Raw genomic sequence first — 71,843 nt, 5'->3', positions numbered from 1 at the left:
AAGCTCTGCTACCCCACTCTAACGCCCAGGCATTGAAGTCACCCGCTATTACGACAGGGCCACGGCCTCTTGCGGGTTCCATCAGCGCCTCTAACATCCCTTCAAATTGTTGCAGGCTGTCACTAGGAGGGGCATAGCAGCTGTAGAAGTGTACTCCTTTAACTTTGCCATAGGCAAAACCGCTTAGGGGGGGATTTTGTCTTTCTTGCACTTGGAATCCCGCGCAGCACTTTATTGCCGACTTGCCTGTCTCGTCGAATATTGTATCTACGTCAGCGTTCCCTCCACTTGGGATGTAGGAACAAGTCAATTTTCCGTTCCACTGCCGTCTGTTGTAAGAGGCTCTGGGCAGCCCCACAGTGGTTAACATTAAGCTGGGCAACATTAATGTATTCCTGCATGGTGCTGTTTGCTAGCTCCTGCTTGTTGTTTGGCCTTCCTATAAGTTGGACATCCAGAACTGCCCGTAGCGTGGTTTCTGTCCATATCCTCCTTACATATTAAGCAGGAAGGCTTCTCTACGCATCCTTTCGCTTTGTGTCCTCTGCCTCCACATCGTAGACAGCAGTCTGATCGGTCAGCATTCTGACAGTTGCTGGCTTGGTGCCCGTACCCTAGGCATCTGTAACATCTCTTCGGTTGTACATCCTGAGTAATACGGCACCGTGACCATCCCACCGTTAGTGTCCCTTTTTTGAGCACCATGATAGCATCATTGACATCTAGCATAACGATTGCTATTTGTGTTCCATCTCTCATCATTCGAAGGCTTTGCACATCCGGTCTCCCGATTCCCCTAAATTGGGTCATCATGCTTTGAGCAAGATCTTCAGCATTCGTTGCCTCGTCCATTCCAGTGCACTTCAGGGCCGTTCTTTGTGATCCTGAGCGCACGGTGGCAATATTGCTGAGGGAGTTCTCGATCGCTTCTTTGATGTTCCGGTCTCCAGTGTTTTTTCCCTCCATTTCTAATATTAATTCTCCTTTTTGAGTCCTCCTGATTTTGCGGACGAGCTTACCCACCTCTTTCAGGTTCGGATCCTCCTTCATTTTTCGAAGGATGTCCACGTACGTCATCTCTCCTGTCTTTTTTAGTATAAGTGCCTCCGGTTTCTTACGCAATCGTTTAGGCCTTACTTTTACCCACTCCTTGACGCTATGGGTTGAGTTATCCGGGGCTTCTTGGCTTCTTGGCTTCTTCAGCACCTCTGCATATTTTGCTGCCCTAGGAGTCTTTTCCCCCATCTTCCCAACGGCCTCCTGCCCACTGCTTTCGATAAGGATTCCCTTGGTCCTTGGAATTACCTTGGTCCTTGGGGCTTCCTTGATATTGGCAGTTGGTTTTCGCTTCTGGTGCCCCTCCGTTTGGGTACCAGTACTCTTGGGAGCGGCGTCTTTCGCCTTGCACTCCTGCAGCGCTAGTGCTCTTTTATTAAGTGCGACGAGCTCTGCTATTGCGTCCTTCGATCCTTTCGTGACGTGTCTTTGTGTCTCGAAAGCCGTCATCAGTAGGATGATCCTACTCTGCATTTTGGCTAGTACACTGCCAAGGTCCTCATCTTAGCATGCCGTAGAAAGATCCAGGGGGCGCAAAGGCGAACCGGGGGGCGACTTCGCTCCTATCTTTAGAGACGGCACGCTGATACGATCGATGGCCACGTTGCTTGTATCTTTAGATGCTGGGGAGGCCAAGTTTGCCACCTCTTCAGCACTGCGGTCGCTGGATATCGACGGCGGGGGGCCCGCTTGCTCACCCCTCACAACCGCCGGCACTGGGTTTCCTACTCCCTGCACCGTAATTTCAACACTTTTAACGACTTCCATGTAGTTAAGTTTCTCCCATCCTTGCATTTTAGCCCTTCTGCCAGGGGCACACCCACATTAGTGAGATGCTGTTGCTACGCTAGTATAGCCGCCCAATATGGGACAGACGCTAACCAGTATGCCGCCCAACTCTGGGTAGCAGACGCTTACTGGATTTTTAAAAACCAGTCGGTGAGTTTTAACCCCGCTGGTTGTGTGTGTGCGTGCGTGTGTGTGTGTGTGTGTGTGCGTGTGTGTGTGTGTGTGTGTGTGTGTGTGTGTGTGTGTGTGTGTGTGTTTTAACATGGACGTTGACGCACCGCAGTACGTTCAAGTGGTCCTGCAACGTCTGTTTCTCCCGCATTCAACGCACTCCCCCCGGAACTGCCGTGAGGTACTACTTCAGGGGGAGGGTTCGGCCTTTATCGGCCCTCTTCTGAGTTGGCTGGGATTCGTGCTCTCTCTTCTCTTCTTAGCTGCTTCATTACTGCCACTGCCATCGTGTTCACCGCCACCCATTTCTCCCTCGAGCTTATCATATGCTCGACTACGGACTCCGTCTCGACACGCCCCTCAAGGCGGGCTTCTAGTTCTTCTCTAGCACCTGCGAAGCGTCCGCAGTGCAGAAAGACGTGCTCTGCATCCTCCACAACCTGCGGCTCGCAGTGGGCGCAGTAAGGGTCTGATGCATGGCCGAAACGGTGCAGGTATCCTCTGAAACACCCGTGACCACTTAGTAATTGTGTTAGGTAAAGTTCATCTCTCCGTGACCTCTGTCTAACCACCTTGAAACGTCCGGTATCAGGCGATGTGTCCACCGACCTTTCGTGCCGCTGTTCCACCTTGCCTGCCACTCCTGGATGATGCTGGCTCTATCCCTGGCCTTCGCGCGCTCTGCTGCCTGTAGACCGAATGGCGCTGTTCCCGCAAGGACCATTGCAGCTTCTCCCGATACCGTCCGGAATGCGCAGCACATTCTGAGCGCGCAGATCCGGTGCACCGAGTTCATTTGCCTCAGGAAGGTGCCGCTCTCCGTTCCCTTTAGCCAGATCGGGGCTGCGTAAAGGCTGATGGACCTGACCACGTTCGTGAGCAGTAACCTTCTTTTCTGCCTAGGGCCACCTGTGTTCGGCATTATTCGGGCTAAGGCCGTGGATGCGGTTGCTGCCTTACTCGCCGCGTACATGAGGTGTGCTCGAAAGTTGAGTCTGTTGTCCACCTTGACTCCGAGATAGGTCATAGTGGCCTGCGAGCGTATCGTTGTATCCCCAACTACGATGTTAACAAACTCCACCTTTTTCCTTGAAGTAACTAACACGGCCTCGGTTTTATGCTCCGCCAGTCGGAGCCCTACTTCTTCCAGCCAATCCCGTACTGCTTTGACTGCAGTATTCGTTTTTGCCTCTATGTCCGTCAGGTGCTTCGCGACCGTCACGATCGCTATGTCGTCCGCAAATCCGACAATATTCACACCATCCGGCATCCTTAGGCGGAGGACTCCGTCGTACATAGCATTCCACAAGGTGGGGCCGAGCACTGATCCCTGAGGAACGCCTCCAGTGACCTCGTAGTTTTCAGTGCCTGTACTGGTCGTGTACCAGAGCTTCCTGTCGCTAAGGTAACTTGCAATTATCCGGGTGAGATAGTTCGGGATATTGAAGTGCTGCAACGCGTGCAGGATCCTATGCCAGCTGGCAGAATTAAAGGCATTTCTTATATCCAGTGCGGTGATGAGGCAGTACTCCTTACTGCCCCAGAGCCAACGCTCCCCTGCGATTGCCTTCTCCGCCTTGTCCTTAATTTGGCTGATAGCCTGAATCGTAGAGCGACCCTTCCGGAACCCAAACTGCCATGGTGATAAGCCCCCTGCACGGTTTATAGCGACCTCCAGGCGCTCCCGTACTATCGTTTCTAGCGCTTTGCCCGCCGTGTCTAGTAAGCAGATCGGTCGGTACGAAGAAGGCTCCTCCGGAGGTTTCCCCTTTCGGGATTAGCACGAGCGACTGCTTTTTCCATCGGGCAGGGAACACTCCTTCCTCTAGGCACCTATTGTACAGCCTCATCAGGTCCTCCGGGTAATTCTCCAGGGCGGCTTTGATGGCCAGACCAGGGATACCATCGGGGCCGGGCGACTTGTTCACCTTGATGCCTCTGGCGACATCCCGGAGCTCTTCCCGAGTAACTGCGGGGAAGCTGATACGGTGTCCTTGCAGTAGCGTATTTGGCCTTCCTACTCTACTCTGCAGTGGGAATAGTTCGCGCACAATCCTGCCAAGGAGGGTTGGGCAGGATGGACTGGGAGTCCTAAACGCTTTCAGCCTCTTCATCGTCAGCTTGTAGGCCATACCCCACGGGTCATTGTCCGCCTCGTTCACCAGATGCTGGAAGGACGCCCTCTTGCTTTCCTTGATAAGGTTCGCCAGAATCCGTCTCTTTGTGTTGTGTACTTCTCTCAGGTACTCGTATGCGGAGCCAGGTGCAGCACGCTGATAGTTCCGCCTGGCTCGGAGGCACTCTCTCCTTGCGCCCGCTATCTCGTCGTTCCACCAGTGGACTTGCGGAAGACGACTTCCTCCCTGCACTCTCCTGGACATTGAGGCATCGCAAGCACTCGCTATCCTTGCCATTACCTTGCTGGCCATAACCTCCGCCGTGCCATCGAGCTCTGCTCCTCTGATCATATAATTGAAGACCTCACTATCGAAGGACCTCGTATTATATGAGAGTCTCCTGGGGGTGTTTCTCCGTAGCAGGTTTCCACCAATCTCCGTAATAATCGCAGAGTGGTCGCTATGCGTGTAATCCCCGCATACCTTCCAGGATGCTCTGCGTGAAAGGCTACCACTTACGAAAGTAACATCGATGGTGGATCCCATACTACCCCTACTGAACGTGTACTGGTTGCCAGAGTTTAGCAGCACTACATCCAGGGTTGCCAGCGCCTCCAGCAGAGCTTGACCTTTGTCGTTGGTCCTCGCGCTCCCCCACTCCGTGGCCCAAGCGTTAAAGTCCCCTGCAATAAGGCATGGCGTCTTTGACCTCGCGTCATCCGCAAGTTCATCCGTAGCCGCCCTAAAGCTTTGTAGATCCATGGATGGAGGCAGATAGCAACTATAGAAGTAAATCGGGCCTATCCTGGCTCGAACAAAAAAGCTACCGCTTTTCACTTCTGACATCATCGCCGGGTTTCCCCCGCAACTTCACACCGCTGCCTTACCACATCTGTCCCCGACCCACGTATTGGGGGATTTCTGTCTGTAGGGTTCGCATAGAATGGCAACATCGATTTTCCTTTCCCTAAGAGTCTGTTCTAGCAGGTCCTGTGCCGCTGCGCAGTGATTCAAATTTAATTGATATATGCGCATCATTTATGTGACCGGGCGACAGCCTTCTTAAAAAACGGACAAAGCGGGCTATTTGTTGCGTGCTTGCAGTCCTTTTCTCCTTTTCTTGTGCACAGCATGCAGGCTTTATCCTCCTTGCAGTTCCTAGCCTGGTGCCCTCTTCCTCCACAGTTAAAGCAGTGGTCCTTGCAATCCGGATGTGCATCTACCTGCTACATGGCCGAACTCCATGCATCTGAAGCATCGAATAGGCTGTACCTTCTGTCTAATGCGACAGATGACCCAGCCTATACGGATTTTGCCTGCAGATAGTAACTTCCCCGCCAAGCCGCCAGATACCCTCAGTGTGGCTGTTTGGGTGCCTCCGTACGCCGGCCGAAGCGATTGTAATGAGGATCGGCTGATGTCCGTACCTCCAAACTGGGTGACCAGAGCCTTCAGGATTTCTGCTTCTGTCGTCAGCTCGTCGATGTCTTTGACCTCTAACGACACGGTTTCCGACAGCATCCGGACTTCCGCCTTGTCACCTAAGAGTGTGCTCACAGCCTCTTGCAAGACCTTCGTGTTAGGATCGGAAGCGCGCACCAGTTCGAAGAGTAGTTCGCCTTTCGCGGTCTTCCTAATTCCCTTCACAAGTTGAGCTAGATCCTTGAGTCGAGGTTCTGTCTTCACCGATCGCAAGATATCCGCGTAGCTCACTCCCGACGCTCCTTGGATGACAATCGCGTCCGGCTTTGACTGCCTAACTCGCTTCTTCTTCGGCTCCACCTTCGTCCAACTCTCGCGCTGCTGCTTATCGCCGCCTGTGCTTCTACCTTCCCTTGCCTTGTTTTCCTTCCTAGGTTTACCAGTCCGGATCATTGGTTCCCTTGCGTGGGACTCCATTGTTGCCGCTGTGTCAGCGGGGGCTGTTACCTTTCCGCCTCCGGGGCTCTTAGTCGACTCCTTTCCAACGTTGCTCTTCCGGGATGGTTTGTCACTAGGTGACTCGCCTTTCTGCATAGGTGAGGGGGTGCCGAGGCTATTCTCCTTAATCTCCTTATACAGGTTTGTAATCTCCTCGATCAGATTCCTCATCGGTTGATGAATAGATCTCCGACCTTCGAGCATCTCGTTAACGAGTCCAATTTTATCCCCGAGTAGCGTAAATTTCGCCGGGTCCGGTCGTAGCGTCGACGAGCCCTCCTTCGTAGCGTTGTCCGATGGTGGGACTGATTTTGACCTCTGCGTTTGCGCAACTTTAAGATTAAGTTGCATTGGCGGGGGTCGTTGTTCGCCCTGCTGTGTTTCCATAACTGTAGCCGATTCGGACGCTCGTTCAGATGGCCCAGATACCGCAGCAATTACTGGCACTCTTATCGGCGAGTGGGAAACCCTTGACTTCCTTGCGAACGGGTCAACCTTCGCCGCTCCTTCCGATCGCTGTCGATCCGCAGACTCATGCAAGTCTCTCCTCTCCTCCCTTCCTTCCTTCTCTTGTTGTAAACATCGTTGTGATTGGGTCCCAACTCTAGGTCGTTATCAATGTTCGTAGTGCAGTCGTGTCTAATGATCTCATGGTTGACTATGTATCAGGGAGGCCATGCGAGGGTTGACATACGCCTTCATGGGGTCGTATGTTCAGAGCCAGATCCACGTAGGTCAGGAGTAGTCTCAACTGAGCCTGTACGCCCAACTGAATGGGGACGAACCATTGAGCGTGCTTAGAGGTCAGCCACGATTTTAACGGGACGGGGGCAGTCAGAGCATTAGCCTAGTAGTCGTTTCGACAAGATATCACTCTGTCTACTCAGATACTAGAATACTGTGACTGTCAGCTCAACTCATCATGTCAGAGGTGGTGTTTCCAGTATCCTAATCAAGGCTGTACTGGGCTCGGCCTTGATACCACTTTAGTCGCCTTTTACGACAAGCAGTGGTTGACTGAGGTGGTATTCTCGTAACCGCCACAACACGGTGATGTGTGTGTGTGTGTGTTTTTTTTTTATTTCGACTTTGCTCTACTATTACTAGTGTTAATATGCTAACGAGATATACTATATAAATAAATTATGATGGGTATAGGGCAGTGCGATCTCCTGTGGTACGGCCGTGAAGCAATGCGTCACAAGAGACACAGCGCCACCTATTCCATCGACTCTCTCCTGGCTCTCTCCATGCTTCGTTGGGTCTGCATCACAGTTGACACAAACTCGCATATCACAACCCAGTTGTCCACTGATTGCAGCATAAGCGGGACCAAGTTTCCCACCGCAATCGAAACGCCAAGTGCCCTTTCCAAGTCGTTGCGGAGTGCTCCATATAGCTTGCAGGCGAAGATAGTATGCTCAGCATCCTCCAGTGTTCCACACTCATAGCAGTTGCCAGAAGCTTCATGACCAAAGCGGTGCAGATAGCTTCTGAAGCATCCATGGCCGCTTAGCACCTGAGTCAAGTGGAAGTTGACTTGGCCGTGCTTCCTGCCGGTCCATTCCCCGATGTTCGGGATAAGCCGATGCGTCCAGCGGCCTTTTGGAGACCTATCCCAACGTCGCTGCCACCTCTCTAGGCATTCTTGCCGTCCTGCCGTCCGAACGGTTCGTGTTTCGGCGTTGCTGTGGTACCGGGATCGCAGCTGCCGATAGGTAGCAGCTCGCTCTCTGGCCATTTCCACAAACGGAGGTACACCAGCGATGACGAACGCAGCGTCCTCAGAGATTGTGCGGAATCCGCTAATGATGCGGATGGCACTCTTCCTGAACGCTGCCTCCAGCCCTTGGCAGTAACTCCTGGTGTCCAGTGCTCGAACCCATACTGGTGCCGCGAACAGTGCGATGGATCGCATGGCACCCGCGATCAGCGATCGTCGCAATTGTTTTGGGCCTCCAATATTCGCCATGAGCCTCGAAAGTAGCCGGTTCATGCCTGCAGCTTTATTGCTCGTCGCTTCCAGGTGCTCTCGAAAGCTGAGCCTTGTATCGATCCATACTCCCAGATACTTAATCGCTCTTTTGGACGAAATAGTTGTGCAACCAACCGAAATTTTCGCTACTTCCACACGTTTTCTGCTGCTTATCAGCACGGCTTCCGTTTTATGCGGCGCAAGTGCCAGCCCAACTGAGACAAGCCACTGCTGGATGGTCGCAATTGCTTGGTTGCACACACTCTCGGCCTGCATCAGCTCCTTCCTCACGACAAGGACAGCGATGTCGTCTGCGAAGCCAACCATGTGCGTGCCCGGTGGGAGGGTTAGTCTCAGGATGCCATCATACATGGCATTCCACAGAAGAGGGCCCAAGACCGACCCTTGTGGAACACCTGCCGTCACGACGTACTCCTCTGTACCAGCGCTTGTCTCGTACAATAGCCGCCTGCCGGATAGGTAGCTACGCACGATTTCCAGAAGATAACTCGGCACTTGGAACACTGCCAGAGCCTTGAGAATGCAGTCCCAACGAGCCGAGTTAAAGGCATTCTTGATGTCCAGCGTGACCATCAAGCAGTACTCCTTGGCTCCTCCTTTCCATCTGCTGCCCGCTATGGCGTGTGAGGCGATCTCCACAACTCTAGTCGCTGCGTCGACTGTCGATCTGGCCTTGCGAAAGCCAAATTGATTTGGCGATAGGTCGCCTCCTGCGGCAATAGCGCGCTCCAGCCGGGTGCATATTATTTTCTCCAACATTTTTCCCGCATTGTCGATGAGGCAGATTGGCCGATGTGCAGCAGGTTCGCCCGGATTCTTGCCTGGTTTAGGGAGCAGAACCAGTCTCTGCGATTTCCAGATATTTGGAAAGACAGCCTCATGTAGACACCTGTTGAACATATCAACGAAGATTTCCGGCCTCAGAGCACAGGCGAGCCGAAGAGCTCTCAGTGGAATGCCATCCGGCCCAGGCGCCTTTCCCAGCTTCATGCTTCCAGCGATAGTATTTATCTCGGCACTGGTAACCAACTCAATTGCCGCACTGTTGTTGGATGTGGCGACATCAAGATTTCGCACCGTCTCACCAGCTGTAGTCGGAAACAGCTCACGAACAATGCAGTGCATCACATCATCCGGTGGCATAGACGCTTTGTGTGCCGAGATCTTTTTAGTGACCAGTTGATACGCCTTCCCCCATGGGTCGCTCTCCAAAGTCTCTCAAAGCTCGATGAAGCATTTGCGTTTGCTCGCCTTGATGGCATGTTTCAGAGCTTTCCGCCTCTCTTTGTACTCGCGCTGCCACGATGTGTAGGACGGTCTGCCTCGCGATCGCTGGTAGCATCTTCTCACGCGGTTGCATTCCCGCCTGGCGGTGGCGATATCCTCATTCCACCAGTACACTGGCAGATGGTGGTGGGTGGAAGATCTTCTGGGGGGCATCGTGTCTTTGCATGCTTGCGCTAGCGCATGCAATGCTATCGTAGCCATCTGCTCGGCGCTTCCTGCCGCTTCCATACACTGGATGCGAGCGCTGAAGCGCAGCACATCCATCTTATCCGCGTTGAAGTTAACCCATCTTGATGGGTCACCTGTATTGCTGGGGCGCCGCCCGCCAACTTCGCACAGAATGGCACGGTGGTCGCTAGCTGTGTAGGCGTTGCTCAAGCGCCAACGTGCCGAAGGCGACAACGCGCTGCACACATAAGTCAGGTCGACTATGGACCCCACGCCAGCTCTACAAAAAGTGTGCTGCGTACCCTCGTTCAAAAGGATTAGATTCAGCATTTGGAACGTTTCCGTCACAATCGAGCCTCTCCTCCGTACTCCTCCAGAGACAGACTGGGGGCCAGATACACGCTGTAGACCCATGTACCGCCAATTTTTGCTCGCACAAATCCACGTGCAGCATGCTCGTGTCCGAACTGCAACGGTGATTTGCCGCACACCCAGATTGCTGCCTTGCCCGTAGTATCCGCTGCCCAGACTGAGCCTGTTACCGCTCTGTACGGTTCACTAAGGATAGCTACGTCAGCGCTATCATCTCGCACTGCTTGCTGAAGAAGGTCATGCGCAGCTGCACAGTGATTTAGGTTGAGCTGGACTACTTGCATGAGTGTGCTTTCGTTGCGCTCTTTGCTGCCAATGGGCAATTGCGACTACCAGCCTGGTGGTTTAGCTGTTTGCTTCCATTTGTGCTGCAAATGTAGCAATTCGCTGCGTTGGTGCACGATGCCACTTTGTGACCAGGTACTCCACATCTTAGACTCCTGTCAATGAGATTTTTGCATCTGCTGGCTATGTGCCCGATCTCAAGGCATTTGAAGCACCTCGTCCTCTGCTCTTGCTCCACAATTCTGCAGCGAGACCACCCAACCTTGAGTTTGCCCAACTCAAGGATTTTGGAGCCCATAGTGGTGGCACCTGAAGAATTGCTACCTGCGTGCCTGCGTATGCCGCTCTCAGGCTCTTCAGCTGGCACACGTCGATAGGGACGCCCGCTTGCGCATGCACTGCTGCCAACACTTCCTCCTGTCGCGTGAGTTCGTCCAAGTCACGAATAGCAATTGTGGTTCGCTGGGTAATGCTGCGCACCTCTGCGCAATCCCCTAGCACGTTCTCGATTGCGTCCTTCAGTTTGGAAGTACTGTCCAGCCCAGAGCCGCCGAGCTCCAACAGAAGATCTCCCTTGGCAGTTCTTCACGCTGTGATCACGCTATCAGCGACATTTTGCAGCTTCCCATCCTGCCGTCTGGTAACCATAGAGAGCACGGCACTATAGCTCATCTCTCCTTTTGCACTGACCACCAGTGCGTCAGGGCGTGGCTTGGTAGTGGTCCTCTTCCTCCCCGTGCTTTTCGACTCCACAGTAGTCCACTCGGCGTGAGTTACTGTTTTATTTCGCTTGGGTGGAGTCTTCCTCGGCTCCGCCTCGGTATCCCTCTGCCTCTTGGGCGTTGCCGACGGCTTGATGCCGATTGCCGCTGACACGACTGCTCTTGGGGCCGCTTTATCCAATGCTCCTTCAGTGGCTGTGTCTGTGGTGACTGTGACGCTTGCCTCTTTACACAGCTCTGTTGCGGCTCGATGCAATTTCTGCATTCTTGCCAACTTGCTCCTCATCTTTTCGTTGATGTGCCTCTGCGAGGCAAACTGCTCGGAAAGGCCGTCCAGCTCCGTACCCAAGCGCTCCAACAAGTCTTTAAGCGACCTCTTCTCACTGGATGGGACAGCATCAGGCACAGTACGTGTGGCCGCCATATCGGGATCCGGCAACACAGCGACCGCCGACGAGCTTGCTGGTTCCTCGCTCCTGCTCCTGTTGTCACCCGTTTGGTTATGGCATGCAGGTTCTGCTATGCTGCTGCCACACGGGAACTTAGGCCTGTTAGCTGCTGCTGGTGGTGGTGGTGGTGTGCGCTGCATCGCCGACCCACTCTTTTTCGGCCAGACCACTTAATAAATTAAGTGTTGGACTGACTTTTTCCGATCTTGGTGGATTCGAACCGTGGATCGCTGAATAGTCCGCGCCTCTATGCACTGCGCCACTGCAGCTGCACTCTTTCAGCGGAGCTTATTGCGTATAATAATTAGCAGCTCCTGAAAGTATGCAGATATTTTTGCGCTTTTTGAGCTTTGCGCTGTGCTTTTTAAGCTTTGCGCTGTGCTTCTGTTTGGCCGACTGGCAACGCCAGAGCGCCCAGTCTGGCTGACCAGCTGATGGTAGTGCAGCCCTCGTCGTCAGCTGATCGTGGGAGTGCAATTGCTATTGTTTACCAGTAGTTGTGATCAATTGTACTGGAACCAACAACAATTTCCCTCGCAGCCGTCAACTCTGCCAATGCGTCTCCTGGTAACGCGGCTGCCCACGACGTCCAGCAGCAGGTGCCCCGACCGACCGTGAGTACACAAGGGTTTAACACTGCTCGAGCTAACTCGCAGTCACTTTTTTTAGGTTTTCCGACTTATTTTGGCGATTTCCCGAGCGATCGAATGGAGCGTCTTCAGAAACGCGACCGGCTTGTGGAAAATTCAACACTCTCCCTGTGTGTGTGTGTGTGTGTGCGTGTGTGCGTGCGTGTGTGTGTGTGTTTTTTTTTTTATTTCGACTTTGCTCTACTATTAGTAGTGTTAATATGCTAACGAGATATACTATATAAATAAATTATGATGGGTATAGGGCAGTGCGATCTCCTGTGGTACGGCCGTGAAGCAATGCGTCACAAGAGACACAGCGCCACCTATTCCATCGACTCTCTCCTGGCTCTCTCCATGCTTCGTTGGGTCTGCATCACAGTTGACACAAACTCGCATATCACAACCCAGTTGTCCACTGATTGCAGCATAAGCGGGACCAAGTTTCCCACCGCAATCGAAACGCCAAGTGCCCTTTCCAAGTCGTTGCGGAGTGCTCCATATAGCTTGCAGGCGAAGATAGTATGCTCAGCATCCTCCAGTGTTCCATACTCATAGCAGTTGCCAGAAGCTTCATGACCAAAGCGGTGCAGATAGCTTCTGAAGCATCCATGGCCGCTTAGCACCTGAGTCAAGTGGAAGTTGACTTGGCCGTGCTTCCTGCCGGTCCATTCCCCGATGTTCGGGATAAGCCGATGCGTCCAGCGGCCTTTTGGAGACCTATCCCAACGTCGCTGCCACCTCTCTAGGCATTCTTGCCGTCCTGCCGTCCGAACGGTTCGTGTTTCGGCGTTGCTGTGGTACCGGGATCGCAGCTGCCGATAGGTAGCAGCTCGCTCTCTGGCCATTTCCACAAAGGGAGGTACACCAGCGATGACGAACGCAGCGTCCTCAGAGATTGTGCGGAATCCGCTAATGATGCGGATGGCACTCTTCCTGAACGCTGCCTCCAGCCCTTGGCAGTAACTCCTGGTGTCCAGTGCTCGAACCCATACTGGTGCCGCGAACAGTGCGATGGATCGCATGGCACCCGCGATCAGCGATCGTCGCAATTGTTTTGGGCCTCAATATTCGCCATGAGCCTCGAAAGTAGCCGGTTCATGCCTGCAGCTTTATTGCTCGTCGCTTCCAGGTGCTCTCGAAAGCTGAGCCTTGTATCGATCCATACTCCCAGATACTTAATCGCTCTTTTGGACGAAATAGTTGTGCAACCAACCGAAATTTTCGCTACTTCCACACGTTTTCTGCTGCTTATCAGCACGGCTTCCGTTTTATGCGGCGCAAGTGCCAGCCACTGCTGGATGGTCGCAATTGCATGGTTGCACGCACTCTCGGCCTGCATCAGCTCCTTCCTCACGACAAGGACAGCGATGTCGTCTGCGAAGCCAACCATGTGCGTGCCCGGTGGGAGGGTTAGTCTCAGGATGCCATCATACATGGCATTCCACAGAAGAGGGCCCATGACCGACCCTTGTGGAACACCTGCCGTCACGACGTACTCCTCAGTACCAGCGCTTGTCTCTCTTACAATAGCCGCCTGCCGGATAGGTAGCTACGCACGATTTCCAGAAGATAACTCGGCACTTGGAACACTGCCAGAGCCTTGAGAATGCAGTCCCAACGAGCCGAGTTAAAGGCATTCTTGATGTCCAGCGTGACCATCAAGCAGTACTCCTTGGCTCCTCCTTTCCATCTGCTGCCCGCTATGGCGTGTGAGGCGATCTCCACAACTCTAGTCGCTGCGTCGACTGTCGATCTGGCCTTGCGAAAGCCAAATTGATTTGGCGATAGGTCGCCTCCTGCGGCAATAGCGCGCTCCAGCCGGGTGCATATTATTTTCTCCAACATTTTTCCCGCATTGTCGATGAGGCAGATTGGCCGATATGCAGCAGGTTCGCCCGGATTCTTGCCTGGTTTAGGGAGCAGAACCAGTCTCTGCGATTTCAGATATTTGGAAAGACAGCCTCATGTAGACACCTGTTGAACATATCAACGAAGATTTCCGGCCTCAGAGCACAGGCGAGCCGAAGAGCTCTCAGTGGAATGCCATCCGGCCCAGGCGCCTTTCCCAGCTTCATGCTTCCAGCGATAGTATTTATCTCGGCACTGGTAACCAACTCAATTGCCGCACTGTTGTTGGATGTGGCGACATCAAGATTTCGCACCGTCTCACCGGCTGTAGTCGGAAACAGCTCACGAACAATGCAGGGCATCACATCATCCGGTGGCATAGACGCTTTGTGTGCCGAGATCTTTTTAGTGACCAGTTGATACGCCTTCCCCATGGGTCGCTCTCCAAAGTCTCACAAAGCTCGATGAAGCATTTGCGTTTGCTCGCCTTGATGGCATGTTTCAGAGCTTTCCGCCTCTCTTTGTAATCGCGCTGCCACGATGTGTAGGACGGTCTGCCTCGCGATCGCTGGTAGCATCTTCTCACGCGGTTGCATTCCCGCCTGGCGGTGGCGATATCCTCATTCCACCAGTACACTGGCAGATGGTGGTGGGTGGAAGATCTTCTGGGGGCATCGTGTCTTTGCATGCTTGCGCTGGCGCATGCAATGCTATCGTAGCCATCTGCTCGGCGCTTCCTGCCGCTTCCATACACTGGATGCGAGCGCTGAAGCGCAGCACATCCATCTTATCCGCGTTGAAGTTAACCCATCTTGATGGGTCACCTGTATTGCTGGGGCGCCGCCCGCCAACTTCGCACAGAATGGCACGGTGGTCGCTAGCTGTGTAGGCGTCGCTCAAGCGCCAACGTGCCGAAGGCGACAACGCGCTGCACACATAAGTCAGGTCGACTATGGACCCCACGCCAGCTCTACAAAAGTGTGCTGCGTACCCTCGTTCAAAAGGATTAGATTCAGCATTTGGAACGTTTCCGTCACAATCGAGCCTCTCGCATTTGTGCAGGGACTGCCCATTCCATTGCCCATGCATTGAAGTCGCCGCCGACAATTAATGGGGAGCGGCCTATAGCATCTGCTGCGAGTTCATCCAGAATGCGCCCGTACTCCTCCAGAGACAGACTGGGGCCAGATACACGCTGTAGACCCATGTACCGCCAATTTTTGCTCGCACAAATCCACGTGCAGCATGCTCGTGTCCGAACTGCAACGGTGATTTGCCGCACACCCAGATTGCTGCCTTGCCCGTAGTATCCGCTGCCCAGACTGAGCCTGTTACCGCTCTGTACGGTTCACTAAGGATAGCTACGTCAGCGCTATCATCTCGCACTGCTTGCTGAAGAAGGTCATGCGCAGCTGCACGGTGATTTAGGTTGAGCTGGACTACTTGCATGAGTGTGCTTTCGTTGCGCTCTTTGCTGCCAATGGGCAATTGCGACTACCAGCCTGGTGGTTTAGCTGTTTGCTTCCATTTGTGCTGCAAATGTAGCAATTCGCTGCGTTGGTGCACGAACGCAGCGTCCTCAGAGATTGTGCGGAATCCGCTAATGATGCGGATGGCACTCTTCCTGAACGCTGCCTCCAGCCCTTGGCAGTAACTCCTGGTGTCCAGTGCTCGAACCCATACTGGTGCCGCGAACAGTGCGATGGATCGCATGGCACCCGCGATCAGCGATCGTCGCAATTGTTTTGGGCCTCAATATTCGCCATGAGCCTCGAAAGTAGCCGGATCATGCCTGCAGCTTTATTGCTCGTCGCTTCCAGGTGCTCTCGAAAGCTGAGCCTTGTATCGATCCATACTCCCAGATACTTAATCGCTCTTTTGGACGAAATAGTTGTGCAACCAACCGAAATTTTCGCTACTTCCACACGTTTTCTGCTGCTTATCAGCACGGCTTCCGTTTTATGCGGCGCAAGTGCCAGCCACTGCTGGATGGTCGCAATTGCATGGTTGCACGCACTCTCGGCCTGCATCAGCTCCTTCCTCACGACAAGGACAGCGATGTCGTCTGCGAAGCCAACCATGTGCGTGCCCGGTGGGAGGGTTAGTCTCAGGATGCCATCATACATGGCATTCCACAGAAGAGGGCCCATGACCGACCCTTGTGGAACACCTGCCGTCACGACGTACTCCTCAGTACCAGCGCTTGTCTCGTACAATAGCCGCCTGCCGGATAGGTAGCTACGCACGATGGATTCGAACCGTGGATCGCTGAATAGTCCGCGCCTCTATGCACTGCGCCACTGCAGCTGCATTCTTTCAGCGGAGCTTATTGCGTATAATAATTAGCGCTGTGCTTTTTAAGCTTTGCGCTGTTTTTCTGTTAGGCCGACTGGCAACGCCAGAGCGCCCAGTCTGGCTGACCAGCTGATGGTAGTGCAGCCCTCGTCGTCAGCTGATCATGGGAGTGCAATTGCTATTGTTTACCAGTAGTTGTGATCAATTGTACTGGAACCAACAACAATTTCCCTCGCAGCCGTCAACTCTGCCAATGCGTCTCCTGGTAACGCGGCTGCCCACGACGTCCAGCAGCAGGTGCCCCGACCGACCGTGAGTACACAAGGGTTTAACACTGCTCGAGCTAACTCGCAGTCACTTTTTTTAGGTTTTCCGACTTATTTTGGCGATTTCCCGAGCGATCGAGCGTCTTCAGAAACGCGACCGGCTTGTGGAAAATTCAACACTCTCCCTGTGTGTGTGTGTGTGTGTGCGTGTTTTTTATTTTTTATTTCGACTTTGCTCTACTATTACTAGTTTTAATATGCTAACGAGATATACTATATAAATAAATTATGATGGGTATAGGGCAGAGCGATCTCCTGTGGTACGGCCGTGAAGCAATGCGTCACAAAAGACATAGCGCCACCTATTCCATCGACTCTCTCCTGGCTCTCTCCATGCTTCGTTGGGTCTGCATCACAGTTGACACATGCCTGCAGCTTTATTGCTCGTCGCTTCCAGGTGCTCTCGAAAGCTGAGCCTTGTATCGATCCATACTCCCAGATACTTAATCGCTCTTTTGGACGAAATAGTTGTGCAACCAACCGAAATTTTCGCTACTTCTACACGTTTCCTGCTGCTTATCAGCACGGCTTCCGTTTTATGCGGCGCAAGTGCCAGCCCAACTGAGACAAGCCACTGCTGGATGGTCGCAATTGCTTGGTTGCACACACTCTCGGCCTGCAACAGCTCCTTCCTCACGACAAGGACAGCGATGTCGTCTGCGAAGCCAACCATGTGCGTGCCCGGTGGGAGGGTTAGTCTCAGGATGCCATCATACATGGCATTCCACAGAAGAGGGCCCAAGACCGACCCTTGTGGAACACCTGCCGTCACGACGTACTCCTCTGTACCAGCGCTTGTCTCGTACAATAGCCGCCTGCCGGATAGGTAGCTACGCACGATTTCCAGAAGATAACTCGGCACTTGGAACACTGCCAGAGCCTTGAGAATGCAGTCCCAACGAGCCGAGTTAAAGGCATTCTTGATGTCCAGCGTGACCATCAAGCAGTACTCCTTGGCTCCTCCTTTCCATCTGCTGCCCGCTATGGCGTGTGAGGCGATCTCCACAACTCTAGTCGCTGCGTCGACTGTCGATCTGGCCTTGCGAAAGCCAAATGGATTTGGCGATAGGTCACCTCCTGCGGCAATAGCGCGCTCCAGCCGGGTGCATATAATTTTCTCCAACATTTTTCCCGCATTGTCAATGAGGCAGATTGGCCGATATGCAGCAGGTTCGCCCGGATTCTTGCCTGGTTTAGGGAGCAGAACCAGTCTCTGCGATTTCCAGATATTTGGAAAGACAGCCTCCTGTAGACACCTGTTGAACATGTCAACGAAGATTTCCGGCCTCAGAGCGCAGGCGAGCCGAAGAGCTCTCAGTGGAATGAGAGCCAGACGCCTTTCCCAGCTTCATGCTTCCAGCGATAGTACTTATCTCTGCACTGGTAACTAACTCAATTGCCGCACTATTATTGGATGTGGCGACATCAAGATTTCGCACCGTCTCACCAGCTGTAGTCGGAAACAGCTCACGAACAATGCAGTGCATCACATCATCCGGTGGCATAGACGCTTTGTGTGCCGAGATCTTTTTAGTGACCAGTTGATACGCCTTCCCCCATGGGTCGCTCTCCAAAGTCTCACAAAGCTCGATGAAGCATTTGCGTTTGCTCGCCTTGATGGCATGTTTCAGAGCTTTCCGCCTCTCTTTGTACTCGCGCTGCCACGATGTGTAGGACGGTCTGCCTCGCGATCGCTGGTAGCATCTTCTCACGCGGTTGCATTCCCGCCTGGCGGTGGCGATATCCTCATTCCACCAGTACACTGGCAGATGGTGGTGGGTGGAAGATCTTCTGGGGGGCATCGTGTCTTTGCATGCTTGCGCTAGCGCATGCAATGCTATCGTAGCCATCTGCTCGGCGCTTCCTGCCGCTTCCATACACTGGATGCGAGCGCTGAAGCGCAGCACATCCATCTTATCCGCGTTGAAGTTAACCCATCTTGATGGGTCACCTGTATTGCTGGGGCGCCGCCCGCCAACTTCGCACAGAATGGCACGGTGGTCGCTAGCTGTGTAGGCGTCGCTCAAGCGCCAACGTGCCGAAGGCGACAACGCGCTGCACACATAAGTCAGGTCGACTATGGACCCCACGCCAGCTCTACAAAAAGTGTGCTGCGTACCCTCGTTCAAAAGGATTAGATTCAGCATTTGGAACGTTTCCGTCACAATCGAGCCTCTCGCATTTGTGCAGGGACTGCCCCATTCCATTGCCCATGCATTGAAGTCGCCGCCGACAATTAATGGGGAGCGGCCTATAGCATCTGCTGCGAGTTCATCCAGAATGCGCCCGTACTCCTCCAGAGACAGACTGGGGGCCAGATACACGCTGTAGACCCATGTACCGCCAATTTTTGCTCGCACAAATCCACGTGCAGCATGCTCGTGTCCGAACTGCAACGGTGATTTGCCGCACACCCAGATTGCTGCCTTGCCCGTAGTATCCGCTGCCCAGACTGAGCCTGTTACCGCTCTGTACGGTTCACTTATGATAGCTACATCAGCGCTATCGTCTCGCACTGCTTGCTGAAGAAGATCATGCGCAGCTGCACAGTGATTTAGGTTGAGCTGGACTACTTGCATGAGTGTGCTTTCGTTGCGCTCTTTGCTGCCAATGGGCAATTGCGACTACCAGCCTGGTGGTTTAGCTGTTTGCTTCCGTTTGCGCTGCAAATGTAGCAATTCGCTGCGTTGGTGCACGATGCCACTTTGTGACCAGGTACTCCACATCTTAGACAGCAGTTACTCCTATCTATGAGTTTTTGCATCTGCTGGCTATGTGCCCGATCTCAAGGCATTTGAAGCACCTCGTCCTCTGCTCTTGCTCCACAATTCTGCAGCGAGACCACCCTACCTTGAGTTTGCCCAACTCAAGGATTTTTGGAAGCCCATAGTGGTGGCACCTGAAGAATAGCTACCTGCGTGCCTGCGTATGCCGCTCTCAGGCTCTTCAGCTGGCACACGTCGATAGGAACGCCCGCTTGCGCATGCACTGCTGCCAACACTTCCTCCTGTCGCGTGAGTTCGTCCAAGTCACGAATAGCAATTGTGGTCCGCTGGGTTATGCTGCGCACCTCTGCGCAATCCCTAGCACGTTCTCGATTGCGTCCTTCAGTTTGGAAGTACTGTCCAGCCCAGAGCCGCCGAGCTCCAACAGAAGATCTCCCTTGGCAGTTCTTCGCGCTGTGATCACGCTATCAGCGACATTTTGCAGCTTCCCATCCTGCCGTCTGGTAACCATTGAGAGCACGTCACTATAGCTCATCTCTCGTTTTGCACTGACCACCAGTGCGTCAGGGCGTGGCTTGGTAGTGGTCCTCTTCCTCCCCGTGCTTTTCGACTCCACAGTAGTCCACTCGGCGTGAGTTACTGCAGTTTTATTTCGCTTAGGTGGAGTTTTCCTCGGCTCCGCCTCGGTATCCCTCTGTCTCTTGGGCGTTGCCGACGGCTTGATGCCGATTGCCGCTGACACTACTGCTCTTGGGGCCGCTTTATCCAATGCTCCTTCAGTGGCTGTGTCTGTGGTGACTGTGACGCTTGCCTCTTTACACAGCTCTGTTGCGGCTCGATGCAATTTCTGCATTCTTGCCAACTTGCTCCTCATCTTTTCATTGATGTGCCTCTGTGAGGCAAACTGCTCGGAAAGGCCGTCCAGCTCCGTGCCCAAGCGCTCCAACAAGTCTTTAAGCGACCTCTTCCCACTGGTTGGGTCACCAACAGGCACAATACGTGTGGCCGCCATATCGGGATCCAGCAACACAGCGACCGCCGACGAGCTTGCTGATTCCTCGCTCCTGCTCCTATTGTCGCCCGTTTGATTATGGCATGCGTTTTCATCTATGCTGCTGCCACACGGGAACTTTGGCCTGTTAGCTGCTGGTGGTGGTGGTGGTGTGCGCTGCATCGCCGACCCACTCTTTTTCGGCCAGGCCACTTAATAAATTAAGTGTTGGACTTTTCCGATCTTGGTGGATTCGAACCGTGGATCGCTGAATAGTCCGCGCCTCTATGCACTGCGCCACTGCAGCTGCACTCTTTCAGCGGAGCTTAATGCGAATATTAATTAGCCGCTCCTGAAAGTATGCAGATATTTTTGCACTTGTTGAGCTTTGCGCTGTGCTTTTTTTAAGCTTTGCGCTGTGCTTCCGATTGGCCGACTGGCAACGCCAGAGCGCCCAGTCTGGCTGACCAGCTGATGGTAGTGCAGCCCTCGTCGTCAGCTGATCGTGGGAGTGCAATTGCTATTGTTTACCAGTAGTTGTCGTCAATTGCACTGGAACCAACAACAATTTCCTCGCAGCCGTCAACTCTACCAATGCGTCTCTTGGTGACGCGGCTGCCTACGACGTCCAGCAGCAGGTGCCCCGACCGACCGTGAGTACCCAAGGGTTGAACACTGCTCGAGCTAACTCGTAGTCACTTTTTTTAGGTTTTCCGACTTAATTTGGCGATTTCCCGAGCGATCGAATGGAGCGTCTCCAAAACGCGACCGGCTTGCGGAAAATTCAACTTCTCTGTGTGTGTGCGTGTGTGCGTGCGTGTGTGTGTGTGTGTGTGTGTGTGTGTGTGTGTGTGTGTGTGTGTGTGTGTGTGTGTGTGTGTGTGTGTGTGTGTGTGTGTGTGTGTGTGTGTGTGTGTGTGTGTGTGTGTGTGTGTGTGTGTGTGCGTGTGTGTGTGTGTGTGTGTGTGTGTGTGTGTGTGTGTGTGTGTGTGTGTGTGTGTGTGTGTGTGTGTGTGTTTTTTCCTGGACGTTGACGCACCGCAGTACGTTCAAGTGGTCCTGCTGGTCTCCCGCTTTCAAAGCACTCCCCGGAACTGCCGTGAGGTAATACTTCAGGGGAAGGGTTCGGCATTTATCGGCCCTCTTCTGAGTTGGCTGGCATTTGTGCTCTCTCTTCTCTTCTTAGCTGCTTCATTACTGCCACTGCCATCGTGTTCACCGCCACCCATTTCTCCCTCGAGCTTATCATATGCTCGACTACGGACTCCGTCTCGACACGCCCCTCAAGGCGGGCTTCTAGTTCTTCTCTAGCATCTGCGAAGCGTCCGCAGTGCAGAAAGACGTGCTCTGCATCCTCCACCACCTGCGGCTCGCAGTGGGCGCAGTAAGGGTCTGATGCATGGCCGAAACGGTGCAGGTATCCTTTGAAACACCCGTGACCACTTAGTAATTGTGTTAGGTAAAAAATCATCTCTCCGTGACCTCTGCCTAACCACCTTGAAACGTCCGGTATCAGGCGATGTGTCCACCGACCTTTCGTGCCGCTGTTCCACCTTGCCTGCCACTCCTGGATGATACTGGCTCTATCCCTGGCGTTCGCGCGCTCTGCTGCCTGTGTGTGTGTGTGTGTGTGTATGTGTGTGTGTGTGTGTGTCTAGTACTGCTGGTACTATTAAGTGCTGGTACTGGTCCTGCTCTTCAGTGTTTATCGTGTGTGCTCCTGGCGGTGATGATACTGCTGCTGGTATTGTTCAGTGATGAGTGCTGATGACCGAATGATATTTTCCTTCGAGTGGTTAGCTGATTTTATACTTGTCACTTTCCCCTTCCACTGTTGTTTTCAAAGGTTTTCATTACCTAAGGACGTTTTCCTTTGATTGGTTGACTTTCTACCTGTTGCTAGCTGTAGGACTTCTCAAGTGCTAGAGAAGGACAACCATCCCACTGATAAGTGTCTCCCTACCCTTCAACCGACATACGCCACATTAAAAATTCTAAACACAAATGTCCACAGTTTACAGTCCCAAAATTTTGAAAACGTTCATAATTGTACTTAATGTTTTTTTCCTAAATATCTGACTACTTCTAATGGTGGCTGTAAATTCCCAAAACTATCGAAATAATAAGAATCTGATCCTCTCTTGTAATATGCTACCCAATGCGTTCCATTCGATATTGAGTCTGCTAAATTTATTATTCCACACTCGAAATGATGTGGAAATTTGGGTAATTGATCCTTCATATAAACACCTCGAAAATGAGGAATCTTTCTAAAGGCAAACTTCATTATATGAAAGTTTGATAATGCTCTCTTGGGTAGCTTACCTATTAGTTTTTTTGAATGCGTTTTTGACTTTGATTATTTCTAGCAAATGATATACCATATCCATTTTTGTATGGTTGTAAATACAAGCCAGCTCCCAATGCAACCGTTTCCATTTTTTATTATGCCTCTTGTTTTCCTCTAGATGTTGTTTAGCCATCTTTGCATTGTTAATAGATTTTACTATTGCTGCACTACCTGACGCCAAACTACCCACAGCGCTGAGAGCTGTTAAAATTGGGACAAGTGGTAAGAACCCACCTATCTTGGTTACATTTATAATACGTGGAATAACAACATTTTTCCTACATCCCATCGAGTTCGATACTGCTTTACGTGCAACTTTTATTGCACTCAAGATATCAAGCGGTTTATTCTTTTTCAATTCCTTTGTAGCCTTTTTGATTATTGTAGTCAATGATCTTTTCACTCTTTTCTTTCTCTCCTGATTTGATCCCATTCCAAATTTGTTCTTCGTCTTCATCATGTTTGTTACAAAGTATGCTGCTGCTCTCTCTCTAATACTACTATCTAACGCTTTTACACGATTCCAAGCCTTTTCAATTAAAACTGAGTCAGCTTTATGACGTTCACTCAACTCTTTACTGTTTGAATATGCAATATCATGCTCTCTACATGCTTCATCCAAACCATTAATTCCACGATCACCACGTGCTAATCGTTTCTCTAACTTTGTTCCAGGCCCACAGTAATTGTATCCAGGTATATGAGCCTCAAAAGGTAGAGAGTCTATTATATTGTTTACAAGACCACTACCTTGTTTGAATTTTGATTTTGAACTAATTAAATTATAAAACGTTTGGCCATTTTATAGCAACCTCAATCAACAAACGTTTCCCATTGAATGAAGTACTTCTCTCCCTAACATGCGTTTTTTAAGACATAAGAAAAGCATACTAGTACGAAACATTGAGGGTGGTGGACATGGAGAGAATAATCAACAACCTCGACATAGTGTTTTGCTACCCAATACAATTAGAGCATTAATTGTTGGACCATCAAATTGTGGAAAAACCAATGTGATGCTTAGTCTTATAGAGAGTCCCAATGGTCTCAAATTTGAAAATATTTATGTATTTTCAAAGAGTTTATACCAACCCAAATATGAATATTTGGAAAAACTTATCAAACCAATTCAAGGAATGGGATATTTTACATTCTCCGGAAACGATGCAGTGTTATCACCGCACGAAGCTAAAAATAATTCCATTATGATATTCGATGATGTGGCATGTGAAAAGCAGGATAATATCTGAAACTATTTTTGTATGGGAAGACATAAGAATATTGATTCATTCTATTTATGTCAAACATACACACATATACCGAAGCATTTAATACGTGACAATGCTAATTTTATTATAATGTTTAAACAAGATGATTTGAACATGCGTCATATATATCGAGATCACGTAAACAGTGATATGGACTATGAATAATTTATGGAAATTTCACGAAAATGCTGGGAGGAGAAATTTGGATTTCTACTAATCTCTAAAGATGATGATATGAAAAATGGGCGATACAGAAAAGGCTTTGATCAATTTATTATACTTTAAAAATATGAATATAAAACTAATGATATGATGATTAAACAACAGTCCAAACTCAGACTTCAAAATGTCTACATCACTAACATTTGCATTAAATGGAAACACATCAGTTATAACCGAAAATTTTTCCCACAAATTGAATTAAATAGAAATTATGAGTGTGCTCTCATTGACTTTCACACATACAATTCTATACCAAACGTAGATAGAGGGAACAATCTATTTCATATTGGAAATAAATGTATAGAAATACCTGTTGGATCGTATGAACTCGAAGAGATTGCAACATATATTATTGATGTCCTAAAGGGGTGTGGTTCTTATGATGTGTTAAAAATAGAAACCAACAATAATACGCTGAAAGTTCAAGTTACCACTAAAAAAGAAACAGTATATTTTAATCGTGAATGAAGTATTGGAAAGCTATTTGGATTTGGTGCACGTATTCTAAAACCGCACAATACTGAAATTTATGTTTCAGATAACCCTGTGAATATTTTAAAAGTAAATACAATTAGATTGGAATGCAACATTATCAGTGGCTCATATGTAGGTAATTGACCAAATCATGTGCTTCATGAATTTGGAATCAATGTTCCTCCGGGATATAAAATGAGTATTACACCACGAAACTTGATTTATTTACCTATCAACACTAGAGAAATAAGCACGCTCGAAGTACGGATAACTGATCAGGAGGAATTAATCAATTTTCGAGGGAAACTATATCAATTCGTCTTCATTTACGAGCAACAGAATGATTATTTATAATAAAAGGTCGTTACATCACCTCACAACTCCCATTACTAAATGTAAAGGTGAAGTGAAAACACCATCATCATTATCATCTCGAGGACCATCATATCCACGACCTGCGGTATCATTAAAAAATAAACTGATTTTAAAATCACTTGGATTTAATATTCATTAAAATTACTATCTCCATTTCAAATGAATGAAATTTTTTGTGCAAGATAAACCTCACAATGATGAGAGTATCACGAAAAAAGAATATCACACTTATTACCCATATCAGCAGAACTTCAAAACAAATGATGAAGTTCGTATTACAATACAAAACCAAGATTTGTATGTGTTGCCGTCTGAAAGTTTCCTCCACTTTGAAGGGACACTTAGTAAAATTACTAACCAAAATTCGGGCACAAGTACAACAAATGATGTTGCCGGCTTGCTTAAAAATAATTGCATGGCCTATTTTTGGATGAAATAAGATATGAATTGAACGGATGCGAACTGGATAGAACACGGTTTACTGGAATCACATCTACTCTGAAAAACTTTCTTTCCATTGGTCGACAGGAGTCTCTATGTTATCGTAATGCCGGATGGAGTGGAGGAGAGAGTATATCTTCCGGAGGTCATTTCAGCTTTTCAATACCACTAAAAATGCTAATGGGATTCGCTGAAGATCATAAAAAAGTTATATTAAATTGTAAACATGAACTCATTCTCTTGCTAGCTAAAAATATGAATGATATGTTTGAAAAAACAGTCGGAGGTGTTGAATATAAAATTGCTATACAGAACATTAGTTGGAAAGTACCCCACATTGTTCCAAGCGATACTACTAAAATTAAAATGTTCAATGTAGTCAAAAGTGGAGCTACACTTCCACTTTCATTCCGCAGCTGGGATTGTTATATAAATCCCTCGTTGGTACAGGGGACTCATCATGTATGGAACGTTAAGCTAGCTGCAAATAGAGAACGTCCACGGTTTGCAGTCATTGCGTTTACATTAAATGGCAATCTAATTACAAACAATTTGAGAAATGCAAAAGTGTATTTAAATTCTGAAGTCTATCCATATGAAGATTTAAATGTAAAATTCAATGAAAATCGGTTTGCTGCCTTGTATGATATCTACGTGAAATTCCAAGAGAGTTACTACAACCGTGAGCCTCGTCCACTTTTATCACCACTAGACTTCAAGTCAAAGGCTCCTATTGTTGTTGTTGATCTTTCATATCAAAACGAGTCGGTCAAATCAGGGCCAATTGATGTTAAAATTTCAACTGAATTAAGAGTACCAAGTGAGCTGAATACAAAGGTTGAATATACCCCACTGACCGGATTAGTTCAACGTATCGTATAATTTTTTCTCAAAATATTTCTTCATTCACCTTTTGGAAATCATTACGAGTAGACGTCAACGGATCGAAAGAAATTTAAAATGATATTGATTGAAAACAAGACCAACTCCACAACTCATATTTCGATACAACAACTTATAACTGGAATAAATAATTTTATGAAAATGTTTAACGATAAAATTTTTCCTGAACACATGGAATATTTATCAGAATCATTGAAATATTTTAATAATAGAATATGTGATGGACCATTGGTTTCTAATGTTCATGGTCAACATTTAGCATCCTGCTGTTGGGCTCATAACGATGTGGAGGATGGAGTCGATACATGTGCCTGTCATTTCTATACTGTTCGCTCACAAAAATCAACAAAAATTATAAAAATGTATGTTAGTTTAGAGAATCGATTTTAAACAATGTATTTGGAAATAAAATTATGTTAGATACAGAACATGCAAAGAAGAATACTATATCTTTACCAAGTGAAAGGGAAATGGAATTTTTATAGCACTATTCGGTTTTTTCTTTCAGATTTTCTATTTTATCTTCAAGTGTCTTGGAAATGGTGTTGTACTCTCGTCTGAATTACATCACGTTCCCATCCTTTTTAACGTTCATCACGTCTTCCTTCCTCCGCTCCGATTTCGATTACATTCGAATTGACGAGAGAAGTGGGCGTCACACCTTCGTTCGTTTTACAGGTAGCGTGACGCCTACGATCGTTTTACAGGTAGCGATGCGTCACGTGCAAGGCGCCTTCGATCGTTTTTCAGGTAGCGTTGGGCTTCCGAACATATTTCGTCACGTTTCGTAACGTTGATTCGTGTTAGACGTTCACGTATTCGATCGTCTTGGATGTGGCGCTGCGTCACGTTTCCGTCCATTCGTTTCGATCTAGTATGATGCGTTGCCCCACGACCTACGTTTTCGAGGTGGGTGTTCGCGCGTTCATACGCTACGTTCGTTAAAGAGCGTATCACGTTTTCGTAGGACGACTTCGTCTCACGTTTTCGTGTACGATCTACGAATCGACTGCGACCCCGATCCCCTCACCGTCTCGTCTCGGGACACACAACCTCGAGAGTGTATCGTAGCACGTGTTCGTTGCACGTTTTCGCCCTCGATCTACGAATCGTTTTCGACTGCGACCCCGACCCCGATCCCTCACCGTCTCGTCTCGACCTCGAGAGCGTATCGTAGCACGTGTTCGTCATACGTTTTCGCCCTCGAACTACGAATCGTTTTCGATTGCGACCCCGAGTGCGAGACCGAATGCGACCCCGATCTCGAGGGCGTGTCGGGACAAGCGATCTCGAGCCCGACCCCGAGGGCGTCTCGGGACAAGCGACCTCGACCCCGACCCCGACTCCGAAGGATTTGTGTGACGAAACGCCCCCGACCCCGATCCCGATCCTTTCATCGCCCCGTCTCGGGTCGCGTACGATTCGTCACACAAATCCCACACTTGTCATTTCCACAGCTAACCCTAATTAAATTGCATCTTGCATCTTTATTACCTCACACTTGACATTTCAATAGGTGACCCTAATTAAATTGCATCTTTATTACCCCTAAATTGACATTAATGACATGTGACCCTAATTGGCACTTCCTTGCACAGAAACTTGTATAAAAACGTGATATTACAACTACTGTCATATTATGGTTAATATGAGAAAGGACAAGTTCTTAACGCCTAAGGGGGGCTTCTTTAGAGATAAATAAAGATGTAAGTCGATGGACAGCTCGAAGAGCACTTCAAAGAATTGGATACGTTGCAGCAGTAAAAAAAAAAATAAACCTGCGTTGTCGGCCAAAAATGTGAAGGCACCTTTATGTTTTGCCAGACAGCACCGAAATTGGACTATAGATGACTGGAAGCGGGTAATTTGGTCAGATGAAACAAAGTTTAATAGATTCCAATCAGATGGAAAACAATATTGCTGGCGCCGGCCCGGTGAAACAATCCAACGACACCACGTTAAGCAGACTGTAAAGCATGGTGGAGGCAATATAATGGTTTGGAATTGTTTCAACTGGTGGAACATTGGTCCAATGCACAAAATAGAAGGGATTATGAACAAAGAGCAATATCTAAGTATTTTGAGGAACCATCTTCCCGAATTTATTGATCGCAGTGCTTACAACGAAGCTGAAATCGTGTTTCAGCAGGATGGAGACCCGAAGCACACTGCAAAAGTCGTCCAGAAATGGCTAATGGACCAAAATTTTCAGTTGATGCAGTGGCCGGCTCAAAGCCCTGACCTAAACCCAATCGAAAATTTGTGGTCAATAGTCAAAAGACGATTGGGACAATATAATTCAGCTCCATCAAACCTCGCAAATTTATGGGAAGGGGTGCTTGAGGAGTGGCGCCGTATACCCAAAGAAATTTTGGAAAACCTTGTGGAGAGTATGCCAGATCGTATTGAAAGCGTTATAAAAAATAAAGGTTTATGGACGAAATATTAATTTTTTACTAAAAATTCCATTTAACGATCTTGTTTGCAGATAAGAAGTTTAAAATGTCAAAGGTGCATAATTGAGTACATACGAGTTTTTTTTTTGTTTTCAAGTTTTATTTTCTTCTTTGTGCACCTCTTCGTTGATTTTTTCTCGTTAATGTATAGTCAATTATATATTAAATAAAGAGAATAAACTTTTTTTCCATTTGCTTTACTGTTTTCTTTATCATTCGCTCCGAAATGTGAAATATGCAAACATGTCGCTCGCTCTCGCATTCGCAGTCGGACGTGTTTTTTTTCTTCCCTCTTAAATTTGTGATTTTTCATTAAATTTCATATTTATTTACAATTAATATAACATTAATTTTACTCTCTCACTTGTGTTTAACTACAGATCGTTAAATCGCTGTGTGCTTTCGTGTATTTAGTAAATTATTATCATTCTTCTGAAAATATAACAACAAATTGTGTGGTCAAACTTTGCTTTGCTTTGTTAGCAAAACAATTCTGTTTTCGTTGCCGCTTCACTTTGTTTTTGTATTTTTGTTTACTTTCACGCTCTTCTTTTTTCACTTGCTATTCTTTGCGCTCAACGCTGTTACAATAGTTAACTCTCCCTCTCTTGGTGTTGTTGTTGGCTATCGTCTATCTTGCGTCTCGCTCGACCCGCGCTTTACTCTCAGTGCTTGTGCTTTGTGCTCTCAACGCTCTTTAGAATAGTAACTCTCCCTCTCTTGGTGTTGTAGTTGCCTACCTATCTTGCGTCTCGCTCGACCTGTGCATACTCTCTGTGTTTTGTGCTCTTCGTAAGTACAGATCATATTAGTTTGCAAATAATTTATCTATTTTGATTTATTTCTGTTTTGTTTTTTAATTGGTTTAATAATATTTGTTTTAGCAACATGTTGGTCTGCTATAACAAGAAATGCCGGGTGCCAGTTGGTGCCAAAATGGGTTTTGTTTGTTGCTGGTTATGCGAAAACGTTGCAAATGAAAAATGTGCTGGCTTTAACAGCCGTATTGTTGATTTGATTTCGGCCAAGTCTGGATTGAGATGGACTTGTGAACATTGTAGGGACTCTGAACGCGATATTGCTGGGTTTATACGGCAGACGCGAACTGGGTTTAAAGATATATTGGCGGGCTTTAAAAAACTCTCCGATAGCTTTTCTGCTTTGGATTCTGGGTTTAAGAGTATGAAGCTCTTGACCGAGTCTCCGAAGCGTAAAAAGGCCAATACGCGTCTGTCGATTACCCCAATCGAGCTTTCTGTCCCAGTTGATGTTCCAAGCTTATCTATACCACCTGCTGGGGAATTAATGTCGTTTAGTTCTCCGTCCCCTCAACCTTCGGTAGCTTTGGATGTTCCAGATCATGACATTACGTCATTAAGATTGGAGTCTCCTGCTCCGGCTTCGATTTTGTTGTCGACTGAGATGGAGACGGTTGAAGAAATTCAACCATCACCATCCTCTGTTGAGATCGTTAGTGCTGTAACGATAGAAGAATTGCCTCCAGCTCCTACCTCAGTTGTCCGCAACACATTAGTTGCAGTGCCACCTCTTAAGCAGATTTTCGTTTCAAGGCTTTCCCCTGATACGACATCTGATGATGTTCGGGCTTATATTAAGTCCAAATCCCAAGCAAGGGTTAAAGTAAATAAATTTAATTTCTCGTATGAACGAGAGATTTCGTCTTTTAAAATAAGTGTTCCGGCTGAACAATTTAGCTTGATGTGCAGTAAAGAGTTTTGGCCGGAACACCTATTAGTTAAAGAATTTGTTGCGAAAAAAAAATCGGTCTCCGGTTTCTCTTCCTAGTAGTGGCAAGAATTCGATTTCAAAGCCTTCTTCTATGTCTGTCAGTTCAAAACTTGTCACACGCTTCTATATCTGTCAGTTCAAAAAACTAACATCCTCTTTACTTCTTGGCTATCAGAATGTAAGAGGTATTTGTAGTAAACTTACTGACTTATATTTAAATAGTGTATCTTTCCCTTTCAATGTCATTGCCTTTACTGAAACTTAGTTAAAAAATGACATCCTTGATACGGTAATCTTTTCTAGTAGATTTTCCGTATACCGACGTGACCGCAAGGTACGTCGCGGTGGTGGGGTTTTAATTGCAGTAGATGCTCAATTAAATTCAGAGTTGATTGATCACACTTCTGACATTGAGCTAGTGGCTGTTAGATTATCCTTTGGTAGTTTTAACATTTGTATTTCTTGCTCACATATCCCTCCTGCTTCAGATGATGCTTTATATTTAGCTCATTTTTCTATTATTAATAACATTTATAATATGCTTTCTGATCGTGATCACTTTATAGTCCTTGGTGATTTTAATATCGCTGGGGTGTCATGTCATTCCGCCAAGAATCTAAATGGACTTTGTCCCTCTGTTTCTCATGTTTTTATTGATAGTCTCGTTGGGGTATCATTGACTCAGATTAACGGTATTCCAAATAGCTTAAACAGGTCTCTAGACCTTATTTTTGTTTTAGACCCAGATTCATGTTCTCTATCGAGAATATCTCCTATATCTTCCCCTGAAGACCCTTACCATCCCACTTTAGAAATTATGTTGGAGCTCCCATTTATTGCATCAGAGTCGAGCGTTCGTTGTGGTGAGCTTTCTCGTTGTTTTCGGAAAACCGATTTTGAGAAACTTGCTCTGCTTATATCTCAAACTGACTGGTCCCAACTTTCGTTGTCTACAAACTTGGATAAAGCGGTTGAATTTTTTTATTCTACTTTGAACTCGCTATTTGATGCTTGTGTTCCATCAAGTATTCCACATTTGTCTGATAAACCCTTATGGTTTACTAAGAAATTATCGAATTTAAAAAATCGTAAACCGATTTTGAGAAACTTGCTCTGCTTATATCTCAAACTGACTGGTCCCAACTTTCGTTGTCTACAAACTTGGATAAAGCGGTTGAATTTTTACAACTTTAAACTCGCTATTTGATGCTTGTGTTCCATCAAGTATTCCACATTTGTCTGATAAACCCTTTAAAAAAAATCGTAAGTCGAGAGTTTACAAAAAATTCAAGGGAACTGGCTCTTCTTTTGATTTTCTCCGCTATTCTGTTGCTCAAGCTGCTTTTCGCACTCATAACAATGAGTGTTATAATAATTATTTGTGTAGGTGCAGAATAAGATTTCAGCGTGATCCAAAGCGATTTTACGACTTCGTTAACTCGAAGCGTAGATCCGCGTCATCACCAGCATATATGTCTTTGGAGAATATGACTGTATCTAATGGTCATGATGTTGCCGATTTATTTGCGGACTTTTTCCAAACGACATATTCTGTCCCAAGTTCTCAAAATTCCTTTTCTTATCCTTATCAGTTAAATTCATCTAATTGTATTTTTGGTCCTTTAATTACTGAAAGCTCTATTTTAACGGAACTATTGGCTATAAAACCTGTTTTTCGGCTGGTCGGATGGAGTACCTAGTTGTGTGCTAAGGTATTGTGCTGGTAGTATCTGTAAACCGCTTTTAAATTGTTTGAATTATCCGTTAACTCATGTTCTTTTCCTAAAATCTGGAAAAATCATACATTATACCTATCCTAAAAAAAGGGAGCAAATCTAAAGTTCAAAATTATCGCGGTATATCTAAATTGTCTGCGATTCCGAAAGCATTTGAAAAAATTATAACTTCTCAACTGCAACATCTGTGTAAATCTATAATTTCACCTTACCAACATGGGTTTGTGAAGTCTAGATCCACTTCTACTAACTTATTGGAGTTCTCTTCTATTGTAATTAAAGGATTCGAGAATAAAATGCAAACGGATGTCATTTACACCGATTTTAGTAAGGCTTTTGACTCTGTTAATCATCACCTTTTACTGTATAAGCTTAATGTTTTAGGGTTTATTCATAGCCTAATTGAGTGGATATCCTCATACCTTTCCAACAGAATTCAGAATGTTTATTATAATGGTTTTGTATCTAAATGTGTTCAAGTCACTTCTGGTGTGCCACAGGGCAGTCATTTGGGTCCTCTATTGTTCACTTTGTTCATAAATGATCTTCCTTCTGTTATTGTGCATTCCCGTGTACTTATGTACGCCGATGACGTTAAGCTTTGCCTGACATTTAATGATAGTCTTGCGAGCTCACTGTTACAATGTGACCTTAATCGTCTAGAATCTTGGTGCAGAGTAAATATGCTACATCTGAACTGCAATAAGTGTAAGTTTATGACCTTTTGTAGGGGTTCTTCCCAGTTAAATAACTATATGTTATATGATACTCCTCTTGAGCGAATTGAAGGTGTGAATGACTTAGGGTTTTGTTTGATGCAAAACTAAAATTCGATAAACATATTCTGTCTGCTGTAAATAGGGCCATGGGTGTTCTGGGATTTATAAAACGCTGGTCGAAAGAGTTCAATGATCCCTACATCACTAAGACTTTGTACGTCTCACTGGTTCGTCCTATCCTTGAGTACGGATCTCTTGTCTGGAATCCCCAGTATAGGGTTTATCAAGATAGGATTGAATCGGTGCAGAAACAATTCTTATTATTTGCTCTTCGTAGTTTAAATTGGAATCCTAATATTAGATTACCACCGTATCGAAGTAGACTTTTATTACTAAACCTTCCTTCTCTTTCTGACCGTAGAACTATGCAAGGTGCTGTTTTTATACAGAGACTAATTAATGGTGAAATAGACTCTTTGGAGCTGTTAAGTCAAATTAGTTTTGCAGTTCCTGTCAGGATCACTAGGAATTTTCTTCCTCTTCTCATTTCACGTAGATCTACTAACTTTGCTTGCCATAATCCCTTCCGTATTCTGTGTGTGAACTATAATAATCTCAATAACGTAGTTTGCTCTAGTAAATCTATTCCTTTGCTTAAAACCTTATTATTAGCTTATTTATCGAGTATTTAATTGTTATTTATTTTATTATACATTTATTCTAACATATTTTTAATCTAATTTAATTAGCTGTCCAGCGTCTTTTAATATTTATTCGGTTTTCGTTTAATGCATGCTGTTTACAAATTTATTTTGTTTTGTCCGCGCGTCAACAACCCGTGCTTGGTATCGCTGGGCCACTTGATGGTACTGCCGTTAGTACGTCAACGTCCAAATAATAATGTACTCAATTTTGCTCCCCACTGTATATATATATACATATATATATATATATACATACATATACATACGACATATATACATCCACATACATACACGTACACTTCCATACACGACACTTACACACATATACACTCCGTATATGCTCCTTATACATTGAGATTATATATACCAATAACACATACATATATATATTATCCATTTCCGTATATGTATATAAACAGCAGCAATCACACCGAGTAATAAAGATTCACGCTGCTGTTTGTGTTTTATTCAAACAATTTTGTTTTTTTCCAACAGCGACTTTTTTTCCTCCTCGTCTGTTTTCTTGTGTCGGCTTGCTCACTATCCTGTGACAGCCGAAGTTCCTCTCCGTTTTTTTTGTGCTTGCTTTCGGCTGTCCGCTTTATCGTGACTCTTTGTTGAGAAAAAAGACTCTAGAGTGACTGCCGAAGCATAGTATGTCCAAGAGCCAAAAGAGCGAAAAGGACTCAAAACATTCGCTAAAGCTTCCGACCACAGCTCGTCGTCTGTCGTCCGCTTCACCCGCTCCTTCGGGGTCCAAATCCGCCACCCCTGCCGCTCAACTCCGAGTAAAAGTCGATCGTCCGTCGCCGTCTGCTTCTGCAAAGACTCCGCCGTTGCGAACATCTTAGACTGCTCCACGTAGTCAGGCAACTACCCGTTCCGTCCAAGCTAAACTTAGCGAAACCCGTGCGATGGTTTTCAGCAACTTCGTCAGTGTCTCCGACAGAGTGGTGCACTTTGAGAGTCGGGTCAGAGGGCCTGCAGCCGAAGAAGACAATGTACACACGTACGAGATCCGTCGTGACCGGCTGCAAGCCCTCTGGGACAGTATCGAAGCCGCCTATTCCACATGCGCTGATGCACTGCATCGAGACGGCGACAATGAAGGCACACAGGCCATGGAGGCGAAATACGATCACTGCTATGCAGTGTATGAGCGGTGTCTCGCCCGTGTTAAGGGGCAAATTACCCAAGTTTCCGGGTCCAGCAGGAGTGAAGCATCCGCTCCTCGTGTACACTCCAGTGGCTGCCAGCTCCCTCCAGTCGACACCGAAATGTTCCGTGGGGATTACTTGCGGTGGCCGACCTTCCGTGACCTTTTCACGGCCATCTATGTCAACAATCCGAGGTTGACTTCGGTTGAGAAGCTTTTCCATTTGAATTCAAAGACCGCAGATGAGGCCAATGAAATCGTAGCCAAATTTCCGCTGACAAACGATGGTTTCGCGTCGGCTTGGGGTGCTCTCTGCGAACGATTTGAAAACAAGCGCTTGGTAATAACAAGCCAGTTAAAAATCCTGTTCAACCTGTCCACGGTTACCCAAGAGTCGGGAGCAGCTATCAAGGAGCTGCTGAGCATTCAGACATTTCCGTCTGTAGCCCGTTCGCAGATTGCATCCTCGTTTTCCTCTGCTCGTCCAAACTCCCCAAGCTCACACTCTCGTTGTGGGAGCAATCTTTGGTGGACAAAGCGAAAATTCCCGCATGGCAGGATATGAGCACGTTCCTCAATGAGCGCTATCGTACGCTCGAAGCGATTGAGGACGTGAAACAGACTGCCAACTCACAGAACGCGACTGCAGGACCATCCCGTCCGCAGAATTCCAAGCGAGTCAACTCCTTTGAGGCCCGAGTCACTCCGAAAGGCAAATCGTGTGACTTGTGCTCAAAGGAATCACCCTGTCCGGGAGTGTCCGCGTTTTTTTGCAAATGTCGGTCAATGAGCGGATGACATACATCAAACAGAAAAGTCTCTGTTTAAAATCTTTCGCGAGAGGTCACCAACTCCGAGAGTGCACGAGTGCGCACAATTGCTTTACATGCAAAGGGCGGCACAACACTATTCTTCATCGGGGCGACAGTGCCCACAATGGTGCCTCTTCATCTTCCAATATGCAGTCCACTCCGAATCCAACGGCAACAAATGTGCAAAATTTCTTTGTCAATACCGCTCAGAACGTCCTTCTCGGCACGGCGGTCGTCAATGTATGCCACTTGGGCACCACATACATCGCACGTGCGCTAATCGATTCCGAGTCCGAAGCGACCTTCATTTCTGAGCGTCTGTTCCAACGCATCAAGTTGCCATTCCAGTCCATGCGAGCCCAAGTATCCGGGCTAAATCACGCAGTTGCGGCCCAATTGGTTCTCCGACGAAGCCGAGGCTCCATATCGAGACTTCGGCATTCGTAATTCCACAGTTGGCAGGCAAACTGCCCTCCTTCAATATGCCGCGAACTTTCCTAAGGGATCTACCAGCGATAGAACTGGCAGATCCACACTTCAACAAGAGCGCTCAGATTGATATTCTAATTGGCGCGGATATCCTTCCGTCGGTCATCTCGAGCGGCTCCCGGCCAAACATTTGTGGCTCACTCCTTGGGCAGGAAACCGTGTTTGGCTGGATTCTCACCGGCCCCGTCTCCCAGAATGTGTCGACAACTGTTTCTGCGTTTTCGACAAGAGTCGCCCTCCAAGCAGACGAACAGCTCGACAGCCTACTTTCCAAATTTTGGGAGGTGGAGGATATTCCAGCGAAGCTGATAAAGGAGTCAGACTTCGTTTGCGAAGAAAACTTTGTTAAGACTACTTCTCGTAGCAAATGTGGCAGATATCGGGTAACTCTTCCATTCCGGAAGCCCGATAGCATTGAACTGGGTCATTCCAGATCTATAGCGCTGGCTCAATTCCTCAAGAACGAGAATCTTTTGTCAAGAAACGATTCTCTAAAGGAACAGTACAATGCCGTTCTCCAGGAGTACGTGGACTTGGGTCATATGACACCCATATCGCCTCAGGCGATTGTCTCGACTCCTAATTTCTACCTGCCACACCACGCCGTGTTCAAACCAGATAGCACCACATCAAATGTGCGGGTCGTTTTCAACGCATCTTGTCCATCCTCAAATGGCAAGAGTCTGAATAATATCCTTCATTCAGGGCCCATTCTCCAATCGGATCTCACGTTGCAGATCCTCAGATGGCGATACTATCGATATGTGTTCAATGCGGAAATAACGAAGATGTATCGCCAAATCCTCATGGACTCAAAGCACACACCGTTCCAACGAATTCTGTTCCGCACGTCGGACGGTGAGATCCGTGACTTTGAGTTGAACACAGTGACATTCGGTGTCAACTGTGCGCCTTTCCTGGCTCTACGAGTCCTCCAGCAACTTGCTGATGACATACGCTTGGAGTATCCTCTCGCAAGCCGAGTCATTTCCAACAACATGTACGTGGACGACGTCCTGGCGGGGACACACACAAGAGAAGAGGCCATCCGGACCATTGCGGAAGTGTGTGCAGCCCTGGACAGCGCTGGCTTCCCGCTGAGGAAGTGGACGTCGAACCATAAGAGCGTGCTGAAGGACATTCCAAAGGACCATCTACTTCGAGAAGATTTCCTCGAACTCGAAGACTCCAGTACGGCGAAAACTCTGGGCATCATGCAGGAGATCTGGCTGAGGACGCTCGAATGGGACGAGCATTTACCCACGGATCTTTTACTCCAATGGAAGGAGTACCTCCAGAGCTATCCTGCTCTGGGAAAGATCCGGATTCCAAAATGCGTCCAATTCCAGACACGAGTGAAGCTCCAGTACCACGGATTCTGTGATGCGTCAGAAAGGGCGTATGGAGCGGCGATCTATGTCCGTGTGGAGACGGCGATCAAGGTTTCCACACATCTCCTTACTGCGAAGACAAAGGTGGCTCCTGTCAAGTCTCTCTCAGTGCCACGTTTGGAGCTTTGTGGCGCAGTCCTGTTGGCTGAGTTATCTGCAGCCCTCCTCCTGAATCTACCAGCAGAAAGTTTCCAGACTTTCTTTTGGACTGATTCAACAATTGTTCTCGCCTGGTTAAACAAGCCACCCTGCAGATGAAAACCTTTGTGGCCAATCGTGTGGCCAAAATCGTCCAAGCCAGCGACGCCAAGAACTGGTCGCATGTGCGATCCGAGCACAATCTGGCAGATCTTGCAAGCCGAGGTGTCCTGCACAAGAATTGATTCGTAATCCTTTGTGGTGACATGGACCAGAGTGGCTTCATCTCCCGTCGGATCAATGGCCAACATCTCCAAGTCCCATTCCGGAGACTCTGCTGGAGCAGCAGATTAAGTGCAACGTCGCTAAGTTACCTCCTACTCCTGATTTCCTGAGTATGTTCTCAGATTCATCGATAGAAGTCGGAAGTTGGCAGTTCCAAGCTCTACCGTGGTCCAAGCGGATGAGCTGTCACGGATCCAAGAGCGGCTAATCGTCATGAATCAACGTCAAACTTTTCAACAAGAATACCACTGTCTGCAGTTCAAGCAGCAGGTTCCTTCCTCAAGTTCAATCCGAAACTTGAACCCTTTCCTCGATGGCAAGGGGATTCTACGGGCCTGTGGGCGTCTGAGGGCGTCCCACTCGCTGCGTTATCATGAGAGTCATCCAATCATCCTCTCGTATTCCTCGTCCTTTGCACGACTACTGGTTCGTTTCACCCATCGTATATCCTTACATGGGGGTAACCAAGTCGTCATGCGGCTGATCCGTTCCAGATTCTGGATTCCAAAATTGAAAGTCCTCGTCAAATCCACCATCAACTCTTGCAAGGTTTGCGTGATCTACAAGAAGAGACTGCAGACCCAAATGATGGGGGACTTGCCCAAGGAAAGCGCGTCCTACTCGAGACCTTTCACGCACACTGGAGTCGACTTCGCCGGCCCATTCAAAATAAAAAATTACACTGGCCGAGCCTGCCTCATCACCAAAGGGTATGTCTGCGACGGAGAAATTCCTGGCCGCATTCTCTCGTTTCATCGCACGGCGCGGGTGTCCATACCAGATGTACTCGGACAACGGGAAAACCTTCGTTGGAGCTGACAAGGTGATCTCCAACGACTTCTTGGAAGCGACGAGTGAGTGCATCATCGCACAACACGCCCACAAGAGCCTATCCTGGCACTTCAACCCGCCGGGCGCCCCGCATATGGGTGGATTATGGGAAGCCGGCGTAAAGAGTTTCAAGGCACTCTTTTACAAGGCAACCTCCACCGGGAAGTATACGTTCGAAGAGTTATCCACTCTTCTCGCTAAGATCGAAGCCTGCCTGAATTCGAGGCCGATTTCCCCTATGTCCGAGGACCCTTCGGACTTACTAGCGCTCACTCCTGGCCATTTCCTCGTAGGTGGCCCACTTATTTCGGTGTTGGAACCACCAATTAACCAACCGGCCACCTCCATCCTCAATCGGTGGCAGCGAATGAAGGCTCTTCACCAACAATTTTGTTTCCGTTGGAAAGATGAGTACCTGAAGAAGCTGCACAAACGGACGAAATGGCAATCCTCTACACGGAACCTTCGGATCGGTGACATGGTCGTCATAAAAGAAGACAACCTCCCCTCGAACGAGTGGCGCCTAGGACGGGTGCTGACGACGTGTCCAGGCACCGATGCCAAGGTCCGAGTTATAGATGTGCTCACGTCGCGGGTTACTATTCGCGAACCCCAGTACGGTCACGTTCCCGAAGGGGGCTTTTCCGACGTCGCTCGCATCCTTGCTGCAGGACAAGGCTGTGAGCATCCTTCCAACGGCCAACATCCTAATCGACACCGGATGTAAGACATTCGAGATGCGAGCGCTGTGCCCGTGCACGGCGACCAGCCGTATCAGCATTACACTCGCCGACGAACGCTGGTTCCAGCCATCGATGGTGTCCCTGGTGCTCGGCACAGATGTGTATCCTCACACAATGATACCGTTTGCAACTCATTGCAAGGGGGGGAGGATGTTGATGCCAGATGACTGCAGGTGTGACCACTCAGGCCAGCTGACAGTGTGGTCGCGATCGCAAGTTATCGATAGCGACAAAGCTGGTATACTGTGCGTGTGACCGTGTCATACGCGCAGCCACATTGTTCTTTGTTTCCTCTAGAGATGGTCACCCTGCCCTTTTTAGTGCTTTTTGCTATTCCGCCTTTGGTTCTATTTTCGAATTTTCTCAAGCACATGCAAAAAGTATATTTTCAAGTGTCAAATAAAAACTTGTGAAAAAGTCACAATCTCCTACAAAATTAAAGTGAAAGTGGTTTACTTGGAAGACGCCCCCTACAAACAGTGTTAAATAACACCATTTGGACTTTGGCGGGACTTCAAATACTTGCAGAAAATAACTAAATGAAACAAATATTACTATAATTTAAAATTACATTTAAATACTCTATTTACATATATATTGCTTTGTTATAATTAATAAATATACGCAATTTTATATTCTTATTTAAATCGTAATTTTGCAGTTTACTTGACCACTGTTAGTGGCAAAACGTTATGTTAACGCTATCATCAAATTATTCTTCATATTTGCAGAACTTGTAGGCCATGACGCGCTATTTCATTCTATTCGAATCAAATAGACAAATATTTTGCTTTTTGTTTTATTCAAATCGGTTAAGCCGTTTTCGGGAAAATTCAATTTTTGTGATTATTGCCAAACTAATATTACCATGGTGGCAACACACCCTTTATGAACTTGGTGGCAACTCTGGAACATAACGGAATAGTGCTGTATGTTCTACTAAACAACAAGTTCTGCACAAGTGATTTATAAAGTTAAAAGTTTATAAAGTGAGAGTAAACAAAATATTAAAAATGCCACCTAAATTGATGTCCACCAAATCGTAAGTACATACAGTACATATGTATAATATGTACATCCGGTGCGCACTTTAAGTGCAGTAGCATACATACATATATGTATATATGTATATGCATGTATATATATGCATGTATATATATGAATATGCAGTGGCGATTTTGTGACAATGCAGCGGCCATTCCGGGAAAATATAAATTGATTGGAAAAGTGTGTGTTCAAAGTGAATAATATTGTTTTACATTTTCAATGTCATAAATATATATTCGAAGTGTTAAAGTATTGTAAATATATATACACATATATGTCGGAGCAAGTTCAGTAATTTGAATTGCGCGCCTAAGTCTAGAATTGCACACCTGAGTCCTGAGGCGAATTGTGTAGTGTTGCAAAAGGCGAGAGCCTTTGTATACTGTACAACACTAGAAAAAGTGAGACGACAGCATATGCGGTTGTCAGTGTGTCTCAGTGTAAGGTTGATAGAATGAGACCACAATAGAACCCGTATGGGTGTGAGTGTGGTAGTACAGAGAACTGAAATCGTTCAGTTGGATTGTGAAATAGTAAGAGATCAACACACGCTGAGCCTCGCTTCACTATTTTTAGCGATAATAATAAAAAGATGGCTGAAATAAACCCACAGACGCAACCAACAAACGATGAAGCAATTGATGCTTCTACAAGACGCAACCAACAAACGATGAAGCAATTGATGCTTCTACATCAGAAGTGGGATGTAACTCCGGATCTACAGTATTTGCGGATCAGTTTCGTGCCTTGATGGAACAGCAAAATCGAAGTTTTATGCTACTAGCAAACACGTTACGGCGTTTCGAGAGCCTCTTCAAAGTAACGGCATCGTTTTGCTGAAATTTAATTCGGACGTCTCTGGAGCAGATGCAATTCAGTGGTGCGCGACTGTGGACATCATTTTGAGCGAAAAACCGTTGGAAGGCAGTGCATTAATAATGGCATTAACGCAGTCTCTTGAAGGAAGCGCTTCACAGTGGCTATCGCAGATCTGCTACCCTGGAATCACATGGCAGCAGTTTATGCAGTTGTTCGAGCAGCGGTATGAAAATACTGAGACACCGGCGGCCGCAATTCTCAACCTGTTGGGTAGCCAACCAAATGCTGGCGAGAGTCTTGCCGTTTATGCGAGCCGAAAAATGACGTCACTTGTCACAAAATGGCGTGATATGGAAAAAGAAGAAATTGCCGCATCTGTGGTACTGGGGCATCTAGCACATCATGACCATAGATTGCAGCGCGTAGCATACACAGCAAGTATTCACACCAAACGCGAGCTGCAGTCTGAGCTGCAAGTGTTTTCATTAGACAAAAAGCGATCCAACTTCTCGCACGAGGAGCCGAGTGCTAAGCGTTTTAAATCATCTGCAGTTAATTGCCACTCCTGTGGTCAGTTTGGTCACAAAAGGCAGAATGCAGAGTGAGGAAGCAGTCATCTACTGGGGAGAATTATGGAGATAATCGAGGGATGTCACATCGTGCCAAGACCACCATAATATGCTACCGTTGCAACGAAGCGGGACATATTTCTACTCAATGTCCAAAGAGAACTGTTGGAAAAGAATCTGGATCGCGCACACATAAGCGAGTTGAGATGTGTGTGGTGGAAGAACCAAAAGCATTCATGATGCAACGAGGTGAGAAGTTTCCGATTACTTTTGATTCCGGAGCAGAATGCTCTTTGGCTAAAGAGAGCACATCGCATAAGTTGACCGGAAAAAGAATTAATAATGTCGTATCGTTAAGTGGTATAGGTAATGCTAATTTAGTGAGTACTATACAAATTTTAAGTAATGTAATGATTAATGGAAATTGTATTGAAGTAATGTTTCATGTAGTTAACGACGATTGTATGAAAAACGATATTGTAATCGGGCGTGAAACCTTAGCCCAGGGATATTCAGCAGTAGTATCAAGTCAAGGAGTAGAGTTTGTTAAAGACAAAACAATTAACGTTTGTGCAGTAACTGACAAAGAATTTGACTTTGATAAAGTAGAAACCGATTTGTATGATGCAAAGAAAGACCAATTAATACAGTTATTGAAAAAGTACTCAAAGTCGTTTATTCGGGGAACCCCCTCTTACTCGAATAAGTACTGGAGAAATGACTATTCGTCTTAGTGACCCGACCAAGACGGTCCAAAGACGCCCGTACCGATTCAGCCCCAATGAAAGAGAATTATTAAGAGCAAAAGTTCAAGAGTTGATTGAGAATAATGTAATTAGAGTTAGTTGTTCACCTTATGCCAGTCCCGCATTGTTAGTCAAAAAGAAGAATGGATCTGTTAGGCTCTGTGTATATTATCGTGAATTAAATAGAAACACAATCGCTGATAAGTTTCCATTACCTCTAATATCTGATCAGATAAGTAGATTGAAAGGAGCAAAGTATTTCACTTGTTTGGACATGGCGTGCGGATATTATCAGGTTCCATTACACACTGACTCCATCGAATACACGGCTTTTGTGACTCCAGACGGCCAGTTTGAGTTTCTGTCAATGCCGGTAGGTTTAAAAAATGCGCCTTCGGTTTTTTCAAAGAGCCATAATGAAAGCTTTAGGTGAGTTAGCGTATTCTTACGTTGTCGTTTATATGGACGATATAATGATTATGGCATCCACTAAAGAAGAGGCACTGGAGAGATTAGAAACTGTTTTAAAGGTTTTGACAGAATCAGGTTTTTCATTTAATGGGGAAAAATGTTCATTTATGAGGAAAACCGTACAGTATTTAGGATACGAAGTACAGGCTGGGGAAATCCGCCCCAATTTACGTAAGATTGAGGCCCTAAGTGCATTGCCACCACCCAAGTCCATTACTACGTTAAGGCAATTTATAGGATTGGCCTCGTATTTTCGCCAGTTCGTATCAGGATTTTCTCAGTTAATGAAACCTCTGTATTCTCTCACTTCTGAGAAAAATAAATTTGTCTGGAAAAATGAACATGAGGTAATACGTAAACAAATTATAAGCATTCTCACAAGTAAGCCAGTTTTATCGATATTCGATCCACAATACCATATAGAACTCCATACGGATGCAAGTGCCATCGGTTATGGAGCCATACTCTTGCATCGAATAGAAAACAAACCATATGTTGTAGAATACTTCAGTAAGACTACTAGTCTTTGTGAGTCAAAGTACACATCGTATGAGTTAGAAACTCTCGCGGTTATCAATGCCGTTAAACACTTTAAACATTATCCGCATGGAAGAAGGTTTGTTCTTTTTACAGACTGTAATTCGTTGAAGGCGTCCAGAACACAAATTGAATTATCTGCTAGAGTATACCGTTGGTGGGCATTTCTTCAAGCTTTTGACTTTGACATACTGTATCGAGAAGGGAAGCGCATGGCTCATGTAGATTTTCTGTCAAGAAATCCTTTGCCTAACATGAATAAACAACGACAAAACAAGGTTGTTGAAAAGCGTGTAGAACTGGTGACCATTACAGAAAGCTGGATTCAAGCAGAACAGCAGCGTGATCAGGAAACTTTGTCTATAGTAAAAAAATTGAAGGAAGGTGGACTAACCGACGATTTAGCTGCAACCTACGAGATGAGGGCAAACGTGTTATACAGAAAAATTCAAAGACATTCTAGAACTCGTTGCCTGCCAGTTGTTCCTCGAGCGTTTAGGTGGTCAATTATCAATCAGGTTCATGAGTCTATTTTGCACTTAGGCTGGGAAACCCTTGGAACCCTTGATAAGGTTTATGAGCATTATTGGTTTGTTGGAATGTCAAAGTACGTAAGAAAATTTGTTGATAATTGTATAACCTGTAGGGTGACAAAATCAGCGTCAGGAAAAATTCAAGCTGAATTACATTCAATACCAAAAGTCAGTATACCGTGGCACACGTTGCATATGGATGTAACCGGAAAACTAAGCGGCAAAAATGACCGTAAAGAATACATCATAGTTCAGATTGATGGCTTTACAAAATATGTTCATTTGTATCACACATTCAAACTAGATGTAAACAATTGTATAGACGCGTTGAAATCATCAATTGCTTTGTTTGGTGTGCCTACTCGTGTAGTGGCTGACCAAGGCAGAAGCTTTACCGAAGTGAAGTTTGTAGAGTTCTGTAGCTCTCAAAAAATACAGCTTCATTTAATAGCAACTGGTGCTAGTCGCGCCAATGGTCAGGTGGAAAGGGTGATGAGTACTTTGAAAGATTTGTTGACAGTTGTGGAATCTAGTGAACGGTCATGGCAGGACTCTTTGGGAGAAGTGCAATTATCATTGAATTGTACAGTAAATCGAGTTACGAAATCAAGTCCTTTAGAACTATTAATTGGCAAGTGCTCACGACCACTGGGTCTGGTTCCTATTTGTGACGAGGAGAGCGAGGTAGATTTAGACAAACAAAGAACAGAAGCTGTAAAGAATATGCAAAGTGCAGCACAATATGACAAAATAAGATTCGATAAGGGCAAAGCAAAAGTAGTCAAGTTTAGTGAAGGGGATTATGTCTTACTCAAAAATAATGAGCGACAACAAACGAAGTTAGATCCAAAGTTTCGTGGACCCTTTATTGTGACAGAAGTTTTAGACGGCGATCGGTACAACTTACGGTCTATTACAAGTAAGAGACAGTACAAGTATCCCCACGAGAGTTTACGCAAAATGGCGGAAGGGCAGGTACCAAGCGAGCTAGATATAGATGGGGATGAAGTGAGTTCATCTGATGAAGCGGTTGAAGACCAATGTGGCATTGGTGAGAGTGCAACGGGCGAAACAGACCGTAGAAACTAGTGTGGCACTAGTGAAATGTAAGACCAGTGTGGCACTGGTAAGAAAATCAGTTGAAACAGACTGTATTGGCTAGTGTGGCACTAGTGGAATGGAAGACCAGTGTGGCACTGGTGTATTATAATGTGTTGTCAATGCTACGTGGTGGTACCTGGCCCGGAGGTTAAGAAATGAAAAAGGAGAAAATGTTACGTAAAGAAAAAGTTGAAGGAAAAGAGAGAAAGAATTTCAAGTTAAGAACGAAGATGTGTAAGATTTTGCCTTAAGAGAAATGAAAATTTATAATTGATAAAGAATTTAAGTTTGTTAAATAAAGTTTGAATCGAATGATGGCTTGCTTCTCTTTGATATTACACGAGGACGTGTAAGTTGTCAGGATGGCCGTGTCGGAGCAAGTTCAGTAATTTGAATTGCGCGCCTAAGTCTAGAATTGCACGCCTGAGTCCTGAGGCGAATTGTGTAGTGTTGCAAAAGACGAGAGCCTTTGTATACTGTACAACACTAGAAAAAGTGAGACGACAGCATATGCGGTTGTCAGTGTGTCTCAGTGTAAGGTTGATAGAATGAGACCACAATAGAACCCGTATGGGTGTGAGTGTGGTAGTGCAGAGAACTGAAATCGTTCAGTTGGATTGTGAAATAGTAAGAGATCAACACACGCTGAGCCTCGCTTCACTATTTTTAGCGATAATAATAAAAAGATGGCGGAAATAAACCCACAGACGCAACCAACAAACGATGAAGCAATTGATGCTTCTACATATACATATGTATATATAGATATAAAATTATTATTATTCACTTTGCAACACATTTTTTCTTAATATCTGAAAAGTCCCTGTACTTAAAGCATCCCTGTATTTAATACAAGTAATAATTTCAGAGTCGATGGCCTTAGTAGCTAGCATTTCCTTCTTTTATTATTTTGTATAATAAGTAACATGTAAATAAATAAATAATTTCAATGTTTCCTTTGCATTTATAGCAACTATGGATATAAGGATGCTGTACAGGAGGCACTTTCCGAGGGACTTTCGACGTTGGATTACCAAATATTGTTGGACAAACTGAATGCCAATCAGAAGCGAGTGGTTCCATTTGGCAACACTAGCAAAACTCGTTATACCTTGCTAAAGTGCTTCCAACGTGTAAGTATTAAAAATTTGAATTTAATATACTATATGTAAATATTTGCAGATTATTTCAATTCTAATTTGAATTTTTATATAGTTCCAGGCAAAATCCAATGATGTCACTGATGGAGTCTATGAGTCTACTGACATTTCCATTGAGCCGGCAGACGAAACATTGATAGAAGCCAATTTGAAATGTTTTCGAAAAGAGTGCCACAGTGGAAATGAAAGTTTGAATCGATCGGTCCTCCTAGTTGACAATTTGAATAGCCCACGTGCAATGTTTTCAAAATGCAATTATGAGGACTGTAAATTTAAGGTGATCGATTTTAAAAATATATATTCATTATTAACTAACCATTTCTCTGCTTCAAAAAGTATAGAGCACATGAATAGAGAAGTTTACAGCTCTCATAATAATGCGTGTGTTTTATACTTTAAGAAGCTTATAATTAATAAGTTAAATTTTGTAGCGTATGGTTATTGTAAGGATCCATCTTGCAATAGCTTTATATTTAAAGGGTCTTTTGATGGGGTGGTTAAAGTTTTAACAAGTAGTCTTAAAATAACACATAATAAGTATTTAAAAAAAACAAACGCAGTGCAGGGCTGTGAACAGATTTATGGAAAGAGCCTCCATAAAAAACTGTACTGCGTTTGAATATAGAGTTAAAAAAAATAAACAAGTTAAATATAAAAATATATTTTTACATATGGATGCCACAGGAAATGTAGTGCAGCCTTTGCACTTTGTAAAGAAGAGAATATTTTTGTATTCATTAGTAGCCCATATCCCTCCATATTGTATTCCCAGTAGCTCATGCAATACTTTCGAATCATACATCGTACGACATTGGAAGATTTTTGTGCGAGTTACGGGAGTCTTGTTTAAAAAAATCGATTCAAATGGCCTATTTGCAGTAGAATAATAACTGATGTTAGTTTTGCTATTATTGGGGCCATTTTAAAAGAGTTTAATAATCTTGAGATTGTAAATTATAATGCAATTTGTTTTAATTATGTATATAATAATAGTTCAACTTTTCCTAATGTTTGTGTTCCGTTTTGTACAAGTTACTTTTGCAAAATTATGTGCCGTAATATTGATGAAATAGTTGGTTTGCACAACATTGAATTAAGAACATTTTTAAGAAATTGCTTAGGTTACGCCTATTCGATTGACAACGTGCTAGAATTAGAAAAATGGTTCAAGAATCTTGCAAACATTCTTCTTTCTCCATGTATTAATAAGATAGTTGATAACGCCAAAGCTTATTTTATAAATTACCGTAACGATACATTTTTTTTTTTAAATTTTAATGAACAATTTTTTGCCCAAACACCATTAAATGATAAAGTAACTGATATAACACTAAATTCAATAACTTTGGCAAGTCCGTTTCGTAAAAAATTTGAAACCATTTACATTGAAGTCATTAATAATTTAAATAAATTTAATACATCTTAAGCGAACAATATTTTTTACTGTCCGAAAATGTTAGAGTTCATTTTAAAAGAGTATATTGTATATGTTCCCTTCTGGACTAATATTATTGGAATATTTATTGATTCATCTGGCAAAAGACCAAGCAATGGGCAAATTGAATAGTTTTTTAAAGTAGTTTAGCATAGTATTATTAAACCGAATAATAAGAAGTGGATAAAATTGGGCCGCTTTATTCGGAAAATGGAGGAATGCTCTGTTTCCGTCATGAAGCAGCTTCAACTTTCTCTCTCTTCCCACGACCAACTAACTAACGTAACTATCATTAGACCAAAAAAATAATAAACTTAGAATTAACGAAAGTAAATATTAAAATGAAATGGCTGATAAGCGAAAGCTCTCTCGACATATTGAAAGATGGCAAAAGCCAGCTTTGAAGAAGCTTAAAGTGGGAATGTTTAAAAATGATTTTTCCACTTTGGAAAAATTCCATGACTCTAAAGGCAAAGATTGGATGGCAAAAATCCTCTGCTGAACCCTCCCCGAGGTTGCTGGCTGGGTATGATCTGTATTACCTCATTGTCAACAGGTAGCAGATCTCTACTATACGTCGATATTTCAGGAACTGCAGATCCTAGCTGAGGACTCTGTTCCTTATCTTTCGGGCATCTGTCTGAAGATAAGTAGCAGAATCCATGGTACGAGGTGTCTGGCGGTCAGACTGAAAACGCTATGGGGGCTCCCAAGAACAAAATTAGCCAAAAATGGCACAATTCAACCCGGGCTGGGATGTCAGCCCAAACGTCGGTGGAACGCGTGACTGCTACCACCGGCGGGCACGGGGGGGAGAGATCCTCTCTGCGTGTCGCCAGCGGTCACACCTCTGAGGCGGCGGGAGCAGGCCGTATCAGTTGTAACAACACTGCCACCAAAAATTCGAGGTTGGTGCGCGCGGGTGCTGTTGTCTTAACCGACACAGACCAAAAGAGCGCTGCGCCAACTTCTACGGTAGAGGGGGAACGTCTTCCTCTTCAGTCACCCCTGCCTATCGCCAGCACCTCCAAGGTTGCGCAGCGGGGCACGGGGGGCTGAAGGAGAAGGCCAAAAATAAGGCGGCGACCCGCATTCACGCAAGACTTAGTGGCGTAGCAAACCTATCCGTCAAGGACCAGGAGAGGCTTGCCTGGGCCAACACGTGGATGCGGGAAAAGCAACTTAGCCCCTTTCCAAAAGACACTAAAGTGCAGACCGGTTCTACCGGCCCTGCCAACAAGAAGGTGGAGTCCATGGCAAACAAGCGCCAACGGTCCGCTGAGAGTCCCAAGCAAGGGGCCCCAGTGAGCAAGAGGCTGCGAGCACCTGGCTCCACCAACACGGACTCGAACAAGACGAGACAGAGAGCAACGGTTGCTGAAACTGCCTGGCGGCATCTCGCCGTTGCTCTCATAGACAGAGGGGACCCTAACCGGAAAATGTCTGCAGAGCGGTGGCGGTTGACCCATAGTAAGCTGGTCGACGCACTGTTTGTCAGGATGGAGAATGTCCCAGACAGTCCAATGCCTACATTCGAAGGCACTGGCTGGATGAATGGTGTCAAGATCCTGACATGCAAGGACGACCCAACATTGCAGTGGCTGCAAGCGACCGTACCCAAGCTGGACGGACTGTGGGAGGGGGCCAAGCTGGACGTGGTGGACAGGAATAATATTCCGTCCATGCCGAAGGCGAAAGTCCTTTTCCCAATAGTTGTTCAGGGCGAGCGGGCGCTTCAGCTGCTTAAAAAGCAGAACCCGGCCATACCGACGAGTGATTGGTCCGTGCTGAAGGTTGATGAACCTTTACCCAGTGGTGGGCAGCACGTGATCATTCAGATCAACAAGGAGGCCGAGGATCTGCTATACAAGCGCAATGGGAAGATGGCGTGGGGCTTAGGGAGCGTGTAGCTTCGCCTCAAAAAACGTCATCCCAACGACAATGACACACACACGCTGAGATCAGGGGAGGTTGAAGCAGATCTCGGTCTTGAGAGCGTGACCGACGCCACCCAGCACCTCAGCTTAACTGACAAGACGGAGGAGGTGGGGAAGGAACTGTCCATGCAGACGGGCCTCCCCGCGAGTTTGCTAACCTCTAATGAGTGTGCTGCAACTCAACCTCCATAAATCCAAAACGGCTTCGGTGGAGCTACTCCTTGCCCTGGAGGAAGTGTCCGCCTACGCGGCTTTGGTCCAAGAACCGTGGATAGCGTCGGGCAACACGGTGGCTGGGCTGAAGTCGCCTAAGTATGATTTGTACGTCACGACATTGGTAAGTAGATCGAGAACCATCCTTGTAAAGAAGGGGCTAAAAGCTCATCTACTACCTAATTACAGCAATGACGATCTAACCGTGGTGGTGCTGGAGAGCCGTGAAGGATGTTTGCTGCTGGCATCCTGCTATACGGCCCACGACAAGCCGGCTCCACCTGACGAGCTGCGGAGGCTGGTGGACATGGTCTGCTCCTCCAATAAGCATATTATAATCGGAACGGACGCCAACGCCACCATAGCGTCTGGGGAAGTTCCGACATTAACGACAGGGGTGAGTCAGTTCTTGATTTTATCCTTAACCATAAGCTTAGACTAGCCAACAGAGGTGAGGTATCTACCTATGTAGGTCCCACCTCTAGTAATGTGCTGGACTTAACGATTGCGACTGAGTGTACCAATGTAGAAGAGTGGAGGGTCCTGGATAGACCCTCCTTCTCGGATCACAAGTACATTCAATTCACCATTCCTTTTAACAGGGTACCTGCGGCTGAGCCGTTCAGAAATCCCCGTAACACGAACTGGGCGAAATTCTCTAGCCTTGTTTCAAAGTCTCTTGGTCCACCAGGTAGCATCAACTCGGTACAGGACCTAGAAACTACTGTCAATGTCCTCTCAGCAGGACTACTTTCAGCGTTTCGCCAATCTTGTAGGCTCTCAAGACCGACGAGAAGATCGAAGCCACCCTGGTGGAACCCAGATCTCTCATCGCTACGTGGGGAGCTTACTAGCATGTTTCAACTTGCTAAGAAGGCGGACAACGAATACGTCTGGGACGAGTACAGGTCTCTCCTGAAGTCGTACGAGAAGATGATCCGATCATCCAAAAGGTCTTCATGGAGAACCTTTTGCTCGGACCTGGATAATATCAAAGACACCTCCAGAGTGAGGAAGCTGCTGTCCAAGCAGGCTTCCAGTCCTAGTCAGCTCAAGTCGGGCGATGGAGCGTGGACGGAGAGTAGTGCTGAAACTCTTGAAGCACTGCTCTCAACTCATTTCCCGGGATGTATTGGAATAGAGACAGTGACTGGCAGCTCTTTCCTAGTCTCCCAGTTATGAGACCCCCTGCCGGTCTAATTACAGATAACAAAATAATTTGGGCTATCGACTCCTTTGCGAAGGTCAGGTCGCCCGGTCTCGATGGACTTTCGCCAGCAATGCTGCAAGCCAGCAAGCCCACGATTGTTCCGTGGCTATCGGGTATCTATTCGGCGTGCCTCGCATGGGGTCATATCCCTACTCTTTGGAGGACCTCGAAAGTCATTTTTCTGCCCAAGGCGGGCAAATGCAGTCATGTGGTTCCTAATGACTTCCGGCCTATCAGCCTAACCTCTTTCGTGCTAAAAACATTGGAAAAGCTACTTGATTTGCACATCAGAAGCAACTCAATGCATCTGTTGTCCCCAAATCAGCATAAGTACACAAAGGGCAAGTCCATTGAGACTGCTCTCCATGCTCTAGTAGCCTCCATCGAAAAAGCAGACCACTATAAAGAATATGCCTTGGGTGCATTTCTTGACATTTCAGGCGCCTTCAATAACGTCACCACTGACGCTATTATGAAGGGCCTTACCTCAGTTAACACGGCACCAGCGATCCACAGGTGGGTCAACCGCCTTCTTTGTGACAGGCTGGTGGTGGCTACGTGGGGCGATGCGGCCATTACAAAGGTAGTGCGAGGTGGCACTCCCCAAGGTGGGGTTCTCTCGCCTCTCCTTTGGAATTTGGTCGTAAGTAGCCTACTTCTAAAATTTACTAGACGGGCCTCCAAGTTAATTGCCTATGCTGACGACATAAGCATTTTGATAACTGGGAAATGCCCAACCACCCTTAGTTCCGTAATGGAACTTACTTTGCGGGAAGATAAAGCATGGGCCGAATCAGCCGGGCTTAGCATTAACGCGGACAAAACGGACCTTATCCTCTTCACGAAGAGGTATAAGGTACCTGCGTGGTCCCCTCCCAAATAGGCCGCACTATGCTAATGCCTATTTGGCATGTAATTGTAATTTGTGCTATTCTACTAAAATTCGATTTTCTCGAAAACGCATAGCACGATTTGAATAAAACAAATTGCAAAGCATTCGAATTTTTTATGTTTATATTATAGCAATGCGCGCCTTCTCAGACAAAGTCTAGGAGGGCGTATAATCGAAAAATGTAAATGTTATTTTGAATTTTCTCGGAAACTTTGATAATTTGCTATGTAGTATATATTGGGGAATGATACATATGTTAATTATCTATTTTTTAAAGTATTGAGCAATTATGTACATAGTCAAAATAAATCTGCAAAACAAAAATTCGACGCTAACTTTGTACTAGCTTCGCAGATGTTAAGCGTTGCCATGCCAAATTGAAATTTATTTGTAATTTTCGCAATAATCACAAAAATTGAATTTTCCCGAAAACGGCTTTACGAATTTGAATAAAAACAAAAAGCAAAATATTCGTCTATTTGATTCGAATAGAATGAAATAGCGCGACATGGCCTACAAGTTCTGCAAATATGAAGAAAAATTTGATGATAGCGTTGACATAACGTTTTGCCGCTAACAGTGGTCAAGTAAACTGCAAAATTACGATTTAAATAAGAATATAAAATTGCGTATATTTATTAATTATAACAAAGCAATATATATGTAAATAGAGTATTTAAATGTAATTTTAAATTATATTAATATTTGTTTCATTTAGTTATTTTCTGCAAGTATTTGAAGTCCCGCCAAAGTCCAAATGGTGTTATTTAACACTGACTGGTTCCACGCTGGTTCCAGTGATTTGATGCACCTGCGAAATGACCTTTTTTGCGGGTTAGGAAAAGGTCAATTTTCTCAAAACAGCTAGTAGGATTTCAACCAAAATTGCTATATATCTTCCTTATAGTTGTATCTACGAAAGTATAATGTGCGCTATGGTCCACAAGAAGGTCGAAAAAAGTTACGGTCATTTATCGGCAACATTGATTTTTGTGCTCATTTTGTATGGGGCTGGAGCTGAGGTTATCGTACTTTTCCTGAAATATCTCATAAACGAATAAGGATAAATTTATGCATTTTTGAGGGTATATTTATGAAACAATACTCTATAACTTGTCATAAGCCGATTTGGCCGAGAACTCGTCAAAGCCGAGATTGCTACCCCAATTTTTCATTTACGATTTTAGTGCATAAATACTGCATGAAATTTGACAAACATGGATTTAATAGAAAGATAATTTAATTTTCTATTGTTTTGTATTTTAACTTTTTTAATTTAAGTTTAAATATCAAGTAAAAAGACGAAAATATAAAGTTTTTTTAGCCGATATTTTTTTTATCGATATGTGACGCTAAAGTTGCGGAGCTATCTTGACGCACATACAAGGAGACTATGTAGAAAAAAAAAAAATTTCAAAAAGTCGCGTGCATTATGGTTAGGACGGTTATTTATCAGACAGCCCTCGTACAATATTACCTAGCCGAAACATATTGTATTACTATAAGAGGAAGAAACAATAAAAATTTCCACCAGCCCTCTGCCGGCTGACGGATGAGTCCTTGTCAACACCATACTAGAACCACTTGAGAATTGCAACAGACGAATAAGTAAAATTTACTATTTACGTTTTTAATTTATATAAAGAAACCTGGAATTATGCAATACAAATTTGTAGTTGGGGAACGAAATATTGCATTCTTTTAAGATGATCATGCCAATCAGAGAACTGCAACGAGTATGATTAAGTATGAGCGAAAACTCATACCCAAATTGCAATCAAATCAAATCAAACCATTAGTCGCAACGAGTTCGATTCAACTCAAGTACTTCCAGCGTCAGCTGATTTGATTTTACTCGAACCGATTTTCGCTCGGCAATCACAATCAAGTACAAGTATTGGCTGCTTCGGCTTGCATCAAACCCTTTGATGCGATTGTTGCTAACGATTCATTGGGTTGGACTGTTGCTAAGTCAGAATCCAAGGCATTTTTACTCGAGTATAATTGTGTTGATTTTATTCATCTGTCGTTTACTCGAGTGATTAGGTTATGATGCGTGTGATAGAAATGTTTGAAATGCACATCAAAAGTATGTGCTTTGTCTGCCTTTCTACACATGTGTGTTAAAATTATTTTTGAATAAAACAAAGGAAAAGTAGTAATTATTATAATAATAATTGTCATTTTATATTATATTTAATACATTATACATTAATACATTCATCTAATTTATTTTCATTTTTAAAAATTGAATTTAAAAATATAATGCTGTCAACAGAGCCAGGTGCAAGTCTATTACGTTTTTCTGTTATAACATTACCAGCTAATGAAAAAGATCTCTCTGCTGCTGCACTACTAGCTGGTATGGAGTGTAAATTCATAGCAACCTTATATAATTTAGGAAATTTGCTTTTATTCATTTTCCACCAATCAATTAAATTGAAATTGTTATTCATTTCGACAATTTCTGTAGCATATCTATCAACTTCTTCGGTGGGTGTTTCTTCTGCCTTAAATGCTGATGTATTAATTAATTGTAAAAAGAAATAGGCATCGCTTGAGGTATCTATTGAGGGATCTAAAGATTCATTATTGTAATTGGAGGTTAGGCTGTCAAATGAAAATATGGAAGTTTCTGATGGGGTTGAGGGTGTGGAAGTACTATATTTTATTTGTTTATCAGAAATTAAGGATATGCAAAACTCTTTTACTACGTCCAAATCAGCTGTTTGCATTGCAATAGCAGGAGGGTACAAAAAAAATGCTACTTTATGCCACAAACAAAGGTTTTCCACCCATACCTTATCAATATTTTCTAAAATATTTTTTTTGAATTTAATGATTGCAGTTAAATCATTTGGTTTTGGACACAAATTTTGCTTGATTTTCAAAATTGACGGAATGACAAAGCATAATGATGGTGAGTTTGTCGTCTGAAGTTTCTTAAAAATGATTTCAATGTGTTCGCAAACGTCTACTAATGACTTTACTACGCCTATGTTAAATAAGCGTAGACTTTCGTCATGAAATGCCAAAACTCCATTGATATCTGCCCAATTGTCATTAATAGATTTCAGCATCCTATAATGCGATTTCCATCGCGTTGGGCATTGGTTTTTTAATGACGTTGGCAGATAGTGCTGCAAATTTGCCTTTTTAAAGTATTTTGTTAATTTCTTGCAAGCCTCTATGGTCTCCGATAATTCGTTCGTAAGTGATAAAGATTTTTCCAAAACATTTGACAGCAAATGGCTGCTGCAGTTGCTGCGAATATTATTTTCCAAAGCTTTAATTATATTTGCACCCCTATCAGTGAAAAACTTAATTGGCTCTATATTCTCCACTCCAAACTCCAAAAAAATGCTGTTTAGCTTTTTTATAATATTGTCACTAGTTGACCTTTCGAAATTCATAGACTTCATGCCTATGACAATATTATTTATTGTGTGGTCCACCGTGTAGTGCAATGTAACACCTAAGAAATTGCGGTGGACATAATTGTCAGTCCACATGTCAATTGTGGCTGATGCTCCACCACTGCGTACAATTTCCGATATTTCTCCTCGCAGCTCTTTTTTCTTCTCCTCTGCTACTTTTTGCACATTCCTCGATATTGTTGTTGGATCAGGAATGACGTCCTCCAAATCAACATTTTCACCATATAGTGCGCCGAGTTTAACAAAAAACTGCACCATTTTCATAAATCCAGTACCTTTAATATATGTAAGTAATAATTGTAAAATAAAAAATTGTATTACTTATTTGAATATAAATCACCTTTAACAGCAGAAAATGGTCGGCAATCTTCAACAATCCTGTCAGAACAAACTTTGGTTGCTTCCGTTTTGGTTTCAGCAGACACTTGTTTTAGCACAATTTTTTTATTTATTTCCTTGCAGCATTTGTGCCTTTGCAAGTTCGACGTTTGTCCGTTTTTGTATTTTAACACAACCGAACAAGTACGGCAAAACACAAAGGCGGGCACAATTTGGTCAAGTTCATTTTTTATTTCTGATAGAATGTTCCACAGAGAGCTGCGTCCTTTACGTTGACCAGAAAGACTATAATCACCGCAATTAATTTTTTGTAACACAATTTTATTGTTCTCCTCCATTATTTATATTTTAATTAATTTGTGAAGCGTACGAAACACGTGCTACTCGGCAGAAAACAAAACAACTTTCTACAAATACATACATACATATGTGTACCCGAAGAGTGTACCCGAAGAGTGTACGAGTACATGAACACAATTTGACCGAACACCGGTTAGCAAATACATCAATCATGTTTGAGTATGATTGAGCTACGGGTATTGGTATCGTTCATACAAAAATCATGTATGGGCCGATTACTCGTGATTGAAACTTGTTCGTCGGCATTGAGTTGGAAACGAAAAGTTCAATACGTATACCCGAAGCAAACGCATTAAATCAAACAGAGTACTGAATCAGTACTCGAGTATGAGCAAAAATGTCATACTCGTTGCAGCTCTCTGATGCCAATAACATAAACAAGTTAGAAAGCTACAGTCGAGTGTGCTCGACTGTGAGATACCCGCTACCCATTTTGAATAAAAGCAAAATATTCCGGTATTATTTTCAAAATATACCGAAAATACTAAAGATATACCAAATTGCGTATTTGGTATATCGATATAGTACCACATTCAAAAAATACCATAGGGGGCACAATATATCAGATTGTCGGCCAAAGCAACTAAGACCCCTAGGGACTAGGCGTTGTTGTCCATTCGAAAGTGTTTCTTTAATAACTTCCACAATCTGATCGCAACCAAATCGGGGATGACAATTACTATTGTTGTTATTGTATATACCGACTGGCAAAAATCCTCTACTGAACCCTCCCCGAGGGTGGTGGCTGGGTAGGATCTGTATTACCTCATTGTCAACTGGTAGCAGATCTCTACTATACGTCGACGTTTCAGGTACTGCAGATCCTAGTTGAGGACTCTGTTCCTTATCTTTCGGGCATCTGTCTGGAGATAAGTAGCAGATTCCGTGGTACGAGGTGTCTGGCGGTCAGACTGAAAACGCTATGGGGGGCTCCCATGAATAAAATTAGCCAAATTATGTCTCAGCATGGAGCACATAAATAAATCAACTCGAGCTGGGATGTCAGCTCAAACGTCGGTGGAAGGCGTGACTGCTACCACCGGCGGGCACGGATGGGAGACATCCTCTATGCGAGTCGCCAGCGGTCATACCTCTGATGCGGTGGGAGCAGGCCGAATCAGTTGCAACAATACGGTGGAGGGGGAACGGGTTCCTCTTCGGTCACCTCGGCCTATCGCCAGCACCTCCATGGTTGCGCAGCGGGGCACGGGGGGCTGAAGGAGAAGGCCAAAAATAAGGCGGCGACCCGCATTCACGCAAGACTCAGTGGCGTAGCAAACCTGACGTCAAGGATCAGGAGAGGCTTGCCTGGGCCAACACATGGATGCGTGAAAACCAAATTAGCCCCCTTCCAAAAGACATTAAAGTGCAGACCAGTTCTACCGGCCCTGCCAACAAGAAGGTGGAATACATGGCAAGCTAGCGCCAACGGTCCGCTGTGAGTCCCAAGCAAGGCGCCCCAGTAAGCAAGAGTCTGCGAGCACCTGGCTCCACTAATACGGACTCGAACAGAACGAGACAGAGAGCAACTGTTGCTGAAACTGCCAGGCGGCATCTCGCCGTTGCTCTCATGGACAGAGGGGACCCTAACGGAAAAATGTCTGCAGAGCGGTGGCGGTTGACCCATAGTAAGCTGGTCGACGCACTGTTTGTCAGGATGGAGAATGTCCCTGATAGTCCAAAGCCTACTTTCGAAGGCACTGGCTGGATGAATGATCCTGATCCTGACATGCAAGGACGACCCAACATTGCAGTGGCTGCAAGCGACCGTACCCAAACTGGACAGACTGTGGGAGGGGACAAAGCTGGACGTGGTGGACAGGAATAATATTCCGTCCATGCCGAAGGCGAAAGTCCTGTTCCCTATAGTTGTGCAGGGCGAGCGGGCGCTCGGGCAACACGGTTGCCTGGCTAAAGTCGCCTAACTACAATTTATACGTCCCGACATTGGTAAGTAGATCGAGAACTGCCATCATTGTGAAAAAGGGTCATCTACTACCTAATTACAGCAATAATTACCGTACCTGAATTTTGTACTGCAGTTGAGAACAAATAATGCCAAAATCAAAAAAAAAAAGCCAAACAGCAGCGGCGTAATCAGCCGCAGATCCGGCTAGATGCGGGTTCTCCTGAAGACAACAGGAACGGGGATAGAACAGTGGAGACCAACAACAATGGAGGCAATGGGATGTTGTTGACTCAGGTAAATACATCGGTATCCTTATATAAGGGGTGCTCATTGAGCACTGTTCAACGCCTATACACTGAGTGCACTCTGTGCTTATGGGTAGTGCGCCGCTACATACATGTGTATGTGCACGTTTTCTGGTGTCTGTCATAAGATGAATTTGAGCACCCCTGCCTTATATAGTATTTATATGTTTGTAAATATCTTATCTTTTGATTTTAATAAAGCTAGTATTTTGTATACATTTAATACTCACTTATATATATTTTTTGTTGTTTCCTCTAATTACTTAGCTGGAGCAGAACGAAATTGACAAAATGACGGCTACATGGACAGAAATAATGAACCGGAAGAATGGTGAATTAAATGAAAGTAAAATGAAAGTGACCCAGCTTGAGCTGGAAAACATGCAGCTGAAAACAAATAATTAGGCCAAAGAAGTCAAGCTGGTACGAATAAAGCTTAATACATTCCGATGTTAATAAATTCATTCAATATTAATTTTAATCATGTCTTGAAGGTTGAGCTGAAGAACAACTATTATGCAAAAGTCAAGGAATGTATCATGATGGAACAAAAACTTGCCCAGACTGAGGCAATAGTGCAACATTATGAGGGGATTATAAAGGCATCGATAGAAAATCATAGACATGTACATATTATTAACAAAATTGTCAATAGTATCTATAATAATTAATTTTAGTCACAAATATCGATGGAGTGTGCCATTCAAAAAACCCCCCGACGACTTTAATCGCGAAGCTGCTAATAAGGTGTTAAGAGTAGGGTTGTTGATAATATATCAAAATATCAATATATCGATATTTTTTTTATAAAAATAAATATTTTGATCGTGATATTTTTTCCCCTGATATATCGAATATCCCGATTTTTTTTTTATATATTTTTGATATTTCCTAATTGGTCACTTTGATTTGACTTAACTTCCGGTAAGTATGAGCGCGGCAAAAAGTTATTTTTCTGAAATTATAAATCATTCTGCAACCTGCAACATTTGCAGTAGAATTGTGAAAACGAGCGGCAACTCGTCGAACTTGCTGTCTCACCTTAAAAACAGACATCGGGACGCATATCTAAAGTGTACAAAGGTAATTAAATCATAAAAAGTGTCATGTATGTATTTCGTCGATTCCCGTATTTCACAATTTCAGGGAAATACACACATGCGTGTGTCTGATGTTTTTCCGGGGAATTTGTGTATTCCGTGTAAGAGATTTAATAGGCGAAATAAAATCAGGATTTTATATGTTTTTATGCAGATGCATATGTTGATATACACAAAAAATATAATTATATATTTATTATACATATATATAATTCTACTTTTATTACATTTTCAGAAATCGACAAAAGTTGACCAGCTCAACAAAAGCATTGAGAAAATGTCGTTAGAGAACGCGTTTAAGTTTTCGTCCACTGTTAACAGTAAGTATTGTTGTATCTTATACTTTTATTATTAATTGATTAAAAACAATTTTTTAACGTTTAAGGAAAACATGATGATATCACGGAGGCGATTGTGTTTATGATCTGCAAATACAATTTGCCTGTCCAGAGCGTGGAAAAAGAAGGATTTACCAATTTGATGAAAAAATGTGTTCCGACTTACAAGATTCCAAGCCGGTTCAAGGTAAATGTTTTCGAATTGCATATAATTTGTATTTGATATTTATTTTACCGTTAACATCATTTTTACAGGTAACAAATCTGATCGAAGCAAAATACGACAGCTGTGTAGCTATGATGAAGACCATTCTTCAAGATGTTAAAGACTTTGCGTTCACCTGTGACGGAGTAACAATCACAAATTCAACTCGATCGTACCTAACAGTAGCTGCTCACTTCATCAAAGATAATTGCCTACAATCGGTTTGCTTGCAAGCAGTTAGAATGACACAGGTAAGCGTTTTTAAAAATATCTTAAGGGTTTGTACTTATGTTGTGGTTCGTCAAGTGTCTATGTGTTTGTGTTTTCTATATACAAAAAAATGTCAGGAAAGAAAAATTAATTTAAATATTACTTTTCATTTAATGCAGTCACATACTAGCGAGTGTCTTACTGAAGAAGGTGTGTAACGAATTTGATATCGAGTGCTCGAAGTGGCGTAGTTTAACTACAGATAACGCAAACAACATGAAGGCGGCCTCAAATTTATTTTTGGGAAGTGGCAAACACATTTCATGTTTCGCACATACCATTCATTTGGTAGTCGACGACGTAGTAAAGGGCATATCATCTTTTTCACACGTTTTGGATATAGTGAAGAAAATTGTTACTCATTTCAAGCACAGTCCAGCTGCGATGGACATGTTGCGGAAACTACAGGCCGACGAAGGAACAGCTGAAGGTCACATTAAAACTCTCGTACAAAGTGTGGACACAAGGTGGAACTCCTGCCTGGACATGTTTATTTCGTTCTTAAGTATTTCGAATAAAGTAGCGATAGTCCTAATTAATAGATCAACAACTGTAAAAGGATTGCCCGAGATGCTAACGGCTTCAGAATTGCGAATTTGTCAAGATTTCTGTGATCTACTTAAGCCTTTTAAAGATGCGACAGAAAAAATAAGTGGCGAAAGTTACCGTGAGCATGGTAATCCCACTTATGTATATCACTGTTGATGGACAAAATTCGCAAAATACAACTAGAGTCGGCCGAAGGAATTTTAACTGAGGAAGCTTTATTGAAGGAAGCAGATAAACGTTTTAAGTTTTTGCAGAACAACAAAATTCTTGTCAAATCGACTTTGTTGGATCCGAGATTTAAGAAAGTTTATCTTTCTCCTCTCACAGCCCTTGAAGCTCTCAAGGACATTGCTTACGAAATGTCTGAGAACAAAAATATTGAAGAAGTACGTAAAATTAAGTTTTAACACACATTAACACTGTTATGAAATACTTCTTAGTAACTCTTTAATGTTTTATAAAATAATACGAAACCTAAAATAGTTTACTTTAACAATATATTTTTATTTTTATTAAAAACTTTTGAAACTAAATTAGAATACCATTTATTTACAGGACTTAGTGCGCCCTGCAAATGATAACGTACCAGAAGAAGCCTGTTCTAAAATGAAGGATTTCTGGAGGCGTCATATGCGTCTAGGTGTTCATACGGACGGACGGACAGACAACCAAACGGACAGACGGACATGGCTAGATCGCCTCGGCTGTTGACGCTGATCAAAAATATATATGCTTCATAGGGTCGGAGATGCCTCCCTCTACCTGTTACATACATTTCCTGTCGGCACAAAATTATAATACCCTTCTATTCTATGGGTAGCGGGTATAAAAAACAAATACGAAAAAAATTTGGCATCGCCAATGCTGCGCACAACTATCCGAGTACTCGGTCGCGAAACTCATTCTTGCATTGCTTCGCCGTTCGGATACGGTCAGAGCTTGCAAATTACTGTCGACCGTTTCTCGTTGTTCGCAAATATGTGTCTCTCTCTGTCTCTTTACGAAAAGATTCAGAGAGCAACCGTTTCGTGGGTTCTCGAATGGGCTCGCTCGCGCTCAGAGCGAAACCGTTTTTTTTTCTATTCCGTTTTGTTTCGGTTGTTCCAAGACCGTTTTGTCGTATTCAGTGAAAATAAAAGTCTTTTGCGAATGTATTGGTATACATTCACACGCATAGGCAAGCAAATCGTTAAACGTTTAATTGCGATCGTGAATTGAGTGTGTGAAGTTGCGAAATAATTGTTATTGTAAAATGGGAAGAGATATGAATAAAAATGTGCACCAATTCTTTAAATTAAATTTGGACGAGAACAAATCAATTTGTAATGTTTGCGGTATTAAATTGTCCGGTAATCATTCCACAAATTTAAGACGGCACTTAACAACTAAGCATATGGACATTTTCAATGAGTGGAATTATTCTGGATATACAAAGTTAACACAATGCGAAGAAAAACGAAGAATATCATATCAAACGAGTGAAAAATCAATTGTTTCTTCTTTGATCATAATTGTAACCACAGACGGAAAACCATTCAAATTTCTAGACAGTGAAGGGTTCAACGAAATAATGGATCCAATATATAATGCACTTGGCATGAACTCTGTAACGTCGAGAAATATAATGAATTTTGTGTCAGTCAAAGAGCAGTTTGTCAAGAAAAATATAAGGGCACTTGCAAAGGGAAAGCTGGTGTCGCTGATCGATGTTGCCACCAGAATGGATAAAGCTATACTGGGAATCAATTTGCAAATGATCCACGCAAGCCTGGCTAAAACCGAGATTGTTGTGAAGACCTTGGGCATGACTGAGCTCGGGGAATCTCATACTGGAATATATATAAAGAATAAAATTCTAGAAGTCTTAGATGATTATGGCATAACACTTGATCAGATCTACAGGTAAAGATTGAATTACATACAATTTTGAAAATATGTGATTTTTTTTTTTTAAATTTCATATTCATGTACACAGCATTACGTCTGATAATGGGCGAAACATGATAAAAGCCGTCCAGGTATTAAATGATGCGACAGAGGAATCCCTTTATGAAGAAGACATAGAAAGTGAGAATCTTCTGAATGAACTGGATTCTATTGAACTGGCTAATATACACCTAGTGAGATGTGCAGCACACACTCTGCAACTGTGCGTATTTGATGTAAATAGAACAAAGGAGATCGCCGATAAAATAAGTGCCTGTCGCACATTATGCAAATCGCTGCGCACAGAAACATATAGGTAATATATAAGTTATACATATATAAAAATTTCTTTTTATATATATAGTAATATATCCACCACCAGAATAATTTCTCGTACATGACAAACACTCATAATTATTCCCCTATCTTCCAAATTCTTTCCCACAAATCATATCATAAACATAAACATTTGTCGCGACGGCACCAACTGTCACAAACAAAAAGATCCTATTACATTGGCGATCGTGCCACTTCCAAAAAATCCAAAGTCCATTAAAATTTTCCATTTGCAACTTGAGGACTCAGCATTACTGCACTAACACAAACACAAAACATCACACGTATGTTAGCCCTAAGTCGTAATAATAACTTTCATGTTAGAGCTCAGCATATTGTGAGTTCAGTTTTTAAAGACACTTTCCTCACTTAAGACGCGTAGCCTGCGAGCTTATAAATAAAAATAAAGTGGTCTATTAAGTAAACAAAAATAAATCCTTGTGTTTTATTTTTTTTACTGTTCGTGCACCGCGAACATCTAATTATATATATATATTTATATATATATATATATATATATATATATATATATATATATATATATATATATATATATATATAAATCTATGCAGACGTGTCTTAATTGAAAATGAAAAAAACATACCATCGCTCGACGTTGCTACAAGGTGGAATTCTACGTATTTAATGCTAAAGAAATTATTGGACTTAAAGGATTTCCTGGCAACGCAGTCTAATATTTGTGTAGAGGCCGATTGGGATTGGATCGAGACGTACATTGACGCTTTCAGTGACACATACCAGGCAACTTTAAAGCTACAAGACAAAGATTTAGTTTATAGTGAGTTCTTCGTAGTATGGATGGAACTTAAATTGAAATGCGAGAATAGCTACAATTTAATTAAAAAAAACTATCGGCACAGATAAAAATAAGAGAGACAAAATTGTTAGAAAATGATGCATTGTTGGCAGCGATTTACATGGATCCTCGGGTAAATTGTATGTTGTCGAACTATCAGAAATCGTTAGCAAAGGCAAATTTGAAAAAAACAGCGTTTCGTCTATATGAGTTGAAAGAAGTAAGCTGTATGTCGTAGAATGTTTGAAATTTGGGTCCTGTTTTGTTTATGTTGTAGTTTTGAGAAACTAATAAAAATTTTCTTCGTCAAAAACTAATACTTGTACTAAACTAAAATTCAAAAAACATTTTATACTTATTATCGCTTTATTATTTAAGGCACAAACACGAAATGTTCCAGCGCTCGAGACTCCTGTGCATGAAGAGATGTTTGCTTCCCCTGTCTCGTCAGTGCTTTCAACCGCATCCTCATCTGAAGAGAAGTCGCTGTTCTCGCATTTTTGGACGATTTGCAGACAGTTTCAGAAAGCAAAAAAGATCCTGTTTCTACAAAACTTGCCAAAATTTATGCTGACATCGAAAACTTCGACGTAACATTTGGTCGCTTGCCATTAAATTCAAATATATTGGATTTTTTTTTTATTGATTTGCAACTTAAGATTCCGCATATAAGTGCACTGTCCGTCGAACGGGCATTCTCAGCCCTACACTTTATATTAAGTGAACGAAGAAGTTCGATTAGTGCAGAAAATCTAAACTCCTTACTAGTTGTAAAGCTTAATACATAATATGTTACAAAAAATATATATATAATAATACAAAAAAAAATTTAAAAACAACATTGTCTGAAATTTTTTGTTCTTTTTAAAAGCATTTTGTTATATGGAATATGGAATCTAAATGAAACTTGTTAACAAAAATATTTGAAAATAAAATTAAATTGTTCTATTAATCAAATTGTATTATTTCTTTGCATATGTATTGGTATACATTCACAAGCGTTCGTTTTGCATACGAAATATATTAATTGCAACAACAACGTAAGTAAATGTGAAGACCGTTTGCGTTGAGTTTTTCGGTCAATCGGTCTTTTACTGACTCTCTTTGTGCGAGCGTTTCTCGTTCCGCTCTTTACGCACTGCTCATTGAACGACCGAAATAAAAAGTGCTCAACGAAAAGCGCTCAACAGAAAACAGAAATGAAGACAGCAAAACTCTCTTGCTCAGAGCGAGAGAGTATGAACTTTTTCGGTTGTGCTCGCAACGAGAGCACAAGAAAAATAACGGTCGACAGTTATTTGCAAGCTATGGATACGGTAAATTTTCTACTCATGCCTTCACCACATTTGCCAAATTCGTTTTATACAATGTCTCACTCAGTCAGAACTTTGAGTGAGAGTACCAAATGCTGTTTTGACTGTATGTCTGTCATGACTGTCATGCAGACCTCTAGTGCATACATACGATCATAAGACGCAATATAATTATATATTCCCGCCGCTGCCGCTGCGATTTATTCGCTATGGTGTGAGAGATGATTAAATCTCTTAAGCTACAACGCCGCTACGATTAATTCACGCTGTTCCCTTTGCGATTTATTCGCGCCTCTGCCGCTATGTCTTTTGCCATTCACACGTTTACTAATGTAAGCAAGGGCAAAAGTGGAGCTGCATATTGAATGCGTAAAAAAACAATTTTCGGACAAAACAGCAACAATGTCGTAAGTGGAGCGACTCATCGAATTAGTCGAAAAAATATAATTTTATATGATTCTGCGGACGCGGACTATAAAAACGTAACAAAAAGGAACAAGATATGGGACGAAATTGGATTGGAGCTGGAAGAAAGTTGTAATTATATTGGTTTATCAAATCAAGTTCAGTTTTTGTACAATGAAACAGTTGTGTAGTGTTCATACATATATTTTATGGCTGTGTCCAATTGTACTAAAACTGTCTCCAGTTGCAAGGAATCTGCGCGCTGTGTTAGAACTTCGAATTTTCGAATGAGCCGAAGAGGCTCGGTGTTCGAATCGCAGCGCACAGCCCGACTGGGGCTGCAATAATACTGTTTTTTGGATGTATGACTTGACGCAGCTATGTATTGTATGGTTAGTGGTATTTATTTATGTTAACAAACCTGCAATTATGCCATACAAATTTGCAATTTGAGAACGAATTATTGCATACTTTTATGCTGATCATTCAAGAACATAAAAAATCAAGAAAGTTACAGTCAAGTGTGCTCGACTCTTAGACCCATTTTGAATAAAGGCAAAATATAGTGCTAATATTTTTTATACCAGCTACCCATTGGGTAGAAATTATGAATATATTTATATGAATATTTATGAAAATTAAACAAATATGCAAATACCCTATTGTACTTGTTAAACCTTTTGGAATTTTTTGAATTTCTTTACTTAAAAAACAATAAAATCATAAAAAATATATGCACTTGTCACCAAACAGAGGTATTGTTTTATCTCGATTTCAATCCTTTCGTTCCAAAATTTTGAAAAAATGCACCAATTTTAGCAAAAATGTACCACAATTTTTTTTTATTTTTTATTTTTATTTTCGGTATTTTTTTTGTTAACGTTTTTTTTTTAAATTATCTTTTATAATTTCATATTTCATTTTTTTAGTATAGTATTTATTATATAAAAAAAAACAAAAACAGAACTTTTATTTAATCAATTATACTTTTCAAACAGAAAGAAAACAAAAACAGAACTTTCACTTGAATAATATTAAATCAAATTTTAAACTATCTTAGTTAATTTTAAAAAATGAACAGTCTTTTGTAGACCAAACATAGTGAAGGTCTTTACAATAAATCAATTCCATGCAATATATTATGTTATTTAGTGTCTTAAATTCTAATTTATTTGGTAATTTAGTTTTCATTAACGAAATTTCAAAAAACTTTCGCTCTGCAGCACCAGCGCTGTGTGGCAACGAAATCAAGTTGTTTATTAATTTTATTAAGCTCCTGAACAACGGTTCGTCAACACCGTTTTTTTTTAATTTTAATGTCTGTCCAAAATTTACGAATATCTTTTTCTTTTCGCTGATTAAAAGAAAGTCGGAGTTGGTTCCATTGGGATATTATATCATCAGGATTACCATTATATAAATTTTCAAAGGTTTTCACTATGGAAAGATCTTTTTCGCTTAGAAATTCGGCTGAATCATAAATTGTGATTCACAATATATGTATAACTGTTTACGTTGTGATGGGCCTTACATTGGCGCATATATATTTTCTCAATTGATGTGTGGTGGAACAGAGCCATTTGTAAAAAAAATATGTGTGAACATAAAATTTTATGAAAAATTTAAATACTAGACTAGGCATATTGAAAATGTACCAATATGAAAAAAATGATCCAATGTACCAACGCATAAAAATTTACCAGTTTTGGTACATTTGTACCAAAAGTGGCAACCGTGGTTATGTGTGATCGGTTGTGAAAAAAGTCATTAACATTGTCAGTCTTAAAACGTGATTTTTATTACAAATAAATAAATTAAACAATTTCTTACGTGTTGTGTGTTGTGAACAATTTGCAAGTGAAAGTTTTGTGAAAAGAAGTCAAAAAACTATTAATATAAACAGTCCTAAAAGTGATTTTCATTGTGGATAATAAATAATTGGTTTACTTGTTTTGAGCAATTTGTCGTTCTTCAATTAAAAAAAAACTATGGCGGAAACATTCGAGTGCATGAAAACAAAGTTGACAGTGGAGCATACCATCTTTCCAATATACACAAGGGAAAAAGTTTAATTTGGAGCATTTTACGGGAAATTTTAAAAGACGGTGAAACCGTAGTCGATGGATGGGTTTTCTGTGAAAAGTGTCGTAGTGTTCTTAGGTATAAGAAGAATCAGACATCAAACTTGTCTCGGCATAAATGCTGTATTGCATTAAAACAACCAAAGGATGGTGCAAAGTTGTCAGACCACGATAAGAGGAAGCGTTGGAGAAATGCACTGAATGGGTTGTGAGAGATTGCCAACCATTTTCAGCAATTAATGGAACTGGTTTTAAGACGATGGTCCAATATTTTATAAAGATTGGTGCTATGTATGGGGAAAACGTCGATGTTGATGATTTACTTCCCAGTCTATCTACGCTATGCCGGAAAGCGCAAAAAGATGCGGAGGATAAGAGGAAGGATATTGCAGTGGAAATAAAAGAAGCAAGGAAAAACGAAGGAGTAGCTGCTACTGTGGACATGTGGACAGACCAGTACGTCCAAAGAAATTTTCTGGGCGTCACTCTTCACTGTTATAATAAAAGCCGTCTATGCGATATTATTTTGGCCCTCAAATCGATGGATTTTCAAAAGTCAACGGGGTCCAATATTTTGGACAAAATAAAAAGTTTATTCCTTGACGTTGAGTTGAACACCATTAACAATATAAAATTTGTCACGGATAGAGGCTCCAATATAAAAAAGGCATTGGAAAATAATATCCGATTAAATTGCAGCAGCCACCCACTTGCCATTGTGTTGGAGAAATCTTTTGGCGAAGCAACGGAGCTGGAGCAGTCAAATTTGCAACACAAACTCCACACAACCTTAAAATCTGCTTGTCCAACTATGTAGGTGTAACTCCAATTATACCATGCTGAAGTCCATTCTCGATAATTGGGTGTCTGTGAATACAATTTTGAGCGAGACGCATGTGGCCGATAGATTGATGGATGTCAGCAAGCCAATACTTACAACGCTGGTCGGGCTGCTTGAGGACTTTGAAAGAATTTTCAATGAGTTACAAACCTCAAGCTCGCCATCATTGTGTTTCGTGCTGCCGTCGATAACCAAAATCTTTGAGCTATGCGGTCCTGACCTGATGGATATGCAGCCAATATCATTATTGAAAGAGAGAATCACCATAAATATACGAGCAATATGGGAACAAAATTTAACTACATATATGTCACAAGGTGGCGTTTTTCCTGTTTCCGAGAGCAGTACATGTGCTGGAAAATGAAATTATTGATATACAATTGTTCTGCGTATCTGAGAAAGAACAATTTTATACATTTTCAGATCATGCTACGGAGTATGCGTCGAGTCCATCCACTTCAAGCCAGGAGCGCGCCATTGTAGCACGACCAAGCCAGACTGTGTTAAAAACAGCATTTTTCTTTTCAAAATTGGTTGCTACTCCAAATCGCAGTGCCGTAGAAACTCCCTTTGATGAAATTCTACGGTATTGCAAAGAAAGAGTAGCGTTAACTGAAGATTTTGATGTGATACAATGGTGGAAGGGGAATGAAGATCGTTACCCAAACCTTTCGAAGCTGGCACTTCATATTTTATCAATACCTGCCAGTAGTGCTGCATCTGAAAGTCTTTTCTTTAGCTGAAATGTCATTACAGAAAATCGTAATAGATTGGGACCTGAATCTGTAGATAGTCCAGTTTTTTTTACATTCTTATTATAAGCATAAAAATAAAACTGATTAGGTATGTTTTGACTTGAACTTTAAAAAAGAGTTATGTTTTTACTTGTTTTTGTTCCTTACAAACATATAAAATTTCTTTAAGATGTAATTTTTATTAATTATATAAGTCACAAATAAACAAACTAGAAAAAGAAAAAAAAAAAAAGTTTTATAATTTAAATTTTTTGAGAAATAAAAAGATTGCAAGAGCGTACCAGCAATAACAAGAACAACTCACTAAGCCGACGGCATTTCTTGCATCTCAATATACATACATACAAACAAACATATGTATGTACATACATATGATCGTGCCGGTCCACTCATAATTTTTGTTTTTGTGCCTACCGGATACACACACTCATAACCACCGGCACCGGCTTTACCCGAATGCGTAAAATCAAATGTGCATTTTCAACCCCCATACACATGAGTATGTGCCTTTTTTGCCACCCATACTCATGAGTATAAGTGATTTTAGACACCGGTACTCATGAGTATCTGTATTTTTGACACTCATACTCATGAGTACAAGTGTATCGAACGAAAACGTTCTCTGATTCACACGCAACAAATTTCCTTCGCTGGTCTACAGATCGAGGGAAAAAAGAAAAAGGAAGATTTGGTTAAAAATTCGCAATTGAATTGAACAGTTTCCCAATGTTGCTTAAGATTGTTGTTCATTTAATTGATGAATTCAACTTGGCAGATTAGAGCTGAAAACTTGACAGATTGGAGCTGCCAACTTGGCAGATTGGAGCTCTCAATTTGGTAGAGCTGTCAATCGATGAAAAGCTGTCAAGTCACCCAAGCAGCATATTTTTATACCCGCTACCCATAGGGTAGAAGGGTATTATAACTTTGTGCCGGCAGGAAATGTATGTAACAGGTAGAAGGAGGCATCTCCGACCCTATAAAGTATATATATTCTTGATCAGCGTCAACAGCCGAGACGATATAGCCATGTCCGTCTGTCCGTCCGTCCGTCTGTCCGTCTGTCCGTATGAACACCTAGATCTCAGAGACTATAAGAGATAGAGCTATAATTTTTCGACAGCATTTGTTATGTTTGCACGCAGATCAAGTTTGTTTCAAATTTTCGCCACGCCCACTTCCGCCCCTGCAAATCAAAAAAATCGAATAACAAGCGTAATTTTAAAGCTAGAGTTACGAATTTTGGTATATACAGTAATAACTATAGTAGTTATGATCCCTGAAAATTGCGATCAGAAAAAAATTGTGGAAGTAATTAAAGAAATACTTTTGTATGGGCAAAAACGCCTACTTACTAGGGTCTGAGTTGCTTTGGCTGACAATCTGGTATATTGTGCCATCTATGGTATATTTTGAATGCTGTACTATATCGATATACCACATATACCATTTGGTATATTTTTTAGTATTTTTGCAGTATTTTTGGTATATTTTGAGAATAATACCGCAAAATATATTGCTTTTATTCAAAATGGGTAGCGGGTATCTCACAGTCGAGTACACTCGACTGTAGCTTTCTTACTTGTTGGAGTTGTCATTTAGAAGTCGACTGAATTGTAAACTGAAAAACTCAATTTCTAACATTCCTAGAGTGTTAATTATTATAATTCTAAAAATTATGTCAAGATGGCTTTTCCTAACGGCTTGTTTACATTCACATCGCCCATCCCTCTCGTGCCTGTGCCGCAGGCAACAGCCACAACGGCAACGGGTGTTGATGGTGGGGAGGAGGTGGGACGACGGGTGGCGGCGGCGGGGGCGACAACTACGAGCGTACTTCAGGATGAAGGAAGCCGAACTCCGCTGCAGAGAGCAAGAGCTGGCCACGGAGACCAAGATGCTTGAGCTGACGAAGGCAAAGCTGGAGCTCTTAAATATGCGTGAGGAGCATCGACTGAATGTCGAGCACCAGAAAATAAAGATAAGCATGATACAGAGGCAGGAGGAGCAATTGCGAAGACAACGCAGCACATGAAATATAATTTTGCATATTAATATTTAATTAAATATTCTATTCTATTTAGTATTTTCAACGACATCAATTGGAGCTAAATGCCGATCTAGATATTCTCCAATTCGTTAAGAATAAATAATAAAAATCAAGCTACGTAAATGGACAGATTAAAATGCCTAAGCCAAAAGCTTAAATTTACTTTAGGTGGAGTTCGGTTTGACACAACGACTGGTCCGCAAAAAGCGGACCCAGAACCTGAGGCATCACCCCCAGCTACTGACCCATCGTTCATGTCAGTGACAACCACTAGAGAGGCTCCAAGCAAACCGAAACTAGAACCACTTGAGAATTGCAACAGGTAAATAAGTAAAATTTGCTGTTTACGTTTTTATTTATGTAAACAAACCTGCAATTATGCCGTAGGAAATGTATGTTAAAGGTAGAAGGAGGCAGCTCCGACCCTATAAAGTATATATTTTCT

At 43.7% G+C, this 71,843-nt stretch overlaps 3 protein-coding genes and 1 long non-coding RNA gene across 8 annotated transcripts; all 4 read left to right on the top strand.

The window, feature by feature from the left end:
* Positions 1-40,309: 40,309 nt before the first annotated feature.
* LOC133849740 (uncharacterized) lies at positions 40,310-52,222 on the top strand. Its single transcript, XM_062285834.1, has 4 exons — positions 40,310-40,434; positions 46,186-46,348; positions 46,431-46,710; positions 52,194-52,222. Exons 1-4 carry the CDS (start codon positions 40,406-40,408, stop codon positions 52,220-52,222), a joined length of 501 nt encoding a protein of 166 aa, XP_062141818.1. The 5' UTR covers positions 40,310-40,405.
* Positions 52,223-58,229: 6,007 nt separating this feature from the next.
* On the top strand, positions 58,230-59,174 carry LOC133849767 (uncharacterized). 2 transcript variants are annotated; one of them, XR_009895457.1, is made up of 4 exons: positions 58,230-58,388; positions 58,689-58,835; positions 58,907-59,038; positions 59,090-59,174. It is a non-coding gene; the product is annotated as an uncharacterized LOC133849767 (long non-coding RNA). The 2 variants fall into 2 exon arrangements; XR_009895456.1 differs by having other exon boundaries at positions 58,230-58,401; positions 58,680-58,835.
* A 135-nt stretch (positions 59,175-59,309) lies between these two features.
* Positions 59,310-61,007, top strand: LOC133849766 (zinc finger BED domain-containing protein 4-like). 4 transcript variants are annotated; one of them, XM_062285854.1, is made up of 6 exons: positions 59,310-59,495; positions 59,748-59,832; positions 59,898-60,037; positions 60,106-60,333; positions 60,460-60,519; positions 60,691-61,007. In XM_062285854.1, the coding sequence occupies exons 1-5, from the start codon at positions 59,343-59,345 to the stop codon at positions 60,481-60,483; spliced, it is 630 nt and encodes a 209-aa protein (XP_062141838.1). In that variant the 5' UTR covers positions 59,310-59,342; the 3' UTR covers positions 60,484-60,519; positions 60,691-61,007. The 4 variants fall into 4 exon arrangements, 3 of the variants coding, with proteins under 3 accessions (XP_062141838.1, XP_062141839.1, XP_062141836.1); XM_062285855.1 differs by having other exon boundaries at positions 60,106-60,306; positions 60,445-61,007; XM_062285852.1 differs by having other exon boundaries at positions 60,460-61,007.
* Positions 61,008-61,963: 956 nt separating this feature from the next.
* Positions 61,964-63,151, top strand: LOC133849757 (uncharacterized). The gene is made up of 2 exons (XM_062285848.1): positions 61,964-62,776; positions 62,850-63,151. The coding sequence occupies exons 1-2, from the start codon at positions 62,127-62,129 to the stop codon at positions 63,118-63,120; spliced, it is 921 nt and encodes a 306-aa protein (XP_062141832.1). The 5' UTR covers positions 61,964-62,126; the 3' UTR covers positions 63,121-63,151.
* Positions 63,152-71,843: the final 8,692 nt, after the last annotated feature.

This window comes from Drosophila sulfurigaster, unplaced genomic scaffold (genome assembly GCF_023558435.1).
Source record: "Drosophila sulfurigaster albostrigata strain 15112-1811.04 unplaced genomic scaffold, ASM2355843v2 contig_289_pilon, whole genome shotgun sequence".
Lineage (NCBI taxonomy): Eukaryota > Metazoa > Arthropoda > Insecta > Diptera > Drosophilidae > Drosophila > Drosophila sulfurigaster.
The sequence above is the reverse complement of the archived record's forward strand: the minus strand, read 5'-3'. Positions and strand labels throughout refer to the sequence as shown.

What these genes read in the sequence shown, in the direction of transcription:
- LOC133849740 (XM_062285834.1), top strand. Translation starts at nt 40,406, where the DNA reads ATGCCACCTAAATTGATGTCCACCAAATC. An exon ending in AAATTGATGTCCACCAAATC is followed by an intron (nt 40,435 to 46,185) that starts GTAAGTACATAC and finishes TTGCATTTATAG; the next exon opens with CAACTATGGATATAAGGATG. An exon ending in CCATTTCTCTGCTTCAAAAA is followed by an intron (nt 46,711 to 52,193) that starts GTATAGAGCACA and finishes TTTATATTATAG; the next exon opens with CAATGCGCGCCTTCTCAGAC.
- LOC133849766 (XM_062285854.1), top strand. Translation starts at nt 59,343, where the DNA reads ATGAGCGCGGCAAAAAGTTATTTTTCTGAAATTATAAATCATTCTGCA. An exon ending in CATATCTAAAGTGTACAAAG is followed by an intron (nt 59,496 to 59,747) that starts GTAATTAAATCA and finishes TTACATTTTCAG; the next exon opens with AAATCGACAAAAGTTGACCA. An exon ending in GTTTTCGTCCACTGTTAACA is followed by an intron (nt 59,833 to 59,897) that starts GTAAGTATTGTT and finishes TTAACGTTTAAG; the next exon opens with GAAAACATGATGATATCACG.
- LOC133849757 (XM_062285848.1), top strand. Translation starts at nt 62,127, where the DNA reads ATGGGAAGAGATATGAATAAAAATGTGCACCAATTCTTTAAATTAAAT. An exon ending in ACACTTGATCAGATCTACAG is followed by an intron (nt 62,777 to 62,849) that starts GTAAAGATTGAA and finishes TCATGTACACAG; the next exon opens with CATTACGTCTGATAATGGGC.